Raw genomic sequence first — 68,601 nt, 5'->3', positions numbered from 1 at the left:
TCAGCTTGTACATCAGTCCTTAACTTTGCTGGTTGTTGTCAAGCTTCTACATGTCAGATTTTGGCCGCAGGCAGAATTCCACATAATGAAGGAAGGAATACAAATACAAAAGATAAGGAACAAAGGCTAACTCATCTATTTGCGTCTATCAAAAGATGAAACTACTGGCGAGAAATGCATTTGTCATCATGACTCTTGCACTACTTTAACCCATAAAGACCCAGTGCTACTTTTGTGGCAATTCCCAAATGAATTTTTCTCTCTATTTAACCTTTCTTAAGTAAGTTATCACCATTTATTATAATATTATCTTCTGTATTTTGCATTTTCACTCTAAATCATGTATTTTCCTATATTTCATTTCCTACTTAACTCATAAAGACCCAAACAACCACTGGTGACCAAAATCATCTAGAAATATAAAATGTTAAATACCTGTTGATCCACTATTTTTTTCAATACTTGTAAATAATTGGTGTAAAATACAGTTTTTCATCTTTTCATGGTCATCAGATATGACCCATTTGGACGTTCAGAGGCTCCATAGTTACCATGGAAACACTGTCATCTTTTGAAACACAGATTCACCAGTAAAACCCATAGAGTTGGATCAATGACAGTGGATGGAGACACTTGGTTTATGTTCAGTTAATGATAAATTTTGTTGAAAAAGTCTTGTATTCTTCATTTTTCTCTGTTTCTGATATTACGACAATTAAATTCAACCTGAGCTTTTATGAACATCTACATGATCACTGAATTAAATATGGGAAAATGCCTTTTGAAGAAACGCAAAAGACAGAGGATGATATTATAATATAAATTATAATAAATCAGTTAAGAAAGGTTAAATAAGGAGTAAAATTCCTTTGAAAACCGCTACAAAATTAGCACTGGGTTTTTATGGGTTAACTTAGATGCTCATGAAAACTCAGGTAATTGAAATGTTATTATCAAAACAAAGAAAACTGAAGAAAAAGGGAATTTTTCAGCAAATGTATCAATAACTGAAAGTGAAAACAAGTGTCTCCATCCACTTTCATGGATCAAACTCCATGGGTTTTACTGGTGAATCAACGTTGTAGAAGATGATGGTGTTTCTCGTTCACTAGGGACCCTCTAAACATCCAAAAAGGTCATATCTGAGGACCATGAAAAGATGACAAACCACATTTTACACAGTTATTTACATGTATTGATAGGTTTGATGGATCAGAAGTTATTAAACATTTACCAGCTTTTAAAGCCTGGATAACAACAGTGATGGATACCTTTCATGTAGAGAGAATTAGAATCGCACTTAACAATAAACTGGGAGAATTTGAAAACATTTGGAAACCGGTGATGTCATATACAGAAGGGCCGGACAGTTAAAATTCACTATATAAGCAGTAGTCCACAGCGTAGCACTACACCGATCTATCTCAGTGGCTCTGGGGATGGGAAGGGGGGATGGGAAGGGGGGTTGGGGTTGTGGGGGTGGGTGAGATGTTAAATTATGTGTGTGGGGGCTTTTTTTGTTGTTCTTTCCTTCCTCTTTTCTCACTCTATCAATGCTGTTTTCTTGTCTTTTTTGTTTCTGAATGTGCGTCTGTTATGTGATATCAAAAACTAGCATAACGTACCAATCAGGGGATCTCAAATCTGTACTATGAAAAAGCTTCACAATAAAAATATCTGAAACACAGAAGTTATTATATGTTTTATATTGGTAGATGGTTTTGGTCACCAAGTGGTTGTTTGGGTCTTTTTGGGTTAAGTAGGAAATGAAATATAGGAAAACACATGATTTACATTGAAAAATGCAAAATACAGAGGATAATATTTTAATAAATGGTGGTAAATTACTCAATAAAGGCTAAATAGAGAGAAAAATTCATTTGGGAACTGCCACAAAATTAGTACTGGGTCTTTATGGGTTAGAATAGTGCAAGAGTCAAAACCAGGTATCTTCCCATATTTAATTTACTGATCATGCAGATGTTCTTAAAAGCTTAGATTAAACTTAATTGTCATAATATCAGAAACAGGGAAAAATTAAGAAAACCTGACTTTTTCAACAAAATTTATCATTTATCATAATTTTAAAAATGTATCATTTATCATCAATTTATCATAAACCAGGTGTCTCCATCCACTGTCATTGATCCAGCTCCATGGGTTTTACTGGTGAATCAATGTTGTAGAAGATGACGGTGTTTCCACATTCACTACAGACCCTCTGAACGTCCAAGTGGGTCATATCTGATGTTCATGAAAAGACGACAAACTACATTTTACACCAATTATTTACATGTATTGATAGGTTTAATGGATCAGAAGTTATTAAACATTGTACATGATTTTGGTCGCCAGTGGTTGTTTGGGTCTTTATGGGTTAAATAGGAAATGAAATACAGGAAAATACATGATTTACAGTGAAAAATGCAAAATACAAAGGATCATATTATAATAAATGGTGATAAATTACTTAAGAAAGGTTAAATAGAGAGAAAAATTCACTTGGGAACTGCTACAGAATTAGCACCGGGTTTTTATGGGTTAAAATAGTGCAAGAGTCACAATGACAAATGCATTTCTCGCCAGTACTTTCATCTTTTGATAGACGCAAATTGATGAGTTAGCCTTTGTTTCTTATTTTTTGTATTTGCACAACAGATATTAAACATTTTAGATCAGTAGATGATGTTGGTCGCTGGCAGCTGTTTGGGTCTTTGTGGGTTAAAGTCTCACTGAACTACACTTTCTTGTTCTTTCATATTTGGTTCTCACTGTGTCCAGACATGATGTAGAGTAGTAGAAATAAACAGACAAGCTGTGTACATTGATTTAGATTCCTTTAACTGATCTTAATACAACACATTATGGATCTTTAATATGAATTTCAAACATTGGCAATGAACTGTGCACTGTTTACTTATGTACAGCAATGATAAATAATTGCACCCGGCACCCACAAATGTGTTTGTTGATATTTCTTTCCCATCCAGTCCATTTGGATCTAATTAGGCAACATGTAAACAGCTCTTGTAATCGGGGGGAGACTCCAATGTAAACAGATGATTTATTGTTAATAATAAAAACAGAGCAGAGTATTAAACTAGAGGGGATAGTGATCAACAGTCTGCATCAACTGTCCCCTGTACGTAAGATTCATTATATTTTAATTCTCATTTTCCACTCAGTAGATACAAAGAGTAGTGGAAATTATTTACATATGTTCGAGGATTAGTGAAAAACGCTTCAAAACAACTGTTGTGTTTGTTTATTACCCTTTGAGAAGGGTTCCGGTCATTCTCTGCATGCAGACAAAACACTTTTGCACAATACCCAAATGTGTCATATTTTGCGGTCTTTGAAGCGTCATTGTGGGAATCTGTCTGAGGGTTATATGTCACATGGTAACAATAACAATACCAACATGCTGTGCCAGAGGTAGATGGCAAAATAGGATTCTCTCTGGTCACCTCTAGAAACCACTGGAAATGATATAAGTTCCCTGCATAATGAGACATTTCATAAGGGACGATAATTCATTTAAGCCTGTGATTATCAGCCGGGAAACCCAAATTGCTAGGCTCCCCCCCACAGGAGTCTGCAGACGTTTAATTTTCTGTCCTATTACCAACGTCCATGGTCTGATGTCCATGTCACTGATACTCTGGGGACAAAGACATGCATTACATCATCACACATTTATCTTTATCATTTATTAAGAAATCTCACTGAAGGTAAACATCACACATGAACAGAATAAACCACATTAGAACCTGGTAACAAAAATGACCTCAAGCCGGGACTTTGTAGATTTTACTGTCAAGCTTCATTTCCCCTGAGCTTTGTTGGCATGAATGTTAATGTTGCATTTTTGTGAATGCTAAATTACATATTTCTTTTTTTTTTTTTTTTTTTTTTTAGCAAACATGCTTTTTTCTCATTTTTCACGGTTGAGTCATTTGTCTTTGGACTTGCATTAACATTTATACACACATTGTATGTCTATCAACTGATGGATTAATGAACAGTTAGAATACAGAGACTTGCAGGGATAATTTTTTACTTTGTTTAATATACTGTTACCTGTGGGAATGTTCTGGAAGGCAGTATATTTAGGTATTAATACAGCAATATGTCAACAGGTACCAGTAAACCCACTTTTATGTCTGTTAGGGAAGGCCCCTGCTTTGTAAAAGAAAATGAGGATGTGACCCAGTCAGTTTTAATGCTACCAAGGAAAGCCATAATGGTCAAATGGGTTTAGAAGACCCCCCTTCCATTCTTATGTGGATCACTGATGTCAGAAGTTGTGATACTAGTAAAACTAGAACACCATATTAACAAAAGGACTCCTATTTTCCTACAGAAATGGAGGAAGCCCCTGGAATGTTTGGGAGTGAAGTATAATTTGGACTTAAAGACATAACATGATGGATATCTGTCATTTTTTGTTTTGTTTTTTTCTACTTGTCTTCCTTTTCACTTGGATTGTAAAGAATTAATATTCTTGACTCACATACTTACGAGTTGTATTTTATCATACAATATGAGTTATTGTTCAAACATAATGTACTACCTCGGTGTGCTATGTTGCACAAGCATATATTACATAAACCAGTCCTGTAGCATCTTTGGAATCTTAATTTTATCAACTTTTTTTTGCTTACTGTTTGTAAAGTTGTCATAAAACTTGAAAAAGTAGACGTTTCAATCAATAAATAAATAAATAAATAAATAAATAAATACTGTTACCTATAAAGTTGGAATAAAATGTATTTACCTCTTCCTATGAAATGATTATGACAATGTGATTTACAGGGTGGGGAAGCAAAATTTACAATATTTTGAGGCAGGGATTGAAAGACAGTGTATGACCAATTAGTTTATTGAAAGTCATGAGAATTTATTTGCCACAAGAAAATTTACATAATAGAAAATGTTTTTATTCTATGTGTCCTCCTTCTTTCTCAATAACTGCCTTCACACGCTTCCTGAAACTTGCGCAAGTGTTCCTCAAATATTCAGGTGACAACTTCTCCCATTCTTCTTTAATAGTATCTTCCAGACTTTCTCGTAATAGTTTTGCTCATAGTCATTCTCTTCTTTCCATTATAAACAGTCTTTATGGACACTCCAACTATTTTTGAAATCTCCTTTGGTGTGACGAGTGCATTCAGCAAATCACACACTCTTTGACGTTTGCTTTCCTGATTACTCATATGGGCAAAAGTTTCTGAAAAGGTATGGATAATAGTGTTAGGTATGATTATGACATCAATATATGTTTGGTTTCAAAACAATTGACGTAGTGCCTGCTGAGAAAAAACAACTAAATGTTCATTGTAAATTTTGCTTCCCCACCCTGTATTCTTGATAAAAATGTAACTGGGACTCAGTATGTAATCACTGCACCTGCTCAAAGGTGATAACTGATGTGTGTAAATAGGAATAAAAACAGGAACGTGTCTGAAAACAAAATTATTCTAACTTTTCCACCCAATAACATAGACTAGTAGTTTTATTTCATTCCAACAAATATTAACCTCAATTAACCCTGAACTTTCTGAGAGCTGATGCTGAAATAGGATCAAAACAATGACCAAAATGAGCAGAGACCCCGAACAGTGTACCGGGACCAGCAGAAAGGCCTCCCAGACCAGGTCAGGCCACCCGGGTACAGCACAACAAGTGTAATGAGAAACACATGGCCTCAAAAATGACGGCCATCTTGTGCAAGTTGTATGAAAGACAGAAAAGCAGATATGCACTCTCATTAAAACCTTTAACTCATCTGCTGTGGTATAAGAGAACTACTCTGGTACATCACAAAGTCTGTTCAGTGCAGTTAAAACTCTATCTGTACCTCTGTGTTCTGTGTTTTACCTCCATCTAGTGGTGAAACTAAATCTCTTTACTCAGAGACACAACCTGTTGCCAACCACACACTTCTTACATTATAATAACAGGTACACATGTATATAGCAGAAATACATGTGTACAGACTGTTTTGGATGTATAAAAAAATGTGTGTGTGTGTGTGTGGGGGGGGGGGGGGGTTGCAATAACTCTTGTGTACCAGTAACTGCACACAGGACCTTATATGTTTATTAATTAACATAATGCTTTAAGAATTCACTGATGCTTAAAATTCTGCATGTAGAGCAAAGAAAAAAAACACATGTGACACACACTCCATGACAGATTATACCCATTAGTAGCAAATTAACCAAAGAGCTGATGAGCAGGCACTTCTCTGTAACCACCACAAGAGGGCTGTGTGTCACTGTAACCCACTGGGAAGGGCCAACCAGGTGTGTGTTTCTCAAGGTCAGGATTGCAAGTCACACTGATTATTATTTCACATAAATAATTTGGTTATGTAGTGCAAGACTAATTGAAATGAAAGACTATTCAATGCAGAGAGATCTGATGGAAATGTATTAAAGAGGTATGACACTGGAGTTCAGGAAGACTCCAGAGTAAATAATAAATAAGTGTGAAACTGTTCATATCAGAGGTGGTAATTAGTTTGAGTTTACAGAAAAATCTGCTATAGTTCGTGGCTTTGTTTCTTAATTTCACATTGGCTGATACTAAAGATGCTGTTAGAGGCAGAAGAAGAGATCATTAATAATAAACCCCTCGGCCCCCTACCACCACCGACACACACATACACAACCCACAGTGTTTCAGAGCCAGGAAGAGGGGCTGGTGTGTCTCCGGCTGCAGTGGTTGCACCATTTGCTCAAATGCCGGCACACATACCGCTTGTGTGTGCATCTGAGAGTGTGCAGACTCACACTAACACAGCAACCATCTCTGAACTCATCCATGAGAAAAGGATCTGAGCTGTGGAGGAGCTGAGCAAGCCGCACACAAACACACACACACACACACGCTCATATACACACACTGAACGCCTGAGCCCCCATTGGTCGGCGTCTCTCCACCCCACCGCGGGAGTCTCTGAGGGGTCTGCTGCAGTACTCTGCTCCAGGGGCCTGGAAACGCTGGAGTGAGCCTTTTTTTTTTTTTTTCTTACTTCTATTTTTGGGCTGGATATCAGAGGACCACAGCCTCCCTCATTTTCCACCGTTTTCCAACATACTGGTTCCCAGTGTAGACCGCCTGCACAGCTTCAATGTCTCTGCAGATGCAGTGCAAACAGCAATAAGGCCTGTGGCTCAGAGAGGCAATATGATACTACTGAGACAACAAGAATCTGTGCAATAAGCTAGTGAGGAAGGACGCATAAATCGTGCCTCCACTGCAGGGCCCAGGGGCAGCAACCCAGTGCTCAGCCAGCCATGTAGACTCCAGCCACAGCAAAAAGAATTTGGAAAAGGCCCTTCCTGCCGCCCATCCCCCAGTATGAGAAGACATGATTTAACCAGTCTCCTCCCAAGTCAGCAAGGAATCTATGACCGCAGTTATGTTGTTTTAAGTCAAACATAAAGGTCATGTGTGAGGTTCAGATGTCCATTGGAATAAAACAGACTGAAGGAGCCGTTTGTGCAGTTTATCAATAAACAACAACAAAGGGGACCCTACATTGTCTCTGACTTACAATAAGGTTGTGATGTCAGGGAAAACATCAGGAACATCTTGGATTTCAACCAAGTTTTTAAAGAGGACAATCCAATCACACAGTCTCACATCACTTGCCACAAATGCTATTTAGAGCTCCCTCTACTTATCAGTGGGGTGTTGCACCTGAGGGAAAACACTGTGAAGTGAAGCCACAAAATAATAAGTGAGATGTTTGTTCTGTTAGTAATTAATAAACACAGGTATCATTAGATTACGGGTCAAAAGCAGCATCATAATTATATATAACTTTGCATAATGAAAATAATGACTTGATTAAAGCATGGCTGCAAGAAAATGTGTCTAAAATATGTTGATTTTCAATCCTAAAATAATAAATGTTATAATAACAAAGAAATAACACACACTCTGAGTCTGCAGACACAACCTGTAAAGGATCAATCAGTCTCATCAGGGAAAGCACTTCAACCTCAGTTCAGGAGCAAAACACAAGAGTATCTGCCCACATTCATAAAATAGAGGGAGGTCCCTAATTCCACAATAGCCTATAGGGCTTCAGATTCATGTAGGAACCTGTCAGAGGGAAGAAGCATGTTTATGAATGAACAAGCTGCTTCTCTGCCCGAGTTCAGTGTAGTCTGTTTGGGAAACGGATGAACAGGGAGTCCTGTGTGTTGTGGAAACATACATGACTGCATTTGAATCCTGCTGTGTGCGTCTTTACGCATTTCCTTATTTTGGATGCATACTTCAGCCTTAATAAACTTCATCACAACACAGTATTAGGGCAAAAGTGACAGTTTTGATGGGTTTGTGTGCAGTAGTGAAAGTTGTAAAGTTTTCCCACTCCTTAGTAACAGTCTGAACAGATGATTGACGGGATATGGTTTTGATGAGGTGAACACTTTTCAATTTACGCAGTGGTTTTCTTTCTCTCCCCGGCCTCAGAGATGGGTATCCGGCTTATTGATAGTGGTGAATGCCAGCGGGCATTAGAACAGCGAGCGGCCATCTGCCAGCCTAGCGAACTAGCAACCCCACCAGCTGCAGTCGCAAAACGCCCTACAAAGCAGGACATGCATGCAGCTTCTGACGTCTGCGGCCACACTGCGCTACAAAGCCCAGAAAAAGCAGGAGCGGAAACAATGAGACTCGGGCTTCTAGACGCCGCATAGGTTCAGGACCAGCAAGTTCTGGACAAGAGGCTGCCCAAGTGCACATCAGCTCATTTCGGATGACCGGTTTGTGCGATTATTTTTCCACGGTGAAAAAATATACATAAAACACTCATGCAGTGGCACTTTAATACCCCGACATGGCGACGGCAAGAAAAGGGAGAGAGCTTTTTACTATTTTGGAAACTAGCGCGGACACAGAAAGTAGCACGGTGTGCGATAGTCAAGAGGCTCCGCTTAATCTTTCAGCCGATGTGAAGTGGTTTGAGATTCCGTACAGAAAGCCAGACTCGGACGAGGAAGACGAAGTGCGGGAGGAGGAGGACGGTGAGGGGGAGAATGGGCTGAGCAGCGGCAGCGGCAGCAGCACAGCAGCCGCGGCGGAGCCTGCAGACGCGGCCAGCTTCATCACAGGAGGAGGCTGCAACATTATTCTGGTGACTGGTAGTAATGGGATCAAACACGACGAGGAGGAGTACGCAGAGGAGTGTTTTTACTCTACCTCCACTAACTGCTCTGATAACACCTCAAACGATTCGGATATTGATTTCTCCGATTTGGAGGAGGAGGAGCGCAGGAGTTTTTTCAGCCTTGAAGATGACTTGGACGATGACTGCTCTTCTGCAGACTTCTGGGGAGAACCTGACCAGGTCATATCTATCGAACCATTCTCCGCTGTCAGCGGCCCTCAGCATTCGCTGGGGGACGATGCTGACACCCGTGACTATTTCCGGATACTCTTCCCAGATTCTCTTTTTGAACACATGGTAGAACAAACAAACAATTACGCCCTCTATCGGCAAAGACGGAGTGGAAAGTCAGACCCCCACTGGCACCCCACTGATGTCAGAGAGATGAAAGCCTATGTAGGTCTGAACATTCTTATGGGCATCAACCAGCTTCCAGACACTGGCATGTACTGGGCCAGTGATATATTCATAGGCAACGCAGGCTTTAAAAAAACTATGACAGCCAGGCGCTTTGAGAAACTCACCCAGTATCTGCAGCTGTGTGACCGGGAGTCTGAGCCTGTGCGGGGGGAGAGGGGTTACGACGGCCTCTTTAAGATCAGGCCTCTCCTCGATGTGGTGGAGAACACCATGTGGGACGCGTACATGCCCAACCGCTGTTTGACCATAGACAAGTGTGCCATTGTGGTGAAGGGACGTTTCTCCCCTGCCCAGTACATGCCCTCCAAGCCCCTGAGGAAGGGGCTGACGGTGTGGATGCTGTGTGACTCTAGATCAGGCTACTGTCATCGGACCAAGATGTTTGTAGGCAAGCCCAGCGAGGACGAGGCAGCGGCTTTTCTGGGCTACAGGGTGGTGACCTCCCTGGTGCGAGGCCTAGAGGGTCAGTACCATCACGTCTTCATGGACAGCTTCTTCACCTCAGTGCCCCTCCTCCAGAGGCTGCTGAGAGACGGACTGTACGCCTGTGGACCCACCCACGCGGGCCGCAAAGGTTACCCCGAAGTCTTACGGCCTAGAAACATCGGCAAGCTGGCCCAGGGAGAGTTCTATCAGTGCCAGCGTGGTAACCTAGTTGCTACGGTAACAAGGGATATCAAGATGGTTAGCTGTCTATCCACCAATTCCGCACCGGGAATTGTGGGTATCAGCCCAGGACGACAGCAGCGTGAGACAGATGGGGAAGGTGAGAGCGACAGCATGGATGGCTCCAGCTTGTCTTTCGGCGTCCCGCGACCCTTGCCCTTGCTGCTCTATCAGGAGAACATGAGGGGCGTGGATCTGTGCGACCAGCTGAGAGAGTGTTACCAAGTGGGAAGGCCGTGTAAGAAATGGTGGCGCTACTTCCTGTGGTTCTACGTCAATTTGTGCATCGTCAACGCCTACATCATCCTGAGGGAGAGCAGAGGTGGGACACCACCTGCAGGGTTCAATGGGAAGCAGTTCACCCAGCGCCACTTTCGGGTGCGCCTGGCTCAGCAGCTGATTGGAGACTACCAAGGGGCGAGGGGCATGGAGCGGGCGGCGCGCAAGAGACACGCAGACTCACCCATAGAGTACGGACACCGCCTGGAGCGCATGTCAGAGCGCTCACGGCGCTGTAGGAACTGCACCAATAAGGGACTGCGACATGAAAGTGTGTTTGGCTGCAAGATATGCAATGTCCACCTATGCAGGGGAGGGTGCTTCTCGGAGTTTCATAAATAAAACTGAACTGGTTTTTGTTTTTATATCCTTTGTGTAATCAAACAACTTGTGTCAAGGATTTTTTAAACAGTTAAAACATTTGTTATTCCAAAGGTTACCACTACAAGTGCACAATATAGTCACACACTTTATTAGAGCTAGCTTTAGGATAGAAGTATTATTGCACGTTTAACTAGAGAAAATACAAGAGGAAAGCTGTAGATTATTTGAATTAGTATAGAATGTTTTGGCAGATTGCCTTCTGTAACACTGACAGGATTGCCTTGTCACTTGTCACTTTTTTTCTATGTTTAAAGTATGATAAGGATTTTATATGAAAATGAAGAAATCAAACTTTTCTGCACTTACATTAAATCAGAAAATGTTTACTATGGGAAGTTTATCTCTCTCCTTTTCCAAAATAAATAATTATAATGAACCTAATTGAATCACTTCTTTTTAATGTTGTAACCCTGCTGTAGTTCATACAAAAGAACATGAGTGTGCATTTCTACTGGTTGGGGATAGGTTTGGCTTTGGTTGCTGCTGCTCCTTCATACACATGAAAATCTGTGTCTCTGGGCCTTCAAGGGGACACAGCTTGGAGCAATTAGAGAGTTGAAAAAGCCCCTCAGTACTCTCCAGCCAACGGACCCAGTGATGCCATTTCTTTCTCCAACCACACTACAGACACATAGCCATCTGTGGCCCTATTACACTGGGTCCAAACCAGAAAGTGGTACTTGTCACTGACATGATTAGAAAATGGAAGAAAGATGACAGAAAGAAGTATAAAAGTAGTATCATCTTTATGAATGATTGGTTATCCCATAGAGTGAGGGTGTTTATTAGAATAATATAAACCAGCATTTACACATTTACAGTAAAATGATGTGTTAGAATAGAACTGTTCTAACAATATGAATTCAATTTAGAGGTATTCTTGGATTGTGTTAATCATAATGTAACATGTATTTTCGCAGAAGATTATCTGCTTATCTCTGTCATCAGGCAAGCAAGCAAAACACTGCATGTCGGCAAAGATAGACTGCCTGAGCAGGTCAGACTCTGCGTCTCCTGTGTCTCCCTTCTGAGGTCTCTCTCTCCTCAGGCTCTTCTGTGCCATCCTACACATTCGCTCTCACCCTCCCTTCCTCTTCACTCGGCTCTCTCGCTCTCCCTCAGCCGTTCCCCAGCTGGGAGAGGGTTAGTCAACTGGACGCCCATCCCGCTGATCTGCGGGAGCCCCATGGGGAGTTACCATGGCAACCGTGGCAGATGAAGACAGGGAGTCGCCAGCAGGCCCGCATGGTTGTCATGGTACTCGCTCTGGCTACAAGGGTGGGAGGTACCAGAGGCCACACCTCCATACCCTGTATCCAAAATCAGGCAAGGCTGTGGTGTGTGTGTGTGTGCATGTGTGCATGTGTGTGTGTATGTGTGTAGGTGTGCGTGTGTGTGTATGTGTGTGTGTGTGTGTGTGCAGGGAGCTGGCTGCCTGCACACTGTACATGAAGCCAGGCTGGTTACCAGGCAGGCTCTGCTACAACAGAGCCAAGACCAGAACTGCTGCCAAATATGAACCACAGTGCTGCTCTAGAGACGTCATCATGCAGGTGTAGGACTCAGGGTGTACAAATCTGTCATTTCTTGTTCTGCATCTTTCCAAACCATACATAAGCTTTCTATCCCATCTTGTCGAGGAACATGAGCAACACTGCTGCTTTGCAGATATATTTTCATGTGGGTGTAGGAGGCAAGGATTAGCTTAATCTGTCCAGTGTAGTGCGCTACATAAAACCATACTTCAAGCTTTAATTCTATTCATTATACTCCATTTAGACGCTGTTCTATCCATTTTCCCACTATTTGCTGAGCTGCGTTCAAAGCTGTCAGTTTTTTTACTCCATATAGTCATTATACTGTCAAAGTTATTACCACGACTTACAGCATTTATTAAATTAAATTAAAACATGTTTGAGACTTTTCTGACATTGTATTTGAATTAGACTTTATGTGTGTTTGATTAAATATTAATACAGATTGGGCACACTGACGAGGCCGATGACAACAACTCAGTGACAGCAGAAATGAGCTGAAATAGGAGTTTAATTTTTCAGTTCCCACAGTAACAGCACAGAGGACATGTACACCAGACCAGTGGAATCTGAAACCTTACTCTTCCTTTTCTATTATTAATGTTAAGAAAAGAACATGTCACTTTTCTTCTCTGTTTTGTGGCTTGAACATGAAATCGTGAGGTTCTATTTGTGCTGAGTCAGAACCGAACAGTCTGTCGTTGTCTTTCTAGTTGTCGGTCGGTGTCTCTCTGGTAGGTGGGTGTGCTGTAAGTGGTGTCACAATAGCCAGACCTAATGTTTCCAGGATGGATCCCAACCATAAAATGCTCAGCTCTCAACATGTTCCCCCTCCTGGGCAGGGAAAGATCTCTGAGTCTGTCAAGAACATAGGCCTGGTTTCACTTAAGAACCGCTGGTTGGGTAACACATGTACTGTTAGAATTATGAATGTGCCTTTGTTCAGTTCTTTCCTCTGTTGCAAAATGAGTCTGAAGACAAAGATGAGTGTGAGAAGCCCTTAACATCCAACTCCTTCTGATCAGTGATTCATTGTATCTTCGCTGCGTTGTAATAGCGCTACAATTCATATTCTCTGCCTCTGTGAGGTGGCAAAAAAACACTCACTATTTCTGATACCTCTTATATGTCTTACTTAACAGGTTCATCCTCAGATAATAATTCTACTTTTTATGTAGTGTCACATGATAAGGCAGATATTGATTTTTCAACCCATGAGCAACTGTCAACCACTTAGAGAGTATTGTTAGAGACATCTGATGGATATCTTTTTTATTTATTTTTAATTAAATTTTTTTTTTTTATATATATATAAATCTGTTAAGAAGTTACTCAGTTAACATTTAATGGTGAAAACAGAGCCATCACAACAGGACCAGACATTATCTTTAGTACAGAAAAGCTTATTTAATGTAAAACAATGGACTATTCAACATGATATCATGAAATCGCGTAAATATGCACACCACTTTTAATTGGTGTGTTACCTGTACACATTATAAGCTTTCCATGTGTATGTTCACGCCATGTCAAATATCATGCAACACGCAAAAGGACAAAAATGCGTACGTATAGCACACCAAATGCCATAAGACTTGATGTGACATACAACATGATTTCATGAGATCAGTCTCCAATTATTTGTGTTTTTCTAGCATTTAATGGTGATAACAGAGCCATCGCAACAGGACCAGACATTTTCTCTAGTACAGAAAAGCTTATTTAAAGTAAAACAATGAACTGTTCAACATAATATCATGAAATCACACAAATATACACATCACTTTTAATCGGCATTAATTGGTGTGTTATCTGTACGCATTATAAGCTTTCAATGTGTATGTTCATGCCACATCAAATACTATGCACTGAGGGTTAGGGTCAGGGTTAGGGTTATGTGAGCTGGAGATCTTGGCGCAAATTGACACATGACCAAATGGCCTTGAATAACACACAAAAGGACAAAAATGCGTACGTATAGCACACCAAATGCCATAAGAACTGGCGTAACATACAATGTGATTTCATGAGATTAGTTTCCAACTATTTGTGTTTTCTAGTGTTTAATGGTGATAACAGAGCCATCACAACAGGACCAGACATTTTCTTCAGTGCAGAAAAGCTTATTTAATGTAAAACAATGAACTATTCAACGTAATATCATGATATCGCGTAAATATACACGCCACTTTTAATTGGCGTGTTATGTGTACGTATTATTAGCTTTCCACATGTATGTTCACGCCCTGAGGGTTAGGGTTAAGGTTAGGGTTATGTGAACCGGTGATCTCAGCGTAAATTGACATGCAACCAAATAGCATTGAATAACACGCAAAAGGACAAAAATGCATATGTATAGCACACCAAATGCCATAAGAAGTGACATGTCATACAACACAATTTCGTGAGCATTATTAGCTTTCCACATGTATGTTCACGCCCTGAGGGTCAGGGTTATGTGAACCGGAGATCTTGGCGTAAATTGACATGTGACCAAATGGCGATGAATAACATGCAAAAGGACAAAAATGCATACGTATAACACACCAAATGCCATCAGAACTCATCATAACCTTTTTTTAAACTCAGAGATATATTGAGGACGAAACCTCATTAACAATATAGCTGAGACAGAACAAGACATTTGAAACATCCAGTGAACATATCAGACATACTGAAAAGTAAAAGTGACAAAGACGAATTAAAAACAGTGAACTCTACTTAAAAACAGGAGCAGCTGGAGGTAAAACAAGATGGAATTATGATTTAAAACACAAAATATTCGAAACATACAATGCCATATTAGAAGTACCAGAAAGTAAAAGTGATAAAAATGAACTAAAAACAAAGATATCTGGCGAACTGGTATGACATACAACGCGATTTCATGAAATCAGTCTCAAACTATTTGTGTTTTTCTAGATTAATATTGAATCAACAGACTATTTTGTTGAATTTAGACCATCTCAAAAAAAGCATAGACTTAAATGAATGGACATGATTGTTCTTGTTTTGTTGTTTTGTTTTTGTTTTTTTTTATTTCACATATTTTTCTTAGTCACACTCCATGTCATGCAACTTGCAGACCACGGCCTTTTGAAGTTTTTAACCAGGAAGATTTCTGAACCAGATGGATCTCTTTGGTTTTTGTTGATGTGGTTTTGGTGAACCCAAGAGAATGACCAAGGGGAGTTTGATTTCTGGGTCTCTTCCCAAAGGCACGTCGAGGGTGACCTAAAATCAGAGAGAGAGAACTTTAAGTAGAGTTCGATGCGTGTGCTTGTGTGGCATTTACAGGTGAAAGCCTGAATGGTTAAATAAGCTGCTCCTGGGCTGTAATGTGACACGTTTTACATATCGTCTCATCCGTGGGTGGACATGCCATGTGGGCCGTCCACTTTAACCCCTCCCCTCTCACTGTTTGACCCCCTCAGCCACTGAGTGGTGCTGTTGCCCTTATGGATAATATTCTCTATGCTTAAGTCTTAAATATCCCAAAAAAAAAAGCTTCACCACAACTTTTCCTCAATTTATCAATAAAAATGTAACCAGGGATGTGAACATTTAACATGGATGGAACTGTTTTTGTGGTAACTTCTTAATCAATTGTATCTACAGTCAACCTTTCCAAAGTGATGTATCACATTTATTATATTATTATCCTATTATTTTGTGTTTGTCAGTGAAAATTAGGTATTTTTTCTACATTTGATCCACTGATTATGTAGATGTTCATAAAACCTCAGAGGAAATTCAAACATAATTACATCAAAACAGAGAAAATTGAAAAAAAAAAAAAGTGATTTACGGCAGCTAAATATAACACTAACTTGATGTAAAATAAGTGCCTTCATCTACTACATTTGTCAAACTATAAGGGTTTTAATGGTGAATCAATGTTGCAGGAGATCACGGTGTTTCCACATACACTATGGAGTCTCTGAAAAACTGAGAATCTGGATTTTGTCTGGATTATTTATATGTATTGATAGGATTAGTAGTAATATTTTAGATCAGTATGACACACAACACACACACATACTCCCCCCTCCCCACTCCAAACTTTGTCTGCCCTTGAACTCTGTTTTTTCGCCCTGTCCCCCAAATCCTACCAAATCCACTGAAAAAGTTCCAGCATGTGTCCACGTGTAATGTGTGAAAACTGTATGATGTCTTACGTATGTGCTTGTGTTATCCTCTCTGTTCCTCTCTGCAAATTTCAAAGAAAGGGTTCTGTGGCAATTCTGATTCTGTTTTCAGATGCCAGTGGTTGTTTGGGTTTTTAAAATGAAAGTGAATAGTTGTGAATGACTGTTCTATTTACCTTGATTCTATACTCCAGATTCATCATGGAGCAGTTCAAGAAGGTTGGGGGAAGCTGTGGAGGAATACTTAGAACCCTTGTTGTAAACTGAATGGTCTCAGGTGGAACAGGGTCTCCCGTCCCAAACAGAATGTCATTTTTGTGAACTATCTTCTTCGACTTGGCGACAAAAGTCTGCTTTTCACACAGGTAGAACTTAGGGGTGACTGTCTGGGCTGATTCGTTGGTTATTTCTACAGAAACTCCCAGGGCCTCATCTGTTTATGAAGAATAATAACAACAATAATAATAATAATAATAATAATAATAATAATAATAATAATAATAATAATAATAATAGATAGATAGATAGATAGATAATCATCATCATAATAACAACAACAACAACAACAACAACAATAATAATAATAATAATAATAATAATAATAATAATAAAGATTAATCACACAAAATATCTCAGTTCGTCTTAGATGAGATGTGTTTACCTTGCTTGAGTCCCATTTTCTCTGTGGTAACGTTCATAGTCACCTTTCCAAAGCCAAGGAATGAAATTCTGGTCGCTTGTTGCTGTTCCTGTAAAATTAAAATATAAAGTTTCACTCAAGTTCATCTCTAAACACCTCTATGAGTAGATATTAACTGTATAGTAAATTATCATCATTTAAATACCCATTTCAAACCTTTAGTCCGATGATCATCATTTCTGATTTAGAAGCAAAAGGAAACTCAGACTTGGTCAGAAAAGGGAACTCGGTCTTTGTTTTGTGAATGAGCCAGATTGACTGGGTCAACTGTGCTCGCAAACTATATGTAACGCTGCCCCATTTTCCCTTATAGGATGAAGGCATATCTCTGTAATATAAACATAATGTCATTTTTACTTTAATTCACAAACTCAATGTAAAATATTATAATAAACAAAAACACTCACTTATTTGGAATCGAAAAGGTGAATGGAAACACATTTCTTCCAGGTCCAATTATTTCTGAACCTTAAAGAAGAAAACATGAGTTAAATATTTATTAACTATTTTTACAGAACATAATATTATATTTTTATGATACAAACCATCTCCTTTGTTTTTATCCTGTAGAATTATATGTTCAAAATAGAAGTACTTCTTCTTGTCAGTGTGGACCACTGTGGATTGTCCATCTTTTTCACACCATGTTACCTTGGCTTTTCCTTTAGCTCTGACAAAAAAACACTGAACCTTGGTCTCCTTTGTCGTCACCACAATGACCTGTCCAGAGAGGGTGTCCCCCGGAGAGAAGGTGCCTCGCTCATTCACCTTGCTGTGCTCCACAAAGAGATGTTTCACAGTCATTCTAAAGCTCTTAACTTGCTGTTAAAAGCACACATCGGATACCACTTCAACCGCATCAGAAGGATAAATTCCCCAAATTCCCCAAAGGGATGGTATGGGACGATTTGCAGAAATAGGGCCTGTTGTTGGTGAAGAAGTCTGCAGAGAAGGCTGACATATTTACCGACTTCTCTGGGACCTGTATCTGTGTCGCACAGGGTCATTTGATCAAGCCTGTAGGTGTCACTTTCACATAGGTAATTCTAGACAGCATCCTTTCAGGCTAAATTAGGATATAACAAATAGAGTCTGACATTATGGACACACGAAGACAAAAGAATAGCATTATCTATACACATTTATTCAGTCACTCTACAACTAGTGCTATTTTAAGATAATCACACCGTACTGCAGTACATGAGAATAATACATGTTTAATTATTTCACAAGTATAAACATCCTCAATTTTCTGAATTTTTCTCATTTTTTAATCCACTCAGAAGATGTATTTGGCATGAGGGGAACGTCCCATGGCATGCACATCATTTAGATAAATACATGTTTATCAGTAGGGGAGACCGGGGATGGTTTGAACAAGGGGGTGGTTATAATAGCATCACTTTCACCAATAAGGGATGACATTAGTGTCATGTGATCAATTTCATGTGTACCCACTCCCTCCCTGACCATGCATGTGGATTTGCATGCCTGTGGAAAGAAATGTGTGAGTTTTAAAGCCAAAAAAAAAAAAAAAAAAATCAGGTAAGTAACTAATCTTTTGGACCACGTTTATATTTTGATTAGCACTGACACTGTTGAAGTTTGAATTAGGAAACTTACATTAGATTGAAGAGTAGGCTCTAAGCTAAAATATGAGTCATTTCATCAACACTCATTTTAAACCATCATGCTAGTACAGCTAGCTAAACAATGGCTGGCAGGGGTAGGGAGGCTCACAACACCTTCCCAAAAAAATGTTACAACCATCCCCGGTCGCCCCTACTATGTAGTTAAAAAGTAATATATATATATATATATATATATATATATATATATATATATATATAATAGATACTAAAATAATGCATACATTCATTAACATTCTTTAAGTGCACATTACAAATCATACACTGAAAAAATGGATATTATACGATACAACTTAATACAATTTTTTATACAATGTATAAATACAGAGTTACATGTTGCAGAAAACTAGCTTCATACATCCTGTTGTTTGCGTTCATTCACATGGGGTTAAATGATGAACCTATGGCCATTAAGTGATTAGGCTTCACTACTACCTGTACACTGCTGCTATTACAACATACAGAGGTTATTGTTCAAGAAATACTAGCATTTAAAAGGACTTGTTTTCCAAAGGTAAGGCAAGGCAAGTTTATTTGTATAGTTTGTGTAGCACTATTCATACACAGGGTAACTCAAAGCGCTTTACAAAGGTATACAAAAATCACAGCAAAAGCAAGACATTGAAATTACATTAAAATAAAAAAAAAAAAAGATAAAAAAAAAAAAAAGACTTTAAAATCATCCAAGATAAGACATGATTTTAAAAAGCATTCACTGAATAAAAGAAAGACATTAATTATATTAAAATCATGCATTAAAATTAACATTAAAATTAAAATAGAGTAAAGCAAGACATTAAAATTAAAGAAAGTTCATTTAATAGATAAGATTGAAAATAGTTTATTCATAAGCACATGAAAAGAGGAAGGTTTTAACCTGGATTTCAAAATGTTCACATTTGGGGCTGATCTCAGGTCAGTTGGTAGTTTGTTCCAGTTGTGTGCAGCATAAGAGCTAAAAACTGCTTCACCATGTTTAGTTTAAACTCTGGACTGGACTGTGTTACCTGAGTCAGAAATTAACAATGGCGCTTCATTTATCCCTGAAACAACACTTCATTTGCTTTAAACAACCAAGCGTATTTTCATGTGCACACACAAACAAAAACAGCTTCTACATTTGAATTTGCCACAGAACCAGAAAATGACCTTCTTTCTAAGGTCAACAAACAGAGTCTGCTTCGTATCCGTCACCACCAAACTCTCTTTCTCTCTCTCTTTGAGTTTCTTCCTGCAGCCTCTTGGCCCCCGTCCCAACAGGATCTGATAGAAAAACAATAGGTAACTGGGCCACAGGATTTCTGTTCATGGCCACGTTCAGAACAACCTGACAAGACAAAGTGTGCATGTAGGATGTAATTTATAGCAGCGTGTAATCAGAATGACAAAAAACCAGAAACAATAGCATTTAGAGCGTTTGATAAACATGGCTGAGCTTCACCTGGAGTGTGTGTTCCAGATTTAGGATGGAACGGCTGAAGATGGTCAGGGGAAAGACTGAGGGATGAATAGGACTGTGTGTTTACATACGCAGGTTCTCCCTTCTATGACAGGATTTGTATTTTACAGACCTTTCTCTGTCTTTGTGCATAGACAGGTTACATTTGGAAGTTACTGGGTTGAACTGTTGATTAATTCAGATCTGATTTTAACCCATAAAGACCCAGAGCTACTTTTGTGGCAGATCCCAAAGGATTTTTTTTCTCTTTTTTTACCTTTTCTTAAGTGATTTATCACAATTTATTCTAATAATATTGTTAGTATTTTGCATTCTTAAGTGAAAATCAGGTATTTTCTATATTTAATTTACCGATCATGATTGATATCCATAAAAGGTCAAATTAAAGTTGAGGATAATAATATTAAAAACAGAGAAATTGGAGGAAAATGTGACTTTTTCTGTAAAATAAATCAGATTGAACATAAAAACAAGTGTCTACAACTACTTTCGTTGATCCAACTCCATGGGTTTTACTGGTGAATCAATGTTGTAGAAAATGACAGTGTTTCCACGTTCACTACAGAGCCTCTGACCATACAAATGGGTCATATCTGATGACTGTGAAAAGATGACAAACTGTATTTTACACCAATTATTGACATGTATTGATAGGATTAGTGGATCAAAAGTTATTTAACTTTTTAAAGCAGTAAATTATTTTGGTCGCCAGTGGGTGTTTGGGTCTTTATGGGATAAGATGATCTGTCAAAAAAAAGTACTTAAAATACTTGTAGGATCTATATATTAATGGTAGTAATGTTGTTTGAACTTGTATTATGGCACTTTTCTCCACGTTCTTTTTTTTTTTTTTTTTTTTTTTTTTTTGTTCGGACATTCAGTGCTACATGTCCAGATTGTTAGATTCTGCTCACTTCTTGTTTGCTGGGGATTCTGTGAAACGCAACAAGAGTCATATTAATACATTATTATACTGTATCAGCGGGTTATTAAAATGATCTATTCAGATCGAGTAATGAGTTAATTTCAGTCAGAGGAAGCTATTGTACTTCTATTTTTACCCAAACAGAACATACTTGTGCTGAAAAAAAAAGTAAGTGTAACATTTATAGTCTCGTAAAAGTGATAATGAAGTATAATTTCTAGAATGTACTCAAGGTATAAGAGTAAAGCATAATCCAGTGTTTTTCAACCTTGGGGTCGGGACCCCACTTGGGGTCGCCTGGAATTCAACTGGGGTCGCCTGAAATTTCTAGTAATTGATAAAAAATTAAAAGTTACTAACTAATATTAATACTAATAAAATGTCTCTGTTTTGAATGTCTGGGGTCACCTGAAATTTCTAATAATTTATTTTTAAAAAATTTAAAATTAAAACTTAATAATAAAAATTTACATTATATAGTCTAAATGTTGTCTAAAATTAAAGTTTATTTGCAACATAGTACAGCAAACTATTACATAATAAAAAACAATTAAATTTTAGCCAAAAAAAAATGTCTCTGTTTTGAATGTCTGGGGTTGCCAGAAATTTGTGATGTTAAAATGGTGTCACGAACCAAAAAAAGGTTGGGAACCACTGGCATAATCCATTGACAAAGAAAACGGTTATGTCACATAAATGAATGAATGAATGAATGTTTTAATTTGGACATATAAAAACACACAATACAACCACCAACAAACGCAAATACCCAAAGCCAATTTTCAACATAAGACAAAAAAAAAAAAAGAAATGTATACTGTTATACACAGATATTACTATTTATTATTATAAAAAAATTCTTAATAAACTTCCATTGTTATTGATGCATCTGAAAATGAAAAACATCTGACAAGCATATTTAATTTCGTCCCTTTCTACAGCAAAAACAAAAAAACAAACTATTGCAATACTCTCAAACATTACTTTTACTTTTCACTTGCACCCGTGGAGATGCCAAAAGATTAATGTGTGATTGCCCAAGTCATTAGGGGTGGGTGGAATTGCCATTTATTTATTTGTTGTTGTTGTTGTTGTTGTTGTTGTTATTGTTGTTGTTGTTGTTGTTGTTGTTTTTCACAACTGAAAAATAAAAATAGCTCCAGTCAAGAGCATGCAGCATATTTTGAAAATGTACGAAGAAGAAAGTATAGATATGTGTAGCAAAATGTAAAAAATAAATACTCAAGTAAGTAAAGCAACAGAGTATTTGTGCATATTTTAGCTTTTAATGTATAAACCAGGCATATATAATATCATAAAGAAGTGGAAAACTTTGAATGACAGGTGTAAGGGGATGACGCAAGTTGTTTTACATCATTAATGTCTTATCATTACATTATAATCAAGGTTTATGGCCGTCACACACTCTGCTTTCGCAATATTTGCCATAACATGCAGTACATTCAGTCAGGTGAAGGAGGTGAATGATGTGATGGAATAATGGTGAGTTAAATAAGATATCATAAATATAACAGAGCTTTGATGCCAGATATTCAAATATTTTGTTTATCTAATCTTCAAAGAGCTAAACAGCAGCTGGTGACCAAAAGCATTTACTGATCTAAAATTTCAGAGCCACTAATTCTACCGACACATTTAAATAATTCAGGTAAAATGTTGTTTCTCAGCTTTCCATTGTCATCAGATATGATCCATGTGGATGTTGAGAGGCTCCGTAGTGAACATGGAATCACAATCATCTTCTGCAACATTGATTCACCAGTAAAACCCATGGAGTTAAACAAATGACAGTGGTTAATTGTTATTTTGCTCAGCTAATGATGTATTTAGCAGAAAAGGTCACATGTTTCTTTGTTTAGATATAATAATCTTTGAATTTACTCTGACCTTTTATGAACATCTAAAAAGAATACCTTATTTTCACTCAAAAATGCAAAATGAAAAGAATAATACTACAATAAATGACTCATGTTGACAGAAATTCATTTGGTAGTTGCCACAAAATACTTCTTTAATATAGTTACTTCAACCATTTCACAATTTAATGTCAATGCAATATGTTTAATGGCAAAACTGTCAAGTGAACAACATTGTAAAACTATCATCACTTTAACACTTCAATATAAAACAATACGACATACAACAATTTAAAAAAACAAGTTGTGAAGACATTTTTGGCCTAATGTGTTTTCTTTTTTGGCAAAACAAGTTACACATTTATTTACATAGTTTAACTCTTTAAAACCTGACGTGTCACCACTGATATGTATTTTGGATGGCTGTAACTCTTTCACTTTTTGTGCAATTGGAAAAATTCCAATGATTTCTGAAACCTGAGATGTTGCACATTATAGGCTTTATTGGGTCATTACGGTAATTCCACTCACACCTGTACTAGAAGTAGGAGAAGAAGTCATTTTAGCAGAATTATAGTATGCAGTTAATTGTAAATGACTGCTAGAGTTTGAAAGTTCTAAGTGCTTTGAAAAAATGGGCAAAAGGACTCACTCACAACATGTTTTCTAACCTTTTCATAGTCAAAATACAAAAAAAAAAAAGTCCAGATGAACCATTATAGGCTTAGGGTTTAAAGGGTTAAATAGTTTGAATAATGGGTGGACGGTTAATATTCTCTGAAGAATCAAATGTGAGGGTTTATCTGTCTTTCCTTGTTCTGATGCAGGTGTTTACATCTAAGCTCCATATTTCTAAAATTTGTTGTAGGATGGGTAATCTGCACACGCTCCATAAGGAGGAGGGGACTCTGAATGTGGGGGTGCAGGTGGTGGGTATGCCATTGCGCTCCAGCCTGGTTGCTGTACGTATCCAAAAGCTCCAAATTCTTCAGAAGCAGGTTTTTTTCTCATGTCTGGATCCTGAAAGACAGGTAGGACCACGACTGGGAACTTGATCTCTGGGTCTGTAGCCATCTTGATATCCAGGTAGAGCTGTTATAGAAAAGAAAAAAAAAGAAAAAAAAAAGTTGATAAAATGGAACGTTTTTACACTCAAAGTCATGCTTTTAAGTTGGGAGCTGGGTCTTATGACATTGCTTTGTCACTAGAGGTCCTTTCAGGCTTATTTTTGCAGCACAAAATGAGGGCAAGTTGTCCCGCTGTTTTACCTTGAACTGATTTTTCAGTTACTTTAAAAGAGTATTGTAACAAAATAAAAGTTAATAAACCATAGAAACATATAAAACCTACAGCAGGGTGTCAAAGGGGTGAACCGGACCAGTGAAATTATAAGATAATAACCTTTTAATAATGTCAACTTTAAACTTTTCTTTTTATTTTATCTTTCTTTTTTTTTTTTTAAGTAAAATTACAGGATGAAAATGTTTGCATTTACAAACTGTCCTTTAAAAAATATGAATAACTTGAAAAACCTGAAATTTTTAAAGAAAAATATTATTATCACAATGTTTTGTCTCAGCTTATCATTTACACATGTGCATTACAAATTACAGATCACAGTGGATCTACAAAGACACAAAACATTTAATAACAGACATAATATTGTCAAAATTACATTTATTTCTCTAGATAAATTTCAGGTTGTTCATATTATGCCGGTTATTGACATTTTTTGTGAAAAGAGTTTGTAAATGTAAACAATTTCATGTAATTTTACTTTTTCTTCTTTTTTTTAATAAATCTTTTTATTGGATTTTCATACACACACGGTAATATCTAACATGTACAATATTTCCAAGTGTTCTAGTTGAAGGTAATAGATAGTTGTCTTTATACAATGTATTTTGAGAGCAACAATTTTAATCTAACCATAAATGGCTTCTATAAATGAACTATAATAAGCCATTATCCCTTCCCACCCACCATTGAAAGAAAAGACAGAATAAAACAAAACACTGACATAGAACACAAATGACCACTGCTGAATTTGCAATAAAATAAATGAGATTAAGGTAGGTAATTAAAACAAACTAGGGGATAATAATTTTACTTTTTCACACCAAAACAAAGACAAAAATTTGGAGTTGTCATTACTGATAGTTTATTATTTTATTATTTTATTGATCAAAGCCACTTGAGATTGAATTGGTCTGAATGTGGCCCCAGAACTAAAATGATTTTGACTCCACTGACTGTTAATATCTTCAATGACAAAAAAAATATGGTAAATAGTTTATATGGATGTTTTGTGTTGTAAAAATGTAAATAAATAAATAAAAAGTATGTGAACAAAGCAAAGGAAACTGAATCAATTTAATTATTAGTTTGTAAAAAGAGGGTGGAGTCTATAAGTTATACTTCTTCCCACTCCTTTTTGAGCACCGAAAATTTTGTTCTGTGTTATCTGATGATTTTATGCCCTCAAAATACTTAACTAACTAATGTGATTTTTTTCAATTCACACATTGGACCCTTTGGCGGCCCATGGGCCATATGTTTGACATCCACATCAGTATAAATAAAATAAAGAGAATACGAACCAAACAACTCATCTTAGAACTGTAAGTGGTTTATTATTACCTTTAGTCTGTACTCCAGCTTGATGATGGCACAGTTCAAGATGGAGGGAGGTAATTCTGGAGGTATAGTGATCACCTTCTTCACAGTCTGGTGGCTACCGGAAGCCACAGGATCACACTTGTCCTTCAGGATTGTATTTGTGTAAAGCCTCCTGCGGCCCTGGGCAAGGAAACTCTTCTTCTCGTACAGTACGAACTTGGGCTTCACTGAACGAGACGAGTTGTTCTTGATGTCGGCTGTGACTTCGAACGCCTCACCTGTAGAACAGAAGAATGATCATGTCACTCCTAATCCACTGCAAATCCACTCTATCAATGATAACAATATGTGTTTTTTTTTGCCTCAAAACTAGTCTGACAACCGGGAAGCAAACAGACAAGAGTTTCAGATTATTATCAAGAACAGGTTATTATGTGTGTGACTAAGAGAAGAAAGAAGCAGGGAATCATGAACTCAACTAGAATGGAGTTTTCACTGAAATAAATGAGATTAATTATTCCTCTAGTTAACCCATAAAGACTCAAACATCCACCACTGACCAAAAGCATCTACTGATCTAAACTGTTTAATACCTGCTGATCCACTAATCCTATTATACATGTAAATAACTGGTGTAAAATGCAGTTTGTCATCTTTTCATGGTTATCAGAAATGACCCATTTAGACGTTCAGAGGCTGCGTAGTTACCATGGAAACACTGTCATCTTCTGCAACATTGATTCACCAGTAAAACCCATGGAGTTGGATCAATGACAGTGGATGGAGACACTTGGATTATGTTCAGTTAATGATAGATCTTACTGAAGAAGTCACTTTTTCCTCAGTTTTCTCTGTTTTTGATACAATAACCCTTAACTTTAATCTGAGCTTTTATGAACAAGTATGTAATCCGTAAATTAAATACTGAAAAATCCCGGATTTTCACTGGAAAAATGCGAAACATGGAAGATTATTTTTATAATAAATTGAAATACATTGTTCTTAATTGTACAGCTTTTTATGTCTTTTTATTCTATTCTTGAACTTCATTTTTTTATTTTGGTTTTATTTATTCTTCTGTACAGCACTGGGTTGTTGTTGTTGTTTTTTTGTACAGTTGTTTTATGTCTTTTAGTCTATTCCTGTATTTCATTCTATTTTTTTTTTTTTTTTAATTTCTTCTGTACAGCATTTGGGTCCACTGTGGTTGTTTTAAAGTGCTTTACAAATAAAGTTGGATTGGATTGGATTGGATTGGATAAATGGTGTTGAATCAGTTAAGAAATGTTAAATATAGAGAAAATATTATTTGGAAACTGCCACAAAAGTAGCACTGGGTCTTTATGGGTTAATTTTTATATTTGATGGTAAAACTTGAACTGAGGTATATCTAGAATTATACTAAACTACAATACAAAACATCAAACCTCTTAGAATATAACAGCTATATCACCATTTTACTCAAAATAGAAAGGTTTGATCTGCATATTAAACACTATTAAGGGAAATGAAGACATCCCCTTTAGCCATTCAATTGTTTGCTGAATGTATTAGTTAATCTCTCACACCCGTTTACGACCTATTTTTAACCTCATTTTCCTGTCACAATCTGCACCAGTCATCTTGTTACACAGATCACAGATGTTTTCCGGCTTAAAAGGTACACACAGCTCATATGACACTCTGACAATGGCCAGGTGCAGTAAAAATGGGCTTATGTCACATGTTTTATAGATGAATTTTTCATCTGGAATCATCCAGTAGATTAGCTAATATTTGTGAAGCAGTGACGGATGTAAAAACAGAAGAGTGGATTAAAACTTAAAGTTACAAAGCACTGAGTGTACCGTTTGATATTTACGATCAAAATCTATTGCTCTTGAAAATAAAGGAGAAAACCATTTGCATCTGTGGTCAAAGTGAACGGAAACACATCTGGAAGAGTAGAAATTAAGAATGCATACTATTAAACAGATACTATTAACCTTGGTAGTATCCCATTCGCCTGGTGTGAAAATCAATCGCAATCGTCCCAGATCCAAAAGCACTGACCGTCTTATCCTTAGAACCAAACTGAGGTTCCTAGAGACAAAAAAATATGGTCAGACAAGTGTCTCCTCCACTTATGTAACATTTTGCCATATTTTGCAGTTAAATACTTGCAGTTTGTTAATAGAAATGTCTCACCATGAGTCCGGGTGTGTCCATATCAGCTTTGGACACAAATGTAAAGTGTGTTTTGGCTTTTTGTGTCAACCTCATGGACTGTTTCAGCTCCGCCTTTATTTTATGGACAATTTTTCCAATGCTGGCCTTAAAAGTTGATGGCATTTTCCTGGAAACACAACAAAATAAAATGTTATAGCTGTGAAGAGAAGTAAACATCAGCCTAAGATGAGTTACGTCATAGAGATCAACACCTGTCAGGAATCTTGAAGGAAAAAGGAAAAACATGTCTTCCTCTGCCAATAACTTCAGTACCTAGGAAAGAACACCATATCAGTAATATAACATTTTACTTCATGCTCCCATATATTCACATTTATCTACAAATAACTATGTTTAAAATATCCAAATATGAATTTATTCACTATTACCATCTTGTCTTGTTTCTCTCAAGATGTGCTGTTTGACATCATAGTAGTTTTCTTTAGATCTGTACACGACATGTACGTGTTGCCCATGCTGCTCATGCCAACACACATTAGCTCTTCCTTTTGCAATGAAAACTAGCGACTGGACTTTAATCTCCTTTGAAACCTCCACGATGATTCTTCCATTGATAGTATCTCCATTTGTAAAGATGTTCCTGCTGTTGATGGAGTCATATTCAATAGAGAAATTCTTGATGGTCATCTTCCAAATTAAAATGAATACAGAAGATAAATTGTAAAACCAAAAAGGAACCACGGCTTTGTGAATGTTGCCTGTGAATGCAAATGCTTTTATGAAAACATAGACAGAAATGCTGTTAAACCTGTTTTTCTTGCATCACCTGAGCCCAGAGGCGTAACAGCGTTGCCAGCTGGGAGAGTACTACAGTGACCTGGTGGGTGGAGACTACACCTGCCTCATCTTACATGTGATCATCACATGATCGGTTTCCACAGTGTGTCACATGCCATGTTCTCCAGTGACGTCATACAAATTTCCATACAGATAAACAGACACAGATAAACTTTATTGATCCATAGGGCAAAATTTACTAAAACCCTTAAGCCTATTGGTAATGAAGGTTTACCTAAAGTAACGTTACTAAACTGATAAAGGGGAAAAGAATGATTATGATTTTCAGTTTGTAGGAGTCGAACATGGTCTAACACAGTGGTTCCCAACCTTTTTTGTCTCGTGACCCCATTTTAACATCACAAATTTCTGGCAACTTATTTTTTGCTAAAATTAATTGGTTTTTGATCATGTAATAATTTGCTATACTATGTTGCAAATAAACATTAATTTTAGATGACATTTAGTCTATATATTATTATGGACAGAGGCAGAAAAGCCAGGTGTAGATTACTGCACAAAGTGAGAATTTTATTTTCCTTGGTCAGGATATGTACAGTCAGTCCAGCTTGGATTGACAAGGCTGACAATTAATACTGAACAAACAAGAACTCAAAGTATGAATTATGAAAGAGCTGCAGCATCTGAAACTGACCACAATGAACATTTGACAGATAAACAGTACCACAGTGCTTCAGTTTCAGCTTCACAGTTTGTCATGTCTTTTATGGATTGGGATTGTCTCTGTCAACTCACCATACATTTTTTATTAGTAATTTTTTGTTTTTGTTTTTATTAATTACTAGAAATTTCAGGCGACCCCATGTGGGGTTCCAACCCCAAGGTTGAAGAACACTGGTCTAACAGCTTTCAGAGCTGCAGGATCTGGTAGTAAATACACCATCAAACCATCAGGGACCCGACTAAACTCTGTTGACTATTTGGTATCCTGAACACTAACCAGTCATTTTACTTTTTGATGGTGGGGATGATACTGGTCTCCATTGTAAAAGAGATTTCTAATCTCGATGGGACTTCCTGAATAAATAACAGTAAATACATATTTAATTTTTAATACTTGTTAACATGTGACACCAATTTAAGATCTGAACCCTAGTCTTAGTAATTTACTGAATTTCAGTGTGATCGCAACAACAGTAAAGACAATAAGGTTCCATTCACACTTCTGCTGAATTCACATTTTTTGCTGAAGTCCAGTGTTTTGCATCACATTATTATTTAGACGCTCTGTCATGTCTGCTCCCAGACTGTCTGGAATTCGTCTGTCTTTTATGTTTTCTGTCATTTCCTGTTTTATTTTGTTAAGTTTCCCTCATGTGTCATGTCTGGGGTCTTTACTTCCCTTCCCTGATTGTTTCACCTGCTCTGATTACCTGACTCCACCCTGATGTGTTCCACCTGTGTCCACCTGTCCTCTCTCCCTCTTGTGTGTTTAAACCCTGTGTTTTCCCCTGTTTGTTTGTCAGTTTGTGTTCTACACTCGTGTGTTCACTTACCAGCGTTTTGGCTCCTGTCAGTCTGTCTGCCCGTTGTGACCCGTTTCGTCTTTCGACCACCGATTCTGCCCGTTCCTGTTTTGCCTGCTCATCCTTGACCTGGTTCGTGTACCCGACTCTGATTCCGCCTTCTCCCTTTGGTACCTCAGCCTCCACCGATTACCTGTGTGTCGACCCTGCGCCTGGATTACTGACCGTGAGTTTTTGCCTGTCCCTCATGTTCCGTTGCCTTCTGGTCTGCTCTCCTGTGTCTGACCTGGCCTGTTTTTTGACCTCCCTTTGCTTATTCCTAGTCGGGGTTCCGTTGGGTTTTTCCCGGCCCGGCCACGCTGGTCGCCAGCTGATCCCTCCCACGGCCCAGACGTCAAGCCCCGGACACGGCGGCTCCGCAGATTCACTAATTAATCTGTTGTCATTTCCCTTAAGAGTTCAATAAACACACTCTACTTCACGTCTGTCTATTGGTCTTGCATTTGGGTTCAGCCTCTGTACTACATACATCACACGCTCATGTGTGAACGATCTACGGTCCTGAGGTGACTCCCATGTACAGAAGACATGACGTCATATGCAGCACACTGTGTTTACAAACATCCGTTGCTTTTCAATGTTGAAAAAGTTGGATGAAATGTGACATGATTGTTCACACTTAAGTTGTACTGAAAAACCTCATGTGTACTCAATTTAGGACCACGTATGAAAGTAGCCTAGATCTGACTTGAAAAAAATCAGCTTTGCGCTGGTAAGACTGTCATAAACAATCATTTATAGGGTCTCATATGGGCAAAAAGGCAGATTTGGGCCAGTTTTACCTGCAGTGTAAACATAGCCTACATGAGGGTAAAACATGTAGCCCCTACCCACCAGACGCAAATTCTGAAACCCTCATTTAATTTAAAAACATTCCCTACCATGTTTTTTTTTTTTTCTCCTTACTAATTAATATTAATGAATAGACAGGTCGGTATAAATATCTGTGATTCAGTGACAAAGTGTCTGGTGTTTTAACTGCCTATCATCTTGTCAGCCAGACGTTATTTGTGATCTATCATCACACATTCTATTCCACAGATAAAACAGTCAGATGTTAATGATCATGTTTCCTGTTCTTTTAGATGTGCACATGCTCCTTTGCTCCAGCTTCCTTTTGGTGCCAGGTTAATAGAGAAAAAACCTGTCATACATAAACAATCATATTCAATAAAATCCTTATTACATCCCAAATACCAGTGTAACAAACTATATAGAGAGAATAAAAAAGTAAAACATTGGGTTAAAACATCATTATTTTCAATAGAAATTACATTAAGCAAAGCACCTGTACAGTTGATCTGCATTCACATCACTGCATTTTATAACATCCTTTCCAAAAAAACATTTCATTCATCATTGGAAGTCGATAAAAATGAGTCATTGTGATGTCAAGTGAAATGTGTTCTATTCATAGAAGTAATTTCAGTACACAAAGCACTGCAGTAACATAAGATCCTGCAGTTCATGACTGAAAGCAGTATAGTTACAACCTTCCTTGGAAATGTGTGTGTTTTGCACATACAGTCAGGATTGCACCATGTGTTATTTTAAGGTAGGGTAATAAATGGCTGTATAAGGAGGAGGAGAGTCCTCAAAGTGAGACTCTGCTGATGGTAGTGGTTGTTGTTGTGGTTCAGGACCCCATTGTGGTAGGTCTGGGTTCCCAAAAGCTTCAAATCCAAATCCTGCAGCAGCAGCAGGTGGTGCCTCATCAGGAAACAGAGGAGCCTCTAAGATGACTAACGGGAATTTGGTCTCTGGGTCTGAAGCATATTTGACATCCAAGTAGACCTGTGAGAAGTACAACAGAAAATTGTTTTACAACATTAAAGTTAATGATTCTTTCATTTCTTTCTGTTAAACAGTTAAATTTGGTGAACTAGCGACACATCCAGGGTGTACCCCGCCTTCACCCGTTGGCAGTAATACCACAGATTTTATGTTATTTGTTCAATTTATAATGGTTACTGAGTTAAGCAAACAGCATTTCATTCTACCATCTTTACATTGATATCGTGTTACCTTTAGGTTTCTAGGGATCTATGTACAGCCTTTTGCAAGACTGACTCCTTTGGCAAACATCTTAAACAATTAAAAGGGGATGGGTTTCAGAGTAAGATGCAGACAAACCTATATTCAGGAGGCAGGAGACTATTAGAGCATCCATGATAAACTGTGCAAAATATTTGTGTGTGATGTCATTCACAAATTGATAAAGTCTATCTGTAGTGTTGAACAGTGTCAGTCAATCCAACAGGAACTCTATACAAAGTTAAATAAGCTATGTATGTTTATGTGAAAATTAACTTGAGCTTAAAAAAACTTTAAATGTATATTAGCACTATAGTAGCTGTTTTAATAATCCACTTGTCTGCTGGTCAGTAATATGCTTACCCTTAGCCTGTGCTCTGCCTTGATGATATCACAGTTGAGAATGGACGGCTCTAAATGACGGGGAATGACAAGGATCTGTGTGACCTTTTCACTGGTAGAGGGAGGAACGGGCTTCCCAACCTCTTTGACGAGCTTTTCTGTACAAAGTCTCCTCTTCGCACCTGCAAAATAGCTGTGCTTTCTGTATATACAGTACTTGGGCTTGATTTCACGTGAACAGTTGTTCTGAATGAAGGCCGAAACCTTTAAATCCTCTCCTGCAAAATAATCCAGTGATAAGAAGAGGAGAGGAGAGATCTTTATTGTCACTGTAACAGGAACGATGAAAATTTGTTTAGCAGCTCAGTTCTGCAAAGAAAAATAAGAAAATCCTTGGTTCAACACCGGTGTCAGTATCTTATTGAGAGCTCTCACCTTGATAGAAACCCATTCTTTCAATATTCACTCCCATGGCTACTGTTCCTGAATTCAAAAACTTCAGTTTTTTTTCTGTGGACTCCTGCTGTGGAACCTAAAAGAAAGCATGAAAATACATGAATGTAATACACTGTAGTAATATTTTGAAATACTCAAAAGTTTGGGTTTTAATGTCTATGTTTATATTCAGAATTTGAAAAGTAGTGTGTGAACAGCATATTCTACTTGGATACGATGAATTTTCCAATTAAGACATGTAGAATATGCCAGTACTATTCCAGTTTTATGATGAATCTTTGAACATGTACAACACAACTAGGAAATGGCTCCAATTTTAGTGTTTTACTGAACTTTCCAACACACTGCCCCCATTTACAGTCAGCTGGGTAAAGAAAAAGATCCTCTCTGGTAGAGACGGATCCTCCAAACAAAAGTCCAGAGGCAGAAACACACCCACTGTCTGTAACCATGGTGACAGGGGATATCAATAGGTTTCAGACTATGAAAAGTCAAAGGAACAAAAGAGAGCGGCTGAGTTCATACAGTGGAGGGTCTGTCACCAGTGGAAAACCACAGGAACATTAGTGGAATATTCATGTTCATATTCATTAGCCATGTAAACTGCCTATTAGGCTTTTTATTTCAGAATAAGGACAAAAACTGCAATATTTTGTAAATGTAGTCACTAGTTGCTTTTCCATTGACCCTCAAATTGCGCAAATATAACTTGAGCATTAAAATGTACTTAATGGTAAAACGACAATTTTGCCAAAAGTCTCATTTTTCGATTAAAAGTTTTTGCGCTAGCAAGAGGTGGTTTTTCGGGCGTAGCGCAAATGGCATATCACGCAAAACTGCAATAGGAAGACCTTTTTTCGCAACTAGAGTCAGGTGAATTAAAAAAACAGACGTTGACGTATGTTACAACAAGTGAAGAAGAAACATGACAGTATGTGTGGACACACCAGGAAACCCAATCATTATTTAATTTAGTACGAGATAGAGGGGTAATATATAATAATAATGAATATATCTGTAAATCAACACCACCATATTTACATTTGTCATCATGTTTAGGGAATGACTTCTCATGTCATCTCGCGATAATAAATAAATCATCGCATTTGTGATTTAATGGAAAAACCGACATTATGCACTTTTGTTTTTGACATTTTGTGAATATCGGTAAAGTTTTGCGCAGATGTCCAAAGGAAAAGCGACCATAGTTGTCTTGAAACGAGATGGCATTTCCAGTGGTCTGTCAAATATCTTTAACGTGGAAGTACTGAACCATTTGTTCTTCTCCTTCTATTCTACTCCTACTTCTTCCGTCTATTGTTTTGCAGGTTCCTGGTAGGAAGGAGTTTATGAGTGCAACAGGGATCCACTGACTGGGCTCAGTAGTGTCTGAAGTGTAACCTGAGCCTCATTCAGAGCCACCTCTACTCACTGTATGATTCTGAAGGGTGCTAGACCATTGTCAAGAGGCTGAGAGGAGGAGATGTGGATGTGAACATCTTCTGAACAACAGCACTTCCCCATTAGCACTAAACTCAAATGTAAATATCGTTTCTATAAACTTGTCTGGAGTGAATAATCCAGGCTGCATTGCTTGTCATGGACACTGTAGGCTACATTAAGATGGAATAAACAAAGAAGAAGTAGAGCTTTCTGTTGGAGTCTTTTATTTAAAATGGCTGTCTTTTTCCCAGGATTGTTTTCACACTTCTTGGTGTTTCTTCCGGGTTTAGCTCTTTTGAAAATGTTTTGTCTCTCATCCAAGACTCTTCTTCAGTTCTAATAACTGGTGGGGGAAACTGGATTTATAAACCTGCAGGGGGAGTGGTCTGTGTAGGTGTTAATCCCAATTTAAGTGTTAGGGTCATAAGTGGGGGGTGTCCCTGGTGTAGTCCTTAGTGGGTATTGTGTGTCAGTTTCAGGGTCATTGGCCAGAGGGTTGGGTCACCGTCCAAATCCTTCAGAATGGGTTTGTTTGGTTTCTGGTGAGTCCAGGTGTGGAAGGTTGTTGGTTGAACACTGTTTGGGAATGTTATTTAAAATGGTGTTAGAATTACAGTTGAACCGAGAAGAACTCCCAAGAAGAATGATGACCTGTGCAAATGAGAACCTATGCAGATTGTTTTCATACTTTTTTCAGAATATCTAAAAAGACACAACAAATTATTTAAATGTTCAATACATTGCAATTTAAAGAAGTGATATTTTGCTTTTTCGGAATTATGCATTTTAAAACATTTCACTGTGGTCTACGTAAACTGTAAATGCTATGCTTGGTTCTTCATTAATACAACTCCACAGGTCCATCTTCAACCCTATTTCTGAGTAATGACACGAGAAAGGTCGTTTTGAGCTCTGGCCCTTTAAATGCAAATAGGCCACTTCATGCCCCACCCCCTCAAGGGTGTTGACTGTGTTGCTCAACCAAAAACTGAACATTTTAGGTAAACGGCTTGAAGTTTGGACATATTTTCAGTACTAACTACAACCGCTGTTGCTGACAAACAATTATAGCATACTTGGAGAAATATTCGTCAGAAGTCTTGACATTATATGTGCAAATGTCGTGACATAACTAGTTATAAAACGTAACAAATTAAACAGGAATTGAAACGGTTGTAGAAATCCACTCAATTTTTGCCAAAATGAATATAAAGATAGCTTTGCAGCACCTGGAGGGTTCAAATTCAAACTTTTGGAACTATTAGGGTGCAAAACCACAAATAAATGTACCAAAGACTGATAAAAGTGAGTTTAGCAAAATATGACCCCTTTAAAAGAAAAAGTAGAAAACGTAGTTTCTATTCCCTACATGCACATTTACTCATTTATGAAAAACTGTAAAAATCTCCTCCAGTGAGTGACATTTTATTTCACTATTATTATTATTACCTCCGCCAAGGAACAGCAGAGGTAATGTTTTCATTGGGGTTTTTCTGTTTGCTTGTCTGTTAGCAAGATAACTCAAAAAGTTATGGAAGGATTTTGATGAAATTTTCAGGAAATGTTGATAAGCTGATAATGGCACAAGTAACAAATGATGAAATTTTAGTGGTGATGGGAGGGGGGAGGCTGATCTGCCATGATGGAGGTCTGCACTCTCCGAGTACTTTTCTAGTTATTATTATTATTATTATTATTATTACCTCTTTTATGTCAATAACCTCTTCATCATCCTGCCGTCAGTCTGCGCTTACTTTTCACTGTTCTGTGTTTTTGTTTGTTTATGTTTCAGAGTCTCTCACAATTTTTTCCTTGACTAATGACCAGTCACTTTGTTTTTTTGGTGCCACAGGGCAACAGTTTCCTCATTACTGCCTCATTTGTCCTTGTAACTCAACTGGTCTGACTGAAAACGAGACTTCCGCACCACCTCACTCTGTTTACCGGCTGCAGAAAGTCGACTCTGTGATTAAAGGTTTTGGTTGATCGGAAAGGGGGTTGATGGTTTTTAATTCCCAATCAGTATTGAGATTCCATCAGATGTGACTCCGCTGGTATAATCCGACAGCTGCCCCAACACGACAGCTGCCCCAACCGAGATATTTTGGCTTCACTTTACAACAGCACAGTGTAACAGGATCAGGTCGTGTATATTTAGATTTAGTCTTTTTGACTTGGACAGAGAGAAGAAGGAAGGCATGCATTCAAATTCTGTTTCTACCCATCACTTCTGCCTCCCACAAACCCACAGATTTGTATTATCCTTTGAGAATGAAAGGAATGACTAAAGGAGAACCTGCACATACCATCAGCTGTGGGATGTCGGTCATGTTCGGTTGTGCCACAAAGTTGATCTGGGTTGTATCTTTCTTGTCAACCCTCATGGCTCTGCTCAGTCTGGTTTCCAGCAAGTACATAATTTTACCAATTTCACCTAGCCCTACGAACGAAGATGGCATATTCCTGATGAATAAAAAAAAAAATGAAGAAACAGCTTAGGCCATTTGTATGCATAGTTCGTAAAAGCTAAATCATTTAACATATCACATACTAAATCTTTAAGTGAGATTTTAAAGATTACAAACAAGTGGAGTACCATAATTTCCAGACTATACACCAATACTTTTTTCACAGGCTTTGAACACTGCGTCTTAAACAATGATGCAGCTAGTTTATGTTTTACGGGCTAACGAGCTTCATGCCGTCAGTACATTTAGGCTCATCACACCGGACCAATGAAATTACCAAACAGGTCACAGTGAGCCAATGAAACCCTTCGATTCACTGTAAATCAAACGTACTCACAGCGTGGAGCAGTGTCAAAAAATTCACGATCACCAACGGGTTTCAAAAGGCTGGACTGCTGCGTGATGAAGAGGACAGTACAAGCTCAAGATGAAAGTGACCTTGAAAGTGACCTTGAGAGCGACAACGAAAGAGAGACTGAGAAAGTGTGTGACGAAGTAATTCTGAGGCTGTTCAATTCTGACACTGAAGAAGACGACTTTAGTGGTTTTGGTGTGCAGGAGGAAGATGAAGATAGCGATTAATGGCTTTTCTGGTAGTCTACTGTATTTTTTATTTTGTAACCAGCCGTGTTACAGGCGCTGTTCGGACAAAAGCATTTATTTAATTAAAAGTTAAAAAACTCTTTCTGTGTAACATCTTATGTGTAAATACCTCATGTTACAATGTGGACACCTGAGCCTTATAAACAAGTGCGGCCTATACAGGGTGTATCAAAAAAAAACTATACATTTTGAAAAATTACCCCCAGTTCCGCATTTGGTAATTTTGGGAATTTTATTTTATGGATGTCGGTAGGTAGGTGATTGGTGGATATTTGTCCTCATTTACAGACCCAGGTTTTCATGCATGAGTGAGCAGGGGCAAATTGCGCAATCCAAGTTAAACTGGTTTGCACGAAGTAGCGGTGGGATTTAAATTCAATCATAGGTCATGGGAGGGGACAATGGGCCTCCATCTTGTTTTCCACAAAATTGCCAGATTACAGCATTTACACTTTGGCCACCATGTCAATTTCATTTCTTTACTCATGGCAGCTGTTCCTGCCTCTGGCAGTTTTGTAGAAAACAAGATGGATGCCCATTGTCCCCTCCCATGACCTTTGATTGGATTTAAATCCCACCGCTACTTTGTGCAAACCAGTTTTAACTTGGATTGCGTAATTTGCCCCTGCTCACTCATGCATGAAAACCTGGGTCTGTAAATTTGGACAAATATCCACCAATCCCCTACCTACTGACATCCATGAAAGGAAATTCCAAAAATTATCAAATGCGGAACTGGGGGTAATTTTTCAAAATGTATAGTTTTTTTGATACACACTATATATGTACAATTTTTTTTTCTTTGTAAATCCAGTGGGTGTGGCTTATATTAAGGTGTGCTCAATAGTCCGGAAATTACGGTATTTTAACCATCTGACACTGAGCCCATTTACATACACACTAAAACTCAGATAATTATCAGATTTCTGGAGTTATCAGATTATTCAAGTGATCATATAAACAGCATCACGTGATATGCTCTATTAGATCACGGCAGTAATCTGATTATGAGAAATCGGGTGAACATGCCTTCATTCTGATGTCTTCATGCATGTATAATCGGATTTATTTTGTTCTTTTACACCTGTGTGTAAAAAAAAAAAGTAGAAAACAAAAGTCAGTAATCTGAAGTTAGAGTCTACCATCACTACATAAGTACATACTCTGAAAGAAACTGAAACACAACAAGGGTTTTTCAATTATCGTATTTCTAAAGTGCATGTAAACACATCAGATCTGATCATTTCAATTATCTGATCACTCCCAGTTGTAAACAGGCTCAGTGATCACCACATGTCCAATGTTCAGAGATAATTACTTACCCTACTGGGATCCTACAGGAGAATGGGTAGACATGGACTCCAGGGGCGACAACACTGCTGTCTGAAAAGCAACCACACTTACTATTCACTTAAAATCAGATGTTCAGAGCACTTGTTGTATCTAAACCCTTTCCAAGCTTCCACTGGTCTGCTCACAGAGTCATTTGATGCTGACCACATCTGCTGTGAAACCTCAGGAACAAAAGCTTGGAAACCACTGAAGAACCATTAGTTTGTCATTTACACTTGAAAAAACATTTCCACAAATCCAGTGGGTCAACACTACATTTGCAGCCTTTTGTTAATAGCTTTTTGGATTGATTATAGCTTGTGACTGATCAATAATATCTATACCACTTATCCACTAAACAAGGTGGACAGTGACGTTAATGTTTAGGAATGCAAGTTCATCCATTATGTGTATTATATTCTTCTGTCATCAAAAACTGCAATAACACTATGTAAGAATGGAGTTCATTAATTCGATGCTGCCTGTTGAGCATCACATCAGACTACTTACATGTGTCACCAGCGATATTCACCAAGAGGCCTTTATAGGCAGTACCTATGGAAAAACATAGTGAATTAACATGGATTAATATTTGTTGCACTATTTTCAGAATAAATACATGCAGACTGCATTCTGGGTAAAGGTTAGGCTCTAATTGTGATAACAGACTCCCTCCACAGTGTTCATGAAGTCATAAACATATTGCTTGTGCCAATATAGACATGCTATGTATCATTAGAAGGCTGAGATTCTCCATATTTTCAGTATTTTATGGAAATCATGAGCACTAATGAACAATTCATCATAAAGTTAAGAAGTGTGTCGAGGACTATTCATGTTGTTTTAGTCCAAGGTACATTTCCTCATGTACATCATCATGTTGAAATTGATTATAATTTAGTTATAGATTCATTAATTTATATAGATATATTTGAAGTAGCATTGTCATAGTATTAACATCTGCACTGTGAAGTAGAGACTCAAATCAAATCAACATAGATATAATTCAGTGCCATTTCAACAATATTTAATTTCAGTACAACTCTGGTTTAATAATCATCAGATTTTAAAATGTCTTACATCATAAAAACTTCTAAAACCACCATGGTAACATTAAAAACATCTGACTGAAACATAAGCATTTTAACAAACACAGTTAAGATAAGATAAGATAAGATAAGATAAGATAAGATAAGATAAGATAAGATAAGATAAGGTAAGATAAGATAAGATAAGATAAGATAAGATAAGATAAGATAAGATAAGATAAGATAAGATAAGATAAGACTTTAATTATCCTACCATGAGGAAATTTCACAGTTAACGAGTCAAAAAATGAAATATAAATAAGAAATGTGGTATTTATATAAAGATCTCTAGAAATAATTAGAATTAAAAATTAAGTAGAATTTACATATTTAACAAAAATATATTATAAGCAGCCTTTTGTAGAACCTCGAATGAGGGCGCAAAGGAACAAACAAGGAGTAAAAACTGCATTCCTCCACCATGCAGACCCTCCTGTAGACCCACCCACTCCAACCCCCCAAGTTAAACCCCGTCCCGTAAAAATATTTTAACCACTTGTACTTGCTCCGAAACTAACTCATTCCAGCTTCGGCTAATGCTCTAAGGTAGTAGTTATTGCATCATACTGTAGAGAGATGATCGTTGAGGCATGTTCCTTATCAGATCATGGTGATGTTCTACACATGTATGCCTCAGGTGAAACTCTGTTTGTTTATTTGTCCAATGAAACAAAAGTCAAAATACAATATATTGTGCAGATGAGACAAAAATACCCCCAAGAGGATTATAAAATGGCCTCATACAAGCAGAGCTGGCCCACACTATAAGCCAGGCATGTCCAAAGTCCGGCCCGGGGGCCAATCACGGCCCGCGGTCAGATTTTATACGGCCCACAGCTTGGGTTTTATATTATATTATTTATGGCCCGTTTGGACTGTTGAACCGAGTACATGAATCATAAAAGGTTCAAAATGCAGTTTCTCCTTTCACCTCATGGTGGCAGCACCACTAACTCTATCTGGCTCTGTGACTTTGCCGTGAACCTTTTTCGCTAATTTCTAACCATGGCGCCTGTAAATAAAAAAAACGAAAGTTGACAGTGAGGGCTGCCGCTTCCAGGAGAGATGGGAATTACAATTTTTTTTCACTGAAAATCGAGGTGATTGTGTTTGCCTAATTTGTCAAGAGACTGTTGTCTTGTTTAAGGAATTCAATGTAAAGAGACACGAGCAGACAAAACATGCTAACGCATATGACAAGCTAGCAGGGAGTGAGCGTTCCGAAAAAGTGAAGCAAATTCAAGCTGCTTTAAACTCACAACAGTGACTCTTCATGTGAACCTGGGAGTTCAATGAATACGCCACCAAGGCAGGCTACCAAGTTGCCAGGTTAGTTGCCTGTAACTGCTGGTGTTCTGTACTTGTAGATGTGACACAAAATATTACTTTCTGAATGATTTTGTGAAAGACAAGAGTAAGAGTCATATGTTTTCATCTGAAATGTTAACAGACTTTGCATTACTGAGTAATATATGAGTAATGATTACTCATATAAGTCATGTTTAAAATGAATGTGGGGTTAAGATTTTTATCAACTTGGAAGTTTAAGATACTCTATACAGTTTGCTCTATGTTATCTGACTCCAGATGTGAAAGGAAGGCAGAACTGTTTTGTTTTGTTTTTTTAATTTGTTCACACCTGAGTGGCTTAGATTTGGTTACATTGCCATTTAAAAAAAATGATATTGTGACAATGAAAATAAAATTGTTGTAGAACAGCGCATTTATATGTAATTTTTACTGTTTAAAAAATGTCTGAAGGGACCGCTGGCCCCTGGCAATGTCCACATTATCAGATCTGGCCCTCTTGAAAAAAAGTTTGGACACCCCTGCTATAAGCCAACTAAAGCGACTGCTCAGGGCCCCGCAGCCACCAGGGGGCCCCAAACTTATGTATCATGTCATTTGATTTGTTGATGATCTGGCAACCTCAGACTGTTTCTACTACAGGTATAGCACCAAACAATGAAAATAGTAATTGTAAAGAAAACCTGGCAACCCACGATGAAGCGATTAGTCAGTTTATTGGAGCAAGTGGCTTGACAATATCAAAACGACTGTACCTGTCGGGCGCTGAAAAAACGCAAAAAGAAACAGCTTCACAAAGAAAAGAAAACTCTCTCAAGGTAATGTAAAAGAATTGTTTCCATGAGCACATCTTGACAGCAAATGTTTAAAGGTAACTAGTAGGCCTGTAACGGTACACGTACCAAACCGAACCGTTTCGGTACACACCTGTTCGGTTCGGTACACAGCTGTACCAAAACGGCACAGTAGGATGAGAAAAAGACAAAGGAACGAAAGACGTCATTCGATGTGGAACTTTAAATCCACGCAAGTTTCACAGGGACATATGGAAGGACACACACACTGACCCAAAATATGAAATAGCAGCTGATATAAGCTTAAAAAAACCCAACAAATATGATGTGAACCTGGAAGGAAGAGACTGAAGACCCTCCACCATCATTACAGTCCAGTTTGGATCAGTTCAGGTCTCGGTGAAAGACAACAACAAGGAAAGAGACGTTAATAAGACGGACATTGTTTGGCCCCTATGAACTACGGTAGTTCTAAAACACTTACACTAGCTCTGTCTGTCTGTCTATCATGCATGCTGTATAATAGAGGAATAAATAGAACGTTGACAGTATGTAAAGTTTCACTTTTGTTTCACGACAGCGTTCGTTACGTTAGTTATGGACCGCACCCCCAGGTACCGTATGTAACTGCGAGCCCCCCCTACCCCCTGGCTCCGACAAAAAAAAAAAAAAAAAAAAAATCCCCTGTGCACACAGGCACACAACACAGTTTGTTCTCTGTCCTAAAATAAATAATTTGGTTCATTGTGTTGTCAATGTTTCTCTTCAGTTTATTTAAACAAAATACCAGTTTGTCCTCTTGTTAATGTTGCACTTCATGTGGAATTTTTATGTTATTTTTATGCAGGATGTGAACTGACAGAACTATGATTAGATTTTTCTTGTTTGTTCGAAACTACCTTTCAGGGAAAAGTGCAATACTAATGTTTAAAATACATTTAGTAATATTAATAATTTATTTTATTTTCTATTTGATTTGTAGCAGCAGAATTATATTATTCCTCTTTTTCTATATTCTATTGCCTCCAAAAATTGGGGGGAAAATGTTAAAAAATTCATAAATGCATGAATAGACATTTTGAGTGGTTTTCTTTCTTCCCGTACCTAACCGGAAAAACCGAACTGTGGCTTTGAAAACTGAAAACGTACCGAACCGAAAATTTTGTGTACCGTTACAGGCCTAGTAACTAGGGTTGCCAACAGTCCCATAAAAAATGGAATCGTCCCATAATTAGAAACAAAAATACGCGCCCCGTTTTGAGGTGACAAGGGATGCACTTTGTCCCATATTACCGTGAGAATCAAAAATAGTCTGTAAAATGTCAATGAAATTATTCCCACCCCTTTCCTGCTCTGTGACCAATGACAACACACACACACACACCCAATGACAACACAGAATCTGGTTCATCTTATTGGTCAAGGTTCCTTGCAAAGAAGATACCGGAAGACAAGAGTTGACAACAAACCGGCATGGGCCACAGGTATGTCCTGCATCATGTCCCGCAGTCACCCTGATGGCCATGGGAAAATGTGTGTGGGGGTGGGGGGCATCTCCGCTGAAATCTTGCGCCATCATGCCAGGTAGTGATGCAAAGTCAGAAATGCCTATTTCTTCTAAACCTTTCCTTCCTGTCCTTCGAAGAGAGCAGACGTGTTTTTCTGAGCTCTGCTATCTGCTGCTTTTTTTTTCCTGCCTCCCCAACTCTGCTTGGCCTTGAAGTGTCTCGTCTGACTTACTTTACTTTTGAATCCCTGCTTGTTGAGCTCTCGAACAGCAAATATGGAATTGATCAACTGGTCACTCAGCGCAATTGACACAATTTTTTCATCAAGGAAGAATGGTCCTGGGGAACCCGCCTGCCCTGATGGGACAGCTGCAGCCGGATACACCCGGGATGCTTGGGACAAGTGGAGGGTGGTCTGTCTGTCTGGCTTGTCGGTGGAGGATGTAGAGGACATATACTTATTTGTAATTATGATGGTGGGACACCTTCTGATTGGCTTGGGAATGGTCCTGATCTATCGCAAAATCAGCAAGACAGCAGCATGCAAAGAGACCCTGCTGCTGTCGGTGGAAATTGGGAAGCACTTCGGAGCGGTGAGTGATAATGTGAGGGAATTACAATGGGTGGTGAAGCAGACGGAGGAGAGTGTGTAAGACCTGGCCGGACGGGCTGGGGACTCGTATAAGAAGTTGGATTACATCAAGGGTCAGTCTGCAGAGGGACTGAGGGCAACTGTGGAGGGGCTCCGTCAATCTGCTGGACTAAAAGAGAAGATTGAGGAACTGTGCAGGGGCCTTACTGGTCGAAGATGCTAAGGAATGCTGAGGCCAGGTATAACAAAAATTAAGTTATACTAAATCTATGCAGTAATCAAGTTTCCCCCTGCGGTCCAAATTATTTCCCCTGAGAACTGAGGGAGCAGCGCACTCTTTACGTCCCCCTGCAGTCAAAATATCTCCCATGGTCAAGACACCAGTGGACTGAACTGATAAAGACTGAAGGACTAACTGTATGGACAGAGCGAACCCACTGGAGTCTCTTATCTTCGCACACACATTCCACAGTTACACAGTTCATGCATCTCCCCTTCCCCCATTCCCCTTTCACGTCTGCTGTCGGCCTAATTGTTCACGCTGTCCCCCAATTCCCTTCAAATCCATGAAAAAATTCCAGCATGTGTCCACGTGTACTGTGTGTAAACTGTATGATGTCTTACACTTGTGCTTTGCATTATCTTCTATACTTTACTGCAATTTCCAAAGAAGTATTTGTGTTGGGCGCTTGCGCACGCAGCGACTGGTAGTGAGTGAAAACTTACTGCAAAGAAATCTATCTACGGGTACAAATAAAGTCAACTTGAACTTGACTGCCTCTCTTCAGGTCCATTTATTTTATTGGATTTCTCTGCAGAATTTATTTAGTTCTACTACATAAATGTCATTGTCTGTACTGTATCTAATGGTACAATAAATTAGATATTAAGGAATATGACATGCTTTTCCCATGAAGCATATAAATAATATTTAGCTTTTATTCTTATAGACCCTATCAAAAGACAAATTCAGGTTCTCAGGAAAAAGGCTGCTTATCAATTAATCGTTAATCGATCGATAAGGTCAACCAACTAATGATTAATGGATTAGTCAACAATTTGCATCCCTAGTTCCTTTCAATTTCAAATTTGTACTGTGGTCTGGTTTAATGTTCTCACATACATTAACATAAGAAGGAAGCTATTGCAGTCACCAAACATTCAGCTTGATGTAGCTGTGAATCTTATTGAAAAAACAAAGTCATCCCTGTTACAGTATAAGGACTCAGGGTTTGCTGAAGCTCAGTTAATAGCAAAGGAAGTGTGTAAGAATATGAATGTGGAGGCAGTCCTTAAGCAAAAAAGACTCAGAAACACCAAGAGGCAACTTGATTATGGAGCCCCAGATGAGACAGTCAGAGATGTATTGAAGAGAATGGAGATATCGTTCTTTAATGTTGTAGTTGATGCTGCTGTCCAATCTTTTGAGGATTGATTTGTGGTATTAATGGATGTGAGGGACAAATTTGGTGTTCTTCACAACTTTACCACGATGGATGAGAAAAAAGTGACAGAGCAAAGTACTGTAATTTCAAGTCTATAAGCTGCTACTTTTTTCCACACACTGTGAACCCGCGGCTCTAAAATGATGCGGCTAATTTATGTTTTCTGGGCTAACGATCGATCCGGCTGACACAGAAGGAAATAGAGCTGCTGCACGTAAGCTTTGCATCAATGAAGCGATGGTGAGACGTTGGACACGGGGTGAGTGCGGCTTATAGTCAGGTGTGGCTTATAGTCCGGAAAGTACGGTAAGTGAGTAAGTTTCTCGGAGGGACTCTAAGTGATGGAGAGGTCACTAACATAGACAAGACCTAGTCACTGAAATCCAAAACCATCCAAAGCTTCTAAAAGAAACAATGAGCACATTTGAGCTTCTCAACTTCCTTCACAAAAGGGTATCACTGGACTTCATCCAAACCTTTGGACTGGACTCAGAATTGCCTGCACATTGCCAGTAACTATGGCATCTGCTGAAAGGAGATCAAATTAATAAAACCTGATCTGAGGTCAACAATAGCACAGGAACGCCTTACTGGCCTGGCAGGTACTAGTGTTAACCACCAGATTGGACACCACATTTCTTACAATGTCATGAATGACTTTGTATCCCAGAACACAAGAAAACAAAAATTCTGAAGCACTGAACCATAAAACAATCTGTTAGATAGTGAGTTTTAGTTTTTGTGTTGGATTAGTGTTAAATATTTTATTATTTTTGGATTTATTTTATCTGCATGTTAATTGTTAAAACCTTGCTTGTAAACTTTTTCATATTTATTTCATAGATATTTTTAATTTAATCTGAATATTTTCATTTTAGGTGTTTGTATACTGTTTCCACTTAATTTTACAGTTGACTGCACTTTAAAAAAATAAAATAAAATAAAACAACATACATTTGTCATGTCATCTTCTATTGCTTATCTGAAACTGGGTCACAGGGGACACAGCTGAAGTATGGGTGTGTCTACCTCCTACCACTTCACACGCTGCAGTGCACCAGCCCATGGTCATTCTGACAGGGGGTGAGTGGATCAGAAACTGGGGACACCCTGACCAGGATACAAACCCCAGCCTCCTGCACCAAAGTCAGTCAATATTGTTTTACTGTCACTGTTAAAATATAACACATTAGTATGCATAGCCAGTGAGCTTTTGACATGAATTACTGTCGTAATTCAGAGTGAAATTATTTTGTGCCCCAACTTGTCTTGCTTAAGGCCCCCACATGACTAGGGCCGGGTCTGCATACAGGTCAGATAATACCTCTACAGGTACTGGATGGTGTATACGAGGGCTGTTCAATAAGTTCATGGCCTCACCCAGAAATACTGGTTGTTATAATACAGGATGTTACATTCTTTCGTGATGGGATAGTGATGCTTGAACATCGATGGACCAAGTGCATTGCTGTAAATGGAGATTATGTTGAAAAATAAAATATAAATTATTAGTCTGTGTTGTTCTGTTCTGGGTGAGGTCATGAACTTATTGAACGGCCCTCGTATCTCTACTGTTTCTACTGATGTTGGAAACTTAGTTCTACTCATGATCTTACAACATATAACTACATGCAGAAGAAATTAAAGACTGCACCATTTATATGTCTAGGAAGAGCTGGGTGACAAGGCCTAAACCTTCTGTCTCTATGTTATGGGTAACTTTTAATCTGTTGTTTTCTTGCTGCATGCAATGAAAACAAAACAGTGAAAGTCCAAGTGAAAATATAAGTATATGTCATGTGTTGCTGCATAAATAGATCATATTCCAAGAAGCAAACAGGTGGCAGTTGCAAAAAAAGTTAAGAAAGAGTTTTAAAAAGAGTTTATTTAGCACCTTCAGCATTTTTTAAAATGATTTATTTCTTTCTCTCCATCTTCCTGTCCTTCTATATTTCTCTCTTTACTTTCCTTCCACATTTCCTTCTTTCTTTCTCTCCTTTCAATCAATGAACGAATCAAATTATGATTAAATTATATAACAATTTATCTCATGACACTTTACATTTAGAGCTGGTCTAAATCAGCCAATTTCCAGAAACCAAACAGATTTTTTCTTTTTTTCGACATTTGGGGAAGTGAACTTTTCCCCCCAACTTTATTAATCAAAATCTGGCCATACATTCTAAAGATTTCCATAGAGAAACACATTTTTTTCCCAGATTAAGCATCAACATCAAACTTATACTGAATAGTTCAAAAATTCATGGGAAGGAAGGCTTCTAGGACCAAAAAAGACTTTGGAAAAAGGGATTCATAAAGTAGATACCAAACTGGAAGAAAATTCCAAGGTACTCTCTTTAAATATTAAAATGCCTTTATTACCATGGCATGGTCATATCTAGACCTAGACCTAGGTCAGTGTTTAAAGAGAGTGCCTTGAAGTTTTCTTCCAGTTTGGTACTACTTATACTGAACAGTATTTGTATAGAACATTAGATAGATACAGTATATACACAAAAATACTAAGAAATTAAAATGAAATAAAATAAATAAAAATAAATGCAGAGATCTAATCAGGAATCAATACATTCAAATTCTCACATACAATCCCGACTTGTTTGGTTCTTTAATATTTCAGTGTTTTTTAAAAGTCTGTTATTTCATTTATATAAATTGAGAACGGTGGGTGGCTCTTCATAAATCTATATCTGTGGATAAACTGCTTAGCAATAATATTTAAAGTGTTGTACATAATTTCCCATTTTTTGTTTTTCATTTTAACTCCAAATTGAATGTCTTGATACTCCAGCTTGGACGACTGAGTGTCCTTTTCAGATGCCCAGTCTTGAAATGTCCTAATGTATGTGTAGTCCAAGGTTATAATAGATTTGGATTTTTCATTATAGTTTAGTTTTATTTAGTTTTGACTTTTTTTCTCTCTAATTCAGTTAGTTTTAATTCATTTTTAGAGCAGGTTTGCTAGTTTTTGTTAGTTTTCATTTTCTTCTAAATGCTTAGTTTTAGTTCTAGTTTTTTCCTCATATCTTTTATCTTGGGCGACACAGTGGTGCAGTGGTTAGCACTCGTGCCTCACAGCAACAAGGTCCTGGGCTTGATTCCAACACCAGTCGACGGGGGGTGGGACCTTCCTGTGTGGAGTTTGCATGTTCTCCCTGTGTCTGCATGGGTTCTCTCCGGGTACTCCAGCTTCTTCCCACCATCCAAAGACATGCACTGATAGGTTAAGTGGATAATCTAAATTGCCCATAGGTGTGAATGTGAGAGTGATTGTTTGTCTCTATATGTTCAGTCCTGCGATGAACTAGCGACTTGTCCAGGGTGTACCCCGCCTTTGCCCCTATGTAGCTGGGATAGGCTCCAAGCGACCCCCATGACCCTAGTGAGGATAAAGCGGGTTCAGAAAATGAATGAATGAATGAATCTTTTATCTTCTTCGCTGTCGTATTCAAATAAATCCAATAAAGGACTCTGCTGCTTTCTCCCAACTTTAGTCTCCATGTTTCCAGGTAGAGTAGGGACGAGAAGACGACTGGAAACCACAAGTGACAAGAAGCAACGGATCGTGAAGTGTCATATGGTGCCGCTGTTGTGCCGAATTCTACTCCCTGCCGAAAACTGCATCACACAGCAGCTGCCGAAAACAGCTCCCCCTTTCTAAGTCAGCCATGAAGAGGACAAAGTGCACCAAATTCACCCAGTCACACCAGAATAGCTCCAAATATGAGCTGCTAAAGTCATTTCACTCCTTTGGTTTCGCAGTCTTATTCTGATTGGAGATGCAGTTTTCAGCAGTATCTGGTGCAGAATTCTGCTCCCTGCCGAAAATTGCATCCCCAGCCACAAGTGATGTAGTTTTCAGCAGTATCTGTTTATTTTGTTATGTATTTTCTGCATTGTGTATCTAAGTTTTAACTTTAGAAAGTTTTATATACCTTACAGTTTGTACATTCTTTAACCCTTTCATGCATAGTGGTCACCACAGTGGACAGCTGTTCAAAGGTGTTCACTTGTATATTCATGGATTTTGTTGTTTAAGTTCCAGATCAGCCAACACAGTGGACACTTATCCATCATCTCATACACTGCAATTCATACCATTACTGTAACATTCCTGTTCTTGATAAACCTGATCTGCAGTAACATGTTAGAGTGTAAAAAAAACTGCTAATTGTTATTACACTCTAATTAACCTTTTTTTGTTTGTTTGTTTGTTTGTTTTGCTTTTTTAAACAAAAAGTTGGGGGTTTTTTTGCATATTATCTCCATGAAGTGAGTAATAACTAGTATTAGAGTGTTAAAATGTGAGAAAACATCAGATTAGCAGCATTAAACATGTTTTTATTTCATAGTTTTCACACAGTATATCAGTAAATGCATGTTTTTTTTTGTCTCTAAAATTAAATGCATGGTGTCCAGGTGAGTGGACATTTTTGTAACTCCATGAAAAATAGGTTCATAAAAAAATGCAGTTGCATTGTTTTTGTTTTGTTTTGTTTTTGTTTTGTTTTGTTTTTTATGCCCAAAGAGGAAAATGAATTACTCGGGGGGAAAAAAGTCTTGATTAAGGTTCTCATAATTCATGCATGAAAGGGTTAATATTAAACAGATAAAAAACAAAACAAAACACAACTGCAATATCTTACTATATTATTAATTACTTAACTGCTACACAGCTATGATAGTGTTAAGACGCTGAATAATTCACAATTAATTCTATACCCTACAGTCAGAAAGGAGAAAAAGTTGTGACGGTGAATTTGGTACACATTGTCCTCTTCATATGGGAAGGGGAGCAGTTTTCGGCAGGGAGTAGAATTCGGCACAACACCGCTAGCTTAAATTGCTCGAGCGAAATAAATCGATTTGGTGTCAATCCGACATTGATAAAGACGAAAACGAGGGGAATTTTAGCCGTAATTTTTATACGTTTTAGTTAGTTTTATAAGCACGCAATACAGTTTCAGTTAGTTATCGTGTTTTTTTTTTCTTCTTTTAATTATAGTTTGTATTTATTTCAGTTAACGAAAATGTTTTTTTCAATTGTAGTTTTCGTCATTTCGGTAGTTTTAGTTAACGATAATAACCTTGGTGCAGTCAAAAAAAAAAACAACAACAAAAAAAAACAAATGTTCTAAAGACTCAATCTGACTGAAACCCAACAGGAGTAAACACTTTCCTTTTCTTTCTTTCTGCCTTTTTTCCTTCCTTTGTTTCTAACTTGTTGGCTCGTGCAGACACAGTTAATAGAAAACACATTCTGTTGAATAAAACTCACTGTTGTCGCCTTTTTCTCCAATGAAGTAGTGTTTGGCGCTGAAGTACTTGTTCTTGGAGTGATAAACCACAGTCCTCTGTCCGTGTCTCTCCGTCCATAACACCTCTGCTTTCCCTTTGAATTTGATAAACAGTGACTTGATGTCACATTGTTTGGCCACCTCCAGCTGCACGCGGCCAGTCAACAGGTCACCGCATCTGAACGTGTTGGTGTCATTTATGGGGTTGTAGGTGACTTTGAGGCTCTTCACTGTGCTCGACATTATTGCAGGAATCCAAAGTGAACTCCAGACAAAAAAAAAAAAAAAAACAGCGTCTGAGTGTGATCTAAGACCACAGCGCGGAAAAAAAAGAAGACCACAGCTTCTACTTCCTTAGTGGGTGTGTCTAAAACCCGCGGGAAGTGGCTCGTGTCACTTTTATAAAACTATACTTTAGTGTTCGTAATGTCCAAATATCGCAATGACAGTACTTTTGATTCTGTTTTCACGATTTATAATAATATTATAAAACTGAGAATAATTCAATGATCCAAAACAGATGCATTTGACATTTAATTTGTCCTAAATGATTTATGACAATTTATTATAATATTATTATCTTCTTCTTTTTGTATTTTCAGGCCTTTTCCTCATGTAGATCACAGTAAATTCAGAGGTTATTGTATCACAGCATAGAAAGATGGAAAAAGTGACATTTTCAGCAAAACAGATCCTGCCAGGGTAATAAATAATTGGATTACTATTATTTTTATTTATTTATTTTTTACTTAAATCCCTTTTCGTAGCACTCATAAGCCAAGAGAGGAGTTCTTTCAGATTACATACAGTTATATTGTGGATGAATGGATGGATGGATGGATGGATGGATGGATAGATGGATGGACGGATGGATGGACGGATGGATATCTAGACTGACAGATAGATCTCCTTGCATGTTTAATTCTCAATTTAATTTACTCTATTTAATGATTTTTTTTCACCCTTTCTCACAGTGTGTACAATGTTTTTTTTAATCAATACATCATGTAAAAAGTGAAAAAAAAAACATTTAACTTTTTTTTTTGTATATTCTGCATAAACTGGCTCATGTTTTCACCTTTTTTTAACTCATCTGTTCGGCTGTTCCATAGTTTAATCACTGAGATTGAAACTCAGCCACTAACTGAGCATAAAAACAAGTGTCTCCATCCACTGTCATGTGTGAAACTACATGGGTTTAACTGGTGAATCAATGACGGTGTTTCCACTTTCTCTACAGTGCCTCTGAATGACCAAATGAGTTATATCTGATGCCTGAAAAGCTCAGACACCACATTCTACCTGAATAACATAAAAGCATAGGATTAATGGTTGAAAAGTTCTTAAATAATTTAGATTAGATTAGATTTGAGGGTTGCATACACAAATACTTTAGTTTCAATGCAGCTTGTGCAAAATAAATACAGTGGCTGTAAAAGGATAGTTTTTCTACCATATTATGCAGTAAAATGAGTTTCCATGTAAAGTAATGACAAAAATTTGCTACAATTGCACTGATAAAATATATAAATGTAATGCTAAATCAATCATTGAAAGGCAGGAGCTTGATATGATTGTTTCCGTTTCTACTTTTCACTCAGATACACCCATTTCCTATCTCCATGAACCAACTTATAATATTCACAAAACAGAAGCCTAGCAGAAGGAAACAGACTCAAAATTTCTGGTATGACAAAAATGTTGTGCAGCGCAGAAGGAACACTCTGAATTCAGTTGATCTGAAGGTGATTCAGGTGACAACATTCTGATTCTGCTCCATAAAACAGAATTTCTATGTATTTACTAACAAGAAGGATGTGTTCCTATATTTCAGCCAGATGTTTGATTTATATTTACCAGACTGCTCAACGTCCTGTCAGAATATATCCACAGGCATTTTGGGAAACAAAAATGAACTGAGCGTTTCGATTGTGAATCATGCCGGCAAAAATTCCCACTAAAACCATGACTCGTCCGGGGTGGACCCCTGCAACCCTAACAAGGCCCAAGCGGTTCCAAAAATAGATGTATCAATCATGACTCACAATGTTATCAAAATATGTTTGCATCAACATTCTGACCAGATTGTCCTAATCCTTTTTTTGGAGGCAAATCACCTAGTATTACCTGAACTTAGGGCACGTTGTATCAACGAACCACCATGTACAGTTGTGGAAAAAATTATTAGACCATCAAAAGTCATCAAAAACAATGGTTATGCAATCAAGTACTAACTCCTGTGTCAGTGGCAATTTCTCATGGAAGTGGCAGTGGCAATTTCTCATATTTTAGGGGAAGCCCGGCTTCCCCTAAAATTATGAAAATTAAATGGTAAAAAATGTACGGTTGTGTTGACATTTCATTGACTACAAATGTGTTAGAACACATTCATCTCACAGACAAGTTCATTCAGAATCAGCTTTATCACAAATCATCGGGCTCGATGTTCACTTCTCACACATTCCTGTTGCGCTGTTTTCTCATTCGATCTCTGCTCAGTGCATTTGCCCGTAGATGCTCAGCGTCCATGCACTTCAGTGGGACTGAGTGGAACAGTTTTTTTCATTGCCTCAAAACTGGACGGTAATTGGATAAATGCCACGATGTTGTTCCGCCCCCGGACGCCGGGTGTCTCTGGGGGTGAATGGAGCTGTGGGCGGAGCTCGGCCGGGCTGGACACCAGAATCCCACGTGCTGAATGGAGGATCAGTCAAAAGGCTGAATCCCATTTGATTGACAGCTATTTTGAGACATACTCCTTCACATGACAGAGTTCAGTTTAATATCGTTGTGCATTCTGCTGTGAAATCAAGAGAGAAACCACTACGAAATTACTTGTTCATTTCTTGCACTGTAAATAAAACACACACTCATTGTACTTCCTTGTTTCAATTTAACATAATTTCATCGTTTTCTTGTTTACTTGGTACGAAGGTCACTGACCATTTTCTTAAAAAGTAAGAGGGCCGAATTTATGTTTAAATAACTTGACTTTTTTTTAATGTAAGCCGACAATGAGCTTCCCCTCTCTGAAAGATGAGCAGCCACCACTATCCTGTGTGTATCATATGACTAAAACGACAGAAAAGGAAACATGGAATACCTAAAAGCACTGTTTTTGTCAGTACAATGCCATAGCTATTGATGTAAGAACTGAAGTGATTCTGGTCATTATCAAGAAAACATGGAAAATGGATAGATATCAGCTCTGAAATTAAAGTCTTATGAGCTATTTTTGTTGTTATCATTATATTTGTCCAAACAAATACCTTTAGTTTTACCAGGCATTAAAATGAACAAGAAATTGAAAAAAACAAGAATGGTCAAATATTTTTTTTCTGTGACTGTATGTCTAAACTTTAACTCATGAGTCCTGTGAAATTCTTGCAAAAGTTAAAATCTGTGCTATTTGTAGTATAAAAATGAGGAAACTGTAGCATTTAATCCTGTAAAACCTTAACCATTAAATCATTGACAGAAAATTCCAGTTCTTTGAAAGTGGAGCATTTATTGGTCCTTCTAAACAACCCCCAATTTTTATTTTATTATTTTATTTATTTATTTTTCAAATATCAATTTCCAAGTATGAGTTTCAATTTTGTATCATATTTGATACATCGGGTCTCAATGCTCAAATATTATTTTTCAACAAACAAAAATATAACACAAAAATGTCTAACAAATTGATAATTCATTTTCAAAATTAGCAAAGTTCTGTCTCCTTCCCCATTAATGCCAGTCTTGTAGTATCACTGGAAAGGCCCCTGGTGAACAAATTCCTCCCCCCTAGTGGATTATTTGTGCATTGCATGTATCTAATTGTATACATCAGGTTTTTCAAGAAAAAAAAATATCATGCTGATCATGTAGAGGGCTTCAAAACTCATGTATTAAATATCATACGTTTGGCGTTATAAGGTTAAGTGAGTTATGTACGCTGAAGCACAAAAATATTACAACTGAGTCTCCACTTAAATTTATTGCTTTATTATTCAAATTACAACAGGGTCATAAATATTGCTTTTCAGCTGTCATCCTCCTCCTTAGTCCTCATAAAGATAGTCCTTATCATAATACATCAGCTCATTAGAATTAGATAAATAACAAAACATGAAATACACACGTTTACAATAACACAATCACAGTTACACAACCACAGAGGTCTGCTCATGTTGCACATGATGTCTGTTACAAAGTGAGATTACTGAGGTGTGTCATGTTGTTTCAGACTCCCCTGGGTGTTATACAGTAGTGACAGTGAGGAATTGTTGCTAAATAGTACCTTGGGTAATGTTCAGAGAAGCTTAACCTAACATTAACTTGAAAGCAGTGTACACACTCAGCTGTATCGTCCCCCTGCTTGTGCAAATTGACTTCCACTATGACTGTTTGTGAGGAATCAATCACTTTGCCTTTTCTTGCAGAGATATGTTTGAGTCTGATTGTGATGTAGATGTTTTCCATGTTGGTTTACACATTGCTTTGCATCATTTTTTTGGATCTGCAGCACAGGCAAGACTCCATCAATAATTCAAGAGTTAGAAGGATGGTTTTAGATCAACATGACACCACCTGTTCTCTGTGTGAACTTAGAAATAAACAGGAGACAGTCATGCAGTACCAAACAGTTAGTATTGTTGAACAGGAAAAGGTAATAGTCCTATTTTGTAATCACTCTATTTGACAAAAGTAGCAAGGTATGATGTATATACAGTTGTGGAAAAAAATTATTAGTCCATCAAAAGTCATCAAAAAACAATGGTTATGCAATCAAGTACTAACTCCTGTGTGTATCATGTGACTAAAACAGACAGAAAAGAAAACAGGGAATGTCTAAAAGCACTGTTTTTGTCAGTACAATGCCATGGATATTAATGTAAGAACTGAAGTGATTTTGGTTTTTATGTCCTGAAGCTCCGCCTCCTTTCTTGTTCCTGCTGCCAGTGGCTCAGGCGTCCTTAAGCTCCGCCTCCTTTCTTTCAGATGCTCCACCTGGATGCCACCTCCCCCTTCCCAGAGTCATGTGACAAGGACACGCTGTTCGCCAAAATGTCCTGGGACTCCAGGACCTTCAAGGCGGTCACCTCAGACCTAGCGGATTCTGGATCCGCTGACTTCGCCCCCTCCCATCTCAAACCCTCCCTGCCCCCCTCCCCTCCCTGCTCACCTCCCGCCGCCGCCCCGGTGACCCGAGGCCCCTCCGCCGTGCCCTGCCGACACCGGACCCCGCCATCATGTGGAAAGCCTCGTGTGGAGAGACCAGGTCCAGCAGATCCACCATGAGCACCGGGAAGGCAGGGGGTGGAGTCTTTGCACTCCGCCTCCAAACTGTCAGCCTCCAAATATCTGAGCGCCAAATGGAGGACGATGGCGGCAAGGATGCCGGGAACCTGCAAGAAACTGGACATGAGCAGTGAATATGAGCTGTGGCTCCAGGGGCGATCCTAAGGTGATGTCACTAATAAGCCAAGATGGTGGCATTAACGAGCAAAATATTAATCTGGTGTCAAAGGTCAACCTGTGTTTGTATGGACGCCGCACAACTTCCAGAATGCACTGCTGCACGAACGACCAGAGTTCGTCACGTTTTTCGTAGGTTTTTCTCTGTGACTCAGGCTTTTGGTGGTTCTTTGTAGGTCCTTTGTAGGTTCTTCGTAGGTTCATCGTAGGTTGTTTGTAGGTTCTTCGTAGGTTCTTCGTAAGTGGCTCATAGGTTGTTCATAGGTTCTTCGTAGGTTTTTCGTAGGTTGTTTGTAGGTTCTTCGTAGGTTTTCCGTAGGTTGTTTGTAATTTTTTTGTAGGTTCTTCATAGGTTCTTCGTAGGTTCTTCGTAGGTCTTTCGTAGGTTGTTTGTAGGTTGTTTGTAAGTTTTTCATAGGTTCTTCATAGGTTCTTCGTAGGTCTTTCGTAGGTTCTACGTTGTTTTTTCGTAGTTTTTTCGTAGGTTGTTCATAGGTTCTTCATAGGTTGTAAGTTTTTCGTAGGTTCTTCATAGGTTTTTTGTAGGTCTTTCGTAGGTTCTTCGTAGGTTGTTTGTAAGTTTGTCATAGGTTCTTCGTAGGTTGTTTGTAAGTTTTTCGTAGGTTCTTCGTAGGTTTTTCATTGGTTTTTCGTAGGTCTTTCGTAGGTCTTTCATAGGTCTTTCATAGGTCTTTCATAGGTTGTTCGTAGGTTCTTCATAGGTTTTTCGTAAGTTCTTCGTAGGTTGTTCGTAAGTTTTTCATAGGTTCTTCATAGGTTCTTCGTAGGTTTTTCATAGGTCTTTCGTAGGTTGTTTGTAGGTTCTTCGTAGGTTCTTTGTAGGTTGTTTGTAGGTTTTTTGTAGGTCTTTCGTAGGTTCTTCGTAGGTTTTTCAAAGGTTCTTCATAAGTTTTTCGTAGGTTCTTCGTAGGTTGTTTGTAAGTTTTTCGTAGGTTTTTCATAGGTTTTTTCGTAGATCTTTCGTAGGTCTTTCATAGGTTGTTCATAGGTTCTTCATATGTTTTTCGTAGGTTCTTCGTAGGTTGTTCGTAAGTTTTTCATAGGTTCTTTATAGGTTCTTCGTAGGTCTTTCGTAGGTCTTTCGTAGGTATTTCGTAGGTTCTTCATAGGTTTTTTGTAGGTTCTTCTTAGGTTGTTTGTAGGTTCTTCATAGGTCTTTCGTAGGTTTTTTGTAGGTCTTTCGTAGGTTCTTTGTAGGTTCTTTGTAGGTTTTTTGTAGATTCCTTGTAGTTTTTTTGTGTCGCACTTGGTGTGACTGGTGCTTTTGTGGGTTCTGTCAGGTCCACAGAAGTCGTCGGTGGATCAGGACATCCTGGATCAGCTGTTGGACGAGGAGCTGCAGTCAGAGGTGACATTAGCGCAGCGGTGGGCGGTGTCTCCACCCCCCCGGGCCCCGCCCCCTCATGCCCCACCCAGCGGACTCCCCCCTCTTAGGACAGCCCACTCAGCCGGCACAGCTCTGGATGCCATTGCACTGAAACCGATGAGCGTCATCGTCAAGAAGTGTCCTTCATCAGATGTGGGCAGTCCTCCGACCCCGACAAGGTCAGTCAGGATTGGTTTGATTTTCACCATGCCCCGCCCCCTGGTCAGTCATGCTTGGTTTGTTTTTCACGATGCCCCGCCCCCTGGTCAGTGATGCTTAGTTTGTTTTTCATGATGCCCTGCCCCCCTTTAACCCTTTCAACCCATTTTTGAAGCGGGTCATTTTTGACCACCATTACGGAAAATCGCAAGGGGGGTATGTGGTCCGGAAAAAAAACAAACAAGATTTTGGTCCAACTTTTTTTTTTGCTTAAAAATACTTCTAACATGGAAAATGGCTCGATATCAGATCTGAAATTAAACTCTTATGAGCTATTTTTGTTGTTATCATTATATTTGTCCAAACAATGTAACTTTAGTTTTACCAGGCATTAAAATGAACAAGAAATTGAAGAAAACAAGTGCGGTTTAATAATTTTTTCTGCAACTGTATAACACTCTTTAACCTTGTAAAGCCTGAACTATTTAATCATTGACAGAAAATTCCATTTATTTGAAACTGGAGCTTTTATTGGTCCTTCTAAACAACCAAAAAATGTTTTTTTTCAAATATCAATTTTCATGTATGAGTTTCATTTCTGTATCATATTTGATACATCAGGTCTCAATGCTCAAATATTATTATTTTTGAACAAACAAAAACATATTATAACACAAACATAAGACAAATAGGTAATTATTTTTCAAAATTGGCAAAGTTCTGTCTCCTTCCTCATTAATGCCAGTCTTTCAGTGTCACTAGAAAGGCCTCTGGTGAACTAATTCCTCCCCCCTGGTGGATTATATGTATATTGCATGCATCTAATGTATACATCACATTTTTCAAGAAAAAAAAATATCCCACTGATCATGTAGAGGATTTCAAAACTCATGTATCAAATATGATACGTTTGGCGTCATAGGGTTAAGCAGGATAGGTCATACACTCCTCCGTGCTCTAAGAGAGTTTGTATTTCTAGGATTTTCCACCAAAATCAGACACAGTTGGATACATCCCATATGTTGAATAAGGTGGAGGGTTTTGTGCTGAGTTGGTTTCTCCTGAGGCGTCTGTAAATGCAGATCCAAAGGGAAAATAAGCAGTTTCCTTGTCTTTATCTGTGTTTTCCAAAGCAGGCAGGATGACTATAGGGAATTTAACCTCTGGGTCTGAGGCATACTTGATGTCCAGATAGACCTGCAGTTAAGAAATATGATGATTAAAAAAAAAGTTTCATTTTGTGCTGAAACTTCAGATGTTTGTAACAACCAGGAGATTAAAAAAATTTTTTGGAATGAATAGATACACACCTTGAGCCTGTGCTCTGCTCTGAGGATGTTACAGTTTAGGACGGATGGATCTGTGTCTGGAGGGATGGTGATGATCCTGGTCACAGTCTGACATGCAGAGGGTGGGATGGCTTCACCCACCTCTTTCAGCAGAGTTTTAGTTACTACTTTCCTCGTCTTATCTGCAAAATAACTGTGCTTCCTGTACAAGCAGAACTTGGGTGTAACATCCCGAGATGATTTGTTCTGAATGGAGGCCACAACTTTTATGCCTTCACCTGCAGATTAGAGCATCAGTAAATACAGAGGAGTTTTAACTGCAAACATGGACACAAACAGGAATTAAGTTTATACAGTGTTGGTTCAACTACAGTTTTGAACAATAATAATATAATAGGTTACTTCTCCTGCATTGCCTCTGACAAGACACAAGTGGGATGGACACTAGAACGAGTAAAATGTGTGTATTCTTCACTGGTATGTACGATGGTGAGTCTACTGTATGGATACCCCTCGCCTCATCCTCCCCCAGGGCAGCTTTAAAAGCAAAAAGGCCCTCAGCCAAGTGTTTACTCTGCCTGTTCTGAGTTATATGTCAAGGGGATATTAAGTCTGCTCCACACAAATATACCGATCATCATAATATTGTGACCACTAACAGACAAAGTAGTATTAATTGTGATTATTTCATTACAACGGGACCTGTGGGTGGGATATATTAGGCAGAAAGCGAACATTTAGTCCTCTAAGCTGATGTGTTTGAAGCAGCAAAAAAGGGCGAGAGTAGGAATCTGACAAACTTTGACCAGAGAGAAACTGTGATAGTCAATTCCCAATATACAGTGTCTAGTACCTGCCAAAAGTATCTAAAGAACAACCAGATCTCAACCAATCGAGCATCTATGGATCATAACATTATTTCCACCGGTCTAATATTGTGTAGGTTTCCCTTTTTCCATAAAAACAGCTCTGACCAGAGGCCTAGACCCCACCAGACCTCTGAAGGTGTGCTGTGGTATCTGGACCAACACATTAGCATTATGCGCAATTGTCACATCACAAGTCTTGCAATGTAGGAGGCAAATGAACTCAACATGTTCTCATCTAAGTTCAAAGGTACCCGACACACACTGCGCACAGCGATCCACCAGTTGCAATCGTTCTTAATCAGTTTGCTAAGGCAGACCACGCCCCTAAACATGGAGTAAGTTGCTGGTAACAACATTGAAAAATGAGCAATGAACAAGAGAAAATCACCCAAAATGAAAACTTGATGCCAAAAAGAAAAGCAACGTCAGTTATCTAGAATTATTTCAGCCACAAGAATGATGATATTGAAACACGTGTTCTGTGTCGATACTATAGACACTACTGACTCTATAGTGTCTTGCAATTGTTGCCACAACAAGAAGTAACATAACTAAATTGTTTGACCATTTACATCGGCACCACACAGCTATTTCATATCGCAATATATATCGCAGGGTTAAAAAAATTGCAATGCCAGTTTTTTGCAGTATCATACAGCCCTAATCAGATTTATTTGTCCAGAACCTCCCAGTGATGTTTAAAGGGCTCTATGCACAGCCCCACTACTTCCTGAACTTCAGGTGGGTCTTTTATTTCCTGTCTTTCATTATTGGACACACTGATTAATCCAGGAGTGTCTGCTACTTCTTGTTGTGACCACCGATTAATTAGGCACACCTGAATGAATCAGTGTGTCCAATAATGAAAGACAGGAAATAAAGGACCCACCTGAAGTTCAGGAAGTAGTGGGGCTGTGCATAAAGTCCATTGGCCTGAGATTGGGATGTACTTCCTTTGTCCATTTTTGGTGGGTACCAACCTCTGCAGACCAGGAACACCCAACAAGACCTGCAGTTGTGGAGATGCTCTGACCCAGTCATCACCATTACAATATGGACCTGGTCAAAGTCACTCAGTTCCTTATGTTGCTCATTTTGCTGTTTCCAACACACAGCTTTGAGAAAAAAATTTCACTTGCTGCCTAATATATACATCCAGCCCAGTGAAAGGTCACATTGGAATGAAATAATCAGTATCATTACCATTTAATCTGTCAGTGGTCAGAATGTTATCATTTATTGGTGTACTAAAAGATGGTAAAAGTCCACTCACTCTTTATTTTGTTTTGTCACGTTTTGTCATCTTTTACAACACTATGTTTGTCTTGTTCAATAAACTCTGCTCCATACATCTTTCTAATGTGTTATCATCCAGTCCATTTTAGCTCAAGTCCATTTCAATGTAAGGAGGGACAGCAATAATGTAGAGTAAATATAAATAATCAATAATCCCCCTTTAATGATGTGACACTCAACAGGCACCGTCTGAAAATGTATGGAATGTAAGGAAAAGCAAGGATATCGTCACCTTCTTAAAATAATTACCTAAATCGTTTTTAGGTTTTTCAGGAAACACAAAAAAACTTGACCAGAACTTGAGTATTTGATAATTTAAACAAAAAAGTAATTTTTATCAAAAAATATTATTAGCGGTTATTTTAAGAAGGTGACAATATGTGGAAAAATCTCCTTTTAGATTTTCATGAGCGGGAAATAACACATTACTTCCCATTTGTACCATACTGACAGCTAACCACATGCCATAACATGGAAAGAAGTATGACTAATTAAATGACTCTTATGTTCCTTTTCCTTTTTTTCAAACACAAATTGTAATTTACTCATTGTTGAGTCTCTGTGTAAAGACTAGTTGTTATCACTGATGACTATTACATGTGTTATTTATGGAGATTTTATCTTTAAGCCATAAAACAGTCCTGTGACCAATAAGGAACTTTGTACTGGCATTGCTACTTCTATTTTTACCTGCAAGGAATTTAACCCATAAAGACCCAAATATCCACCACTGACTAAAAGCATCTACTGATCTAAGCTGTTTAATACCTGTTGATCCACTAATCCTATCAATATATGTAAATAATTGGTGTAAAATACAGTTTGTCATCTTTTCATGGTCATCAAATATGACCCATTTGGACGTTCAGATGCCCTGTAGTTACCGTGGAAACATTGTCATCTTCTACAACAATGATTCACCAGTAAAACCTGTGGATTTGGATCAATGACAGTGGATGGACACACTTGTTTTATATTCAATTAATGATAGATTTGTCAGAATAAGTCACTTTTTCTGCTGTCTTCTCTGTTTTTGATATAATAACTGTCAACTTAAATCTGAGCTTTTATGAACCTCTACATGATCAGTGAATTAAATATTGGAAAATACCTGATTTTTACTGATAAAATACAAAATACAGAGGATATTATTATAAACAAATGGTGATAAATCATCTAAGAAAGGTTAGATATAGAGATAATATCAGCTGAAAACTGACTTAAAAGTAGTGCTGGGTCTTTAAGATTAAACTATAAAATATGGACAAAAATCTGAAATTAGACATATATTTTCTACAATAAATGTACTTGCAAGTGATCATTACATGTACTTGAAAATTACCTTGGTGGAAGCCTGTTCGATCAATACGAACATCCATGTTGACTGTTCCTGAGGCAAATAGCTTCATTTTTTTATCAGTCATACCCTGCTGTGGCATCTAATAGAAAAATACAAATGAATATAAGATAGTGTTATTTGTCATTTTTGCAGCAGCTTAATAAAAGTCAGGAAACAGATCCTTGGAGATGCATTAATGAGTGTTTGTGTTGTAAGATACACACCATAAAGGATGGATCGTGTCCTTTACTAAGCATGGTGAACTCTGCTGAAGCTTTTGTGTCTGCCCTCATCGATCTGCTCAGATTTGCCTCTAGTTTGTACTTAATTTTACCATGTTCACCTTTGAAGGTTGAAGGCAGGCATCTGGACAAACAATAAAGGACAGTATTACCCTTACAGTGATGTCTGCACATAAACAGGAACCTCTGCTGTCAACGGTACCCACTTATATGCACAACATTTACTGTCCCACCTGGTATTTAGAATAAAAGTTACAAAGAACAAATATAAAACTTTTGACAAGGCTACATGTTAGAAATCTTTCTTACTGTATAGGAATCTGAAAGGTGAATGGGTAGACGGTGGAGCCCTTGCTGACATTACTGTTACCTTAAAACATGACAATATTCAACATATAAGTGTTAAACCAATACATTAATTAGTGCGACGCAGGACAAATCTTGAAAACTGTTTGATATAAAACCAACTCAAATCATAAAATACGTTACATTACAGCTTACAGTTGCAGTCTGACATAAATAACTTAAGGAGAATCACTTACCTTGGCCTTCCTGAATGATAAATTGCTTGATACTGAAGTACTTCTCCTTGCTACGGTGTACTACAATTACTCTTCCATAATTTTGAACCCAGCTAACTTTTGCTTTCCCTTTCATCTTAATGTAAAGTAAGTCTATTTTGCAGTCTTTCCCCAGTTCCAGTGTAACCTGTCCTGTAATGTGATCACCGCTGCTAAAAACATTGCTTTCGTTAATAGGATTATATCCCACAGAAAAGCTCTTGACAGGATTGGTCATGATAGTCGACGACTGCTAAGTGCAATACCTGACAAACAGACGCAGCTAGATAAAGGTACAGGAGATACGGAGAACAGAGGTTATGTACGTTGGGAGGTGTAGGTTCCTGCTTGGGTAGATAATAATTAATCCCACAAGGCCAAAGCGCAATAATGATGCTTCTTGATGAGAGGGACAGCTGGTTGACACACAAATATCTATTGCATCTAAGAATATAGGTGTAAAAAAAAACAAAAAAAAAGCAGGTTATATGCATGCATGTTGATGCAAAGCTGTCCATGGTATGCAAGGGTTTTGAGAGAGGAAAATAAGGTGATGAGTCTGTTGGAGCTAAATGGAAAAATTGCTGTAAAAAAAAAAACAGATTTCTACAGATTTTTCTACTTTTATGTCAGTTCCCAAATGAATTTTCTCTATATCTGACCTTTCTTAAGTGATTTATTGCCATTTATTTATAATATTATCCTCTGTATTTTGTATTTTGTCATTATAAATCAGGTATTTTCCTGTATTTAATTCACTGATCATGAAAATGTTCATAAAGCTCATATTAAAGATAGGGTTATTGTATCAAAAGCAGAGAGAAAACTGAGGAAAATGTCACTTTTACAGTCAAATCTGTCATTAACTGAACATAAACCAAGCATATCCTTCCACTGTCACTGATCCAACTGCATGGGTTTTACAGGTGAATCAATGTTGTAAAAGATGATGGTGTTTCCACTGTAACTATGGAGCCTCTGAACATTCAAATGGGTCATATCTGATCACCATGAAAGATGACAAACTGTGTGTTAATTATTTACATGGATTGGTATGATTAGTGGATCAACAGGTATTAAACAGTTTAGATCAGTAGATGCTTTAGTCAGTGATGGATATTGGTCTTTATGGGTTAAATTAGAAGTGTTTTGTTTACAGTATTGTACAGGCTACTAACCAAACTAACTAACTAACCTCTGGTTTTGTTTTGTCTGTTTTGTCTCCTGTGCTGTATGCAAAGCTGCTGAATGAATTTCCCTAGGGGTTAATAAAGTATCTATCTATCTCTATCTAAAACTTCAACCCATTTTCTGAATGCCAGTGTCTCTAGTTCATTGCAGGGCTGACGAAAACAAAAATCTAAGCCTTTTGTGTTTGTTCAAACTCAGAGGTGGGAGTCAAAACACGTAAATGGAAGTAAGCAAGTAGATTTAGAGTGTTTAAATCTTATCTGTCTTTGGCAAACATCAAGCAAGTCAGTTGAATATCAGCTACAAGTCATACAAATCTTGTCAAGTCATTGTTCAGGTCAAATAAACTTCTGAGACCAGTCATATATGAACCACAATGACGAGTAGAGCTTTAAACTTGAACTATATGCGTATAAACATGTAATGATAAACTATAATATTAAATAATATATTTATTGCTGCAGGCATTTGCTGTATTGTTTGGATAAGCTTACAACACTGCTAATATAACTTCCACTTTTATTTCTATCTTTTTGTGGATACATCACATCACTGACCTGACTACTCAGCAAACCTCAGACCATAACTGCCCCCACAGGCTTGTACTGTAGGTGCTAGGCATGATGGGTAATAACTTCACCTGCCTCTCTCTCTCCCTGATGCGTTCATCACTCTGGAATAGGGTCAGTCTGGACTCATTAGACCACATGACCTTTTTAATATTTAGTATTTATTTATTTGGTTACAGGACAGTATGTATTGGCATTAGTTGCAAAGAACAAGATGCATGCACCAGATTTAGCAGAGAAGTTCATTTCTGTTGTCCTGGAAAACGACCAACATAATAAAACATCACATGGATTAGAAAGTACTAATATACTGGAAGAAGACTGTAATCACAGTCCGGTCTTTATTCTCTCTATCAAACTGATGGTTGTTTAAGAAATGAGAATCTATTCACTGCATCTGTAAAAGTTAGACAAGTTTTTGGAGCTCAAACACAGGAATTTACTCAGAAAAGCTGGCCAAGCTGTGTATGTAAATAAAGAAGAGCAAAAAATGTATTAGAAAACTAAATAAATAATTAAATATATTCAGGCTGAAAATCATTCATTTAAACATAGTACCAAAAATATATCCTAAAAATTGTTTTCTTGAGGATGTACACACAGAATATTAAGATCACTGCTCAACAACACTGGTGGGATGACATGGGTAATTTTAAGAATGAATTTTTTTTGTATATTTCTGTTGCCAGTTTAGTCATTTAACGTACAATTAAAAACATAAAATACAGCTACATCACTGTACTATTCTCCTCCTCAGACCCAGGAAGTAAAAGTTTGGGTTTTTTACATTAAATAAATGCCTGGATTGGAAACAGCATGATCCAACAGTTTTTCCGATACATTTTTTTATTATTTATTTGTTTCTTTTCAATAGAATATCATTTCAGAAGGACATACATTAAATGTGTAGGTGTAAAAGTAAAGTACTATCCTGCTGTTATGGTGGGTCAGATAAAACTGTCTCATATTCAGTGACTCTGAGTAACAACTGGTAAAGGTGTCAGTGAAGTTACTGTATATTGTCCTGCAGTGTTGGTGTTTAATAAAGATTATTTCCAGGTAAACTGTGGGCAACTTGAACAACTACCAACCAATAAATGAGGTTTTTTGTTTTTTTCTTCTCTCTGTGATATTTTGTACCTATGTTTAAGTGCATGTTTGCGTCTCACAAACTCTGTTACATATGTCCCAGGAGGATGGGTGGCTTGCTTTGTGATGTTTTCTGTTTTGTTTTTTTGTTGTGTGTGCAATTTTGTATATGTTCTGTTCTGTATAAAAACAACAATTCCTATTTATTACCTCCGCCAAGGAGGTTATGTTTTTGCTAGCGTTGGTTGGTTTGTCTGTCTGTCCTTGTGCAAGATAACTCAAAAAGTTATGGATGGATTTGGATGAAAATTTCAGGAAATGTTGATACTGGCACAAGGAACAAATGATTAAATTTTGGTGGTGATCAGGGGGCGGGGGGCACTGATCTGCCTCAGCGGAGGTCTGCGCTCTCCAAGTGCTTTTCTAGTTCAGACATTTTTTTGCACTACTGCTGTAAAAAATGCAATAATAAATAACTGTGAAAATAAATAAATAAATAAATGAGGTTATTCTGTAAAGGGTTAGGGGTCACAGTCAAACTTTGCTGCAAATAGATTGTAGGCTTACAGTGGCTTCAGGACATGTGAACTGTATGAAACATACTTGAAATTGTTTAGTTTATATATCACTATGCTTAAGAAGAGAAATCAGGGTGAATATGTGAATCGTGTCATAAAGTGGGGGTGTCATGTACAGTCTGCACCCCTGGAAAAACATTCCTTTAATCTTTTTTTACTCTACTCTTGGGTGTAGATGGAGTATATGTAAATTAAGTTCAATAAAATATTTAGTTAAGTGTTAAGTATTAATAATAATTTAGTATTTAGCACTAATGAATCACACATATTACATCTATTCCAGTGAACCATCTTAGTGTCAAAGTATAACCAGCCAGAAGTCACTTATATAAGACTATATACAGATATCTTGATATGTCCACTGGTCCAAGAGTCAGCTTGCACAATTGGTGAGAATGTCATTATTTTTCCACCTTCACCAGTGATTTACCCTGTGCTTGCTTTTTGCTGTGGTTCGTGTCATCATACTCACCATCCAGAAGCAGCTATGTGGAATTTATTTCATTGTAGGGAGCAATTTCAGCAGCAGCAGCAGCAGACATTTGACAGGTCTGGCATTTAGTTAGAAAAAGTATGGTACAGAAACCAAGCAATAAATGGAGAGAGCACGGCTGCCCCTGTAGGAGAGTAGAAGGACTGCACATGGGACAGGGTGTAAGTCTCAAAACAATTGGAAAACTAGAAGCACTCGGAGAGCGCAGACCTCCGCCAAGGCTGATCAGTGCCCCCCCGTGCCCCCACCCCCCCCACCCCCGATCACCACCAAAATTTAATCATTTCTTCCTTATCCCATTTCCAACAAACCCTGAAAATTTCATCCAAATCTGTCCATAACTTTTTGAGTTATGTTGCACACTAACGGACAGACAAACAAACAAACAAACAGACAAACAAACAAACAAACAAACCCATGGCAAAAACATAACCTCCTTGGCGGAGGTAAAAAGTGGCTTTCATCGAACAGCATTTAAAGAATATACTTATACTGTAATGGGTGGGAAATTATTACTTTAGTCAAAACAGTTTTAACTGTGAATCTTTTTAGACACCAATAAAGCAAAAAAGACCATGAAACAGAAACATACATCATAACCTTATATATGTTAATTTTTAATAACATCATGTAAAATGTGCCACTATTATTATTTCATCTTAGACAAAATGTACATTATCCATAGTTGAGTTTAGTCGTAATGTTGAGTTAAATACATACATATATTTGGTAACAGCAAATGTTAATATATACAGTTCGGAAGAATTATTTGACCACCTGTGATTTTCTACACAAATTCAATAAAATAGAAAAAACATATTCATATGTAAAATTTGTTAATGTGAACATTCATGTGTAGTTAGTGCACAAGACATGTCATATACAGGCCTCTATCTTCTCTTGTGTATTTACACTAATGACAAAATGTTGAATCACTGTGGTGCATAA

General features: G+C 37.8%; 4 protein-coding genes across 4 annotated transcripts; all 4 read right to left on the bottom strand.

Annotated features, from left to right (window-relative positions):
* Window positions 1–15,579: 15,579 nt before the first annotated feature.
* LOC115426207 (arrestin domain-containing protein 3-like) lies at window positions 15,580–18,135 on the bottom strand. The gene is made up of 6 exons (XM_030144215.1): window positions 17,868–18,135; window positions 17,730–17,790; window positions 17,479–17,650; window positions 17,284–17,371; window positions 16,799–17,055; window positions 15,580–15,708 (listed from the first exon to the last, which is right to left on the bottom strand). The coding sequence occupies exons 1-6, from the start codon at window positions 18,124–18,126 to the stop codon at window positions 15,580–15,582; spliced, it is 966 nt and encodes a 321-aa protein (XP_030000075.1). The 5' UTR covers window positions 18,127–18,135.
* Window positions 18,136–23,865: 5,730 nt separating this feature from the next.
* LOC115426479 (arrestin domain-containing protein 3-like) lies at window positions 23,866–28,803 on the bottom strand. Its single transcript, XM_030144619.1, has 6 exons — window positions 28,449–28,803; window positions 28,272–28,332; window positions 28,039–28,186; window positions 27,837–27,933; window positions 25,873–26,129; window positions 23,866–24,324 (listed from the first exon to the last, which is right to left on the bottom strand). The coding sequence occupies exons 1-6, from the start codon at window positions 28,705–28,707 to the stop codon at window positions 24,085–24,087; spliced, it is 1,062 nt and encodes a 353-aa protein (XP_030000479.1). The 5' UTR covers window positions 28,708–28,803; the 3' UTR covers window positions 23,866–24,084.
* A 1,751-nt stretch (window positions 28,804–30,554) lies between these two features.
* On the bottom strand, window positions 30,555–51,410 carry LOC115426478 (thioredoxin-interacting protein-like). The gene is made up of 7 exons (XM_030144618.1): window positions 51,114–51,410; window positions 39,593–39,637; window positions 39,073–39,133; window positions 36,986–37,142; window positions 33,216–33,312; window positions 32,802–33,058; window positions 30,555–32,198 (listed from the first exon to the last, which is right to left on the bottom strand). The coding sequence occupies exons 1-7, from the start codon at window positions 51,373–51,375 to the stop codon at window positions 31,950–31,952; spliced, it is 1,128 nt and encodes a 375-aa protein (XP_030000478.1). The 5' UTR covers window positions 51,376–51,410; the 3' UTR covers window positions 30,555–31,949.
* Window positions 51,411–59,087: 7,677 nt separating this feature from the next.
* LOC115426206 (arrestin domain-containing protein 3-like) lies at window positions 59,088–63,971 on the bottom strand. The gene is made up of 6 exons (XM_030144213.1): window positions 63,716–63,971; window positions 63,483–63,543; window positions 63,156–63,297; window positions 62,935–63,031; window positions 59,449–59,705; window positions 59,088–59,335 (listed from the first exon to the last, which is right to left on the bottom strand). Exons 1-6 carry the CDS (start codon window positions 63,969–63,971, stop codon window positions 59,114–59,116), a joined length of 1,035 nt encoding a protein of 344 aa, XP_030000073.1. The 3' UTR covers window positions 59,088–59,113.
* Between the last annotated feature and the right edge of the window lie 4,630 nt (window positions 63,972–68,601).

Source organism: Sphaeramia orbicularis, chromosome 9 (assembly GCF_902148855.1).
Source record: "Sphaeramia orbicularis chromosome 9, fSphaOr1.1, whole genome shotgun sequence".
In the NCBI taxonomy this organism is placed as follows: domain Eukaryota; kingdom Metazoa; phylum Chordata; class Actinopteri; order Kurtiformes; family Apogonidae; genus Sphaeramia; species Sphaeramia orbicularis.
This window is presented reverse-complemented; position numbering and strand designations above follow the sequence as displayed.

Coding starts and splice junctions, on each gene's coding strand:
- LOC115426207 (XM_030144215.1), bottom strand. CDS start 18,126: ATGACTGTGAAACATCTCTTTGTGGAGCACAGCAAGGTGAATGAGCGA. Junction 17,651..17,729: donor ACCTTTTCGATTCCAAATAA/GTGAGTGTTTTT, acceptor TTTATATTACAG/AGATATGCCTTCATCCTATA. Junction 17,372..17,478: donor TGATGATCATCGGACTAAAG/GTTTGAAATGGG, acceptor TTAATTTTACAG/GAACAGCAACAAGCGACCAG.
- LOC115426479 (XM_030144619.1), bottom strand. CDS start 28,707: ATGACCATCAAGAATTTCTCTATTGAATATGACTCCATCAACAGCAGG. Junction 28,333..28,448: donor GAGAGAAACAAGACAAGATG/GTAATAGTGAAT, acceptor GTTCTTTCCTAG/GTACTGAAGTTATTGGCAGA. Junction 26,130..27,836: donor GCGAATGGGATACTACCAAG/GTTAATAGTATC, acceptor TCTGTTCTACAG/GTGAGGCGTTCGAAGTCACA.
- LOC115426478 (XM_030144618.1), bottom strand. CDS start 51,375: ATGTCGAGCACAGTGAAGAGCCTCAAAGTCACCTACAACCCCATAAAT. Junction 33,313..36,985: donor CCGACATCCCACAGCTGATG/GTATGTGCAGGT, acceptor GCTTTCTTTTAG/GTTCCACAGCAGGAGTCCAC. Junction 32,199..32,801: donor AGGCAGAGCACAGGCTAAGG/GTAAGCATATTA, acceptor TACTTCTCACAG/GTCTACTTGGATGTCAAATA.
- LOC115426206 (XM_030144213.1), bottom strand. CDS start 63,971: ATGACCAATCCTGTCAAGAGCTTTTCTGTGGGATATAATCCTATTAAC. Junction 63,032..63,155: donor GACACGATCCATCCTTTATG/GTGTGTATCTTA, acceptor TTTTTCTATTAG/ATGCCACAGCAGGGTATGAC. Junction 59,336..59,448: donor GAGCAGAGCACAGGCTCAAG/GTGTGTATCTAT, acceptor TCTTAACTGCAG/GTCTATCTGGACATCAAGTA.